Source organism: Arachis stenosperma, chromosome 9 (genome assembly GCF_014773155.1).
Source record: "Arachis stenosperma cultivar V10309 chromosome 9, arast.V10309.gnm1.PFL2, whole genome shotgun sequence".
Taxonomy (NCBI): domain Eukaryota; kingdom Viridiplantae; phylum Streptophyta; class Magnoliopsida; order Fabales; family Fabaceae; genus Arachis; species Arachis stenosperma.
In genome coordinates this window covers 103,766,525-103,836,286 of record NC_080385.1, presented here as the reverse complement: position 1 = coordinate 103,836,286, position 69,762 = coordinate 103,766,525, and the positions used below count along the sequence as shown (strand labels likewise).

Here is a 69,762-nt window from a genome sequence, read left to right as displayed (position 1 = left end):
GAGTAGACTCGAGAATTGTTTTGATATCACGTACGACTTGTAGACGTAGTAACGCGATGCGTTAGTTCTTTAAGGCGTGATACAGGTATACGGAAGTGGAAGCGGTGGGTGTACAACGTTGTGAGTTGTGGTGTTTTGTTCCTTGAAAACGAGCTTGCGGGTGTTAGGCCCATGATCGGCTATGAGGTTGTAAAGTGATTGGTGGAGTTGGAAAATTGAAGTTCTGAAGCGGGAACGAGAATTGTTAGCGAACGTTTAGCCACTGTTTAAATACCAACATGCTTTGCAGCGTTTTACCACACTAATTACCACTTTGCTTTGAGAACGTCTATCTTGATTTGCACCCTATTTTGGCACCTCAAGTTTTTGTAAAGCCTTGATATCATATGACCTTTTGTATTGAGCCTATCTTGTAACGTTTGCTTTGCAATCACACTCCTACCTTTGTATCCTTATGCATATGACCATCCAAGTATTTGAAAAATCGTATATATGTTTATATGTTGAGATATTTTTGCTTCTTCCTTAAATGTATGCAAGGATGAACTGATATGAAATTTCTTTCGTTTTGTAACAATTTTCGAGGGCGAAAATTGATACAAAACGAAAGAAATTTCATATCAGTTCACCCGAAAATTTTTATAAGGTGGGTAGAATGTAAGACCCAGAACTTTTGAAAAGTTTTTTTTATGAGCAAGTCTCAAATCATATAGTTATTTATAGCCTTTATTTCAAAAATTATTTTATTAAAGATAATTAAGGCAAGTTTTGATTTATTGAATTTGAAACGAGTTATGATTATTATCCAATTTTATAATTTTTGGATTATTTTCTATATTTAGATTATAAAGTTGGTAGTTGTGAAATAATAAGGATTTCTATATGATTTGGATTAAATAATTAGTATTTTAAATATTAATGTTGCTATTTTGGAAAATAGAGAAATTAATTATATTATTTCTAATTTTTAGATTTGGGCATTTTATTGAAAATAATTTCTAAAGTTGATGAGTAACTAGTACTTTCTATATACCATTAGGGTTGGATTTAATTTGGGTTTCAATTATAATATTATCCCCAATTTTAAGTGAAATTACTAAAATGCCCCTAACCCTAATTTTTGAAAATAAAACCCTAACCCTAAAACCCTACCGGTTACCCGTTGCATCTCCTCATGCCCTAGCAGCCAAACACACACAGTTTTCCAACTAAATGAAAGAAAGAAAGAAGTGGTTAGGAGGAAACGGGAAGAAGCAGAGAGGGGGAGAGGGACAAAGAGCGGCATTGTGAGAGGAAGAGAGGGACGAGGCAGCACCAGTGGACCTTGCTGCCGCCGTCGTGCTGACCCGTCGCGTTCTACACCGTCGTACACCGAAGAAAGAGAGAGAAAGAGATCGGGCAGGAATCAGGGGACCGAATGCGGAGGGAGTGCGGCAGGGGAAGCCATCGCCACCAGTCACCGTCGTAAGGCTCTGCTGCATCCCCACCGCGCCTGGGTGTTGTCAAAGCCACTCCTGCTGCCACTGCTACTAGGGTCTGCCGCTGTCCTGTCCCTGGAGCCTGAGCCGCGCATCTGTCACCGAACCAGAGGAGCTCATCCTTGCTGAGTCGCCGCCATCTTGCCTCTGCTAGCGAGCGCGAAGAGAGTGGGAGATGGGAGTTTGCACAGCAGAGAGAGGGAGAGCGCGACAGAGGAGACCATCGCCGCTTGGGTCGCCGTCGTCGGGCCTCCTTGCCGTCGCCAGTTCTGCTTGTTCTGTCGCCGGGAAACTCGTCGTTGTGGGGGTCTCACTGCCACCGTCCTTGTTGTGGCTGGTGTCGTCACCGCAGAAGCCACCTGCGTCACTGCTGGAGAAGGGGAGATCCGCGCCGTTGCTGTGGTTTATGCCGCTGGAATCGCTCTGACACTGCCAGAATTTCTGGTCGCTGCCGTTCTAGTGAGCTTGCCCTGTTTCTGGTTCTTCTTAGTTTCGTCAATTCAATTTGTTTGAAGCTGTCATTGAAACTATTGTGTTTAATAAAGGGGCTGTCATATGTTACGTTGTCGCTGCCGGAGGACCTGCGGCTCTGTGTTTTCGACCACCGGTGGTGGCGCGGGTGTTGCTGGAAACACCATCGGAACTGCCGCTACTCGGTGTAGTTGTTCTTCCATTGTTGCGGTAAGCAGGCTCATTTCGAAAAGCCCTTTTTAGTCAGTATTTCTGTTTCGAAAGCCCTGCATTAGTGTTCAATTCCGTGTAATAAAGTGTTTATGATGTTGACGGTTCTAGGGATTAGAATCTGAGTTTACTTGTGGCGTTGAGGTTGTTTCTTCTATTGAGGAAAACAAGCAGAGCTGAGGATTCGGTTGTCGCGGATTTCGGGCTAAGCAAAAAGAGTTCAATTGACACGCTTGTGTTATGGTTTCAGCGTGTTGAGGTAGGGGCGCTTTCCAAACACTATGTTTTATGTATTGGAATTATTATATTTGGATATGGATGTGAGATATTGTGTATTTGGTGATTGTATCTGCCTTATGTATTATTTGATTGACTCGAATGATTATGGATGTTGGTTTGGCTGAATTGTTGTGCGGCTTTATGAAATGTAATGTTTCGAAGTTGATTCTTTAAAGATTTGAAATATGAGTTTAATGCGTTGAGGATTTGTTTGAATTGAGTCAATTATTTTGATGATGTGAAAGATAGAATATTCTTGAAATTCAGCTTGGGTTGCTTTAATTAATTTGGTCTTTGATAAATGATTTATTGCTGAACCGATTCTTTTAAACTTTGGAAATGAGTTAAATCGGTTGATATTAAGTTGATTTTGAAATGGTTTCCTTGAGATATGTCACTGAGGCGACTGTTGCTTTTAGCTTGCTTTTGAATTGATTTCTGGTTTTGAGCTGTTGAAAAGGAATGAAAAACGGTTTAGTTGGGACCCAAACCGGGTGGCAAAAGTCCAAGTTTTAGGGGAAGTGCTGCCGAAATTTCTATAAAATCCGAGTCTTTATTGAAATGTTGTCTGGAAAAATGATGAGTTAAAGACTTATACTATTCTATTTGAATTATCAAGAAAAGGATGATTCATGCTTTTGAAATGAGTTATTAAAGAGGAAATTGTGATTTAGTCTTGCTTTCTTTTTAAGAAAGGCATTATATCTCTTTCAGGAGAAAGTTATTTAGATGAAACTTATGTTTTAAAACTGTTTTAAATGTGACAAGGTTATTGTCCTTAAATTTGACTTGAGGGTTTCAATTAGAAGAGTTTCAATGACTTTGAAAGAACCTAAATGTCTATTGACAAGTTTCATTTTGAAATGTTTTGAGAAAGTTTTTAAGTACTCTTTGAATTCTGAATTCTTGCAAGACTAAAACAATTTTGAACAGTTGAAACGCTTTAGAATTTATCATGGGGGTTGAAGTTGGTTTTTACCTAAGTAGAGGAAATGGATTTGAAAGAAGTGAATGATTACGTGACTCGGTTTGGCTTAGATCCTGTTTTATTACTCAAAACGGAAAGCCAAGGTTTTAATGATTCTAAATGAATTTGGCGAACTGAGTTTTATTAATCTCCCCTAAAGACTTGGGACTCTGCCAATAAGCTTTTGTTATAAAATCCCATTGTTGGATGGGTGGTTTTGAATACTTTGAAATGAGTCCTTAACTTGCCATGGTTTTGGAAGTTTTGGAAAGAGAATGCCGAGAGTGGCTTTGTTTTAAAAAGAGAACTCACTTTGAGTAAATTTGGCTTATGAGCCTGAGATGATTTGAGAAATGAGATCTTTAAAACCAAGACTGAAAAGAGTTGAAATTTGATTTCAAAGTGAAATGGCTTGAGAAAAGTGATTTATGGCTTAAATGCCGGTTTTATGAATTTGATGATGTTAAATGGTAGAAGTGCTGTTTTGTTATGGGCCGGAATGGCTGTGTATGATTATGAATATTGGCTGGTTTTGGATTGAACCGTGAGCCGGAATGGCTGTGTATGATATTGATTTATGGCTGATTGCCGAATGAATTATGGGCCGTATGGCTGACTATGAATTACGAATTTATGCCGAATGGCTAAGATGGATGTTGATCCATAGCTGGGGCTGAATGAATATGCTTGAGATACCTGGGTAGTAGCAAGGGTTGTGGTTCATCCCACTTGCTCCAGGTCAGAGACTGTGACGCCTGGGTAGTAGCGGTAGTAGTGGTGATTCCACTCGCTCCAGGTTGAGCTTTTAAACACCCGCCTGGATAGTAGCCGCAGTAGTGGTTATTCGACTGGCTCTGGGTTGAGCGGGTAGTAGCCATGGGTGTTTCTGTCGATGGTTAGCTACCAGGACGTGTCGGGTTGGCTATATAACCGACAGATGATATCATCAGCCACTAGGACAGGCATGCATCATATGCATCTATGTGACATTGTTTGGGTGTGCATATTGTACTTGGTTTGCCTTTGTGAGTAACTGCTAATTGTTCTACTTGCTATAACTGTTTGTTTGTGCTTGAACTTCCTATTTGTGTTTGCATCTGGGACTCTGTTGGATTGTGGTGATTGGTTTATGGTTGGATTGTTTGGGCCTAGGGCTGTGGTTGGAATGAGATGAACCGATGGTTGATTTCGGTTTTGTGTTTCTGGTTTGGAATAAAATATGAAAGGCTATTTTGGTTCAATTTAAATAAACCTTTTTAAAAGGCTTTTGATGTTTTGAAAATTGAACGGTTCCTCTTTCAGAAAAGATTTCCGACTTTACTTTTATTTTAAACCGTTGTTTTTGAAAAGAGGCATAAGACGGTTATTAATCATTTGTACGGTTTATCTTCGTGTATCCTATTACAGTAATTCCCAAAAACCTTCTACTGAGAACCCTTTCGAGGATGATGTTCTCACCCCCCTACATTTTTCCCCTTTCAGGATATGGGCGCAGAAATCATGAAGAGTTTATTTAGTTGTTGTTGAGATGATCTGTATTGTTTTAGTTATGGTTTATTGTACCCTCGCCTTTATCTTGATATATTCTGTAAGAGGGATAGGAATTGTATTGGATACTGCTTGTGATATTATTTATAAATATATGTATCTATATGGATGTATCTTTTATGAGTTTTTGTAAGTTATATGGTATCTATGGATATACGTTGTCGAACAAAAGTATTTTTGGGAGCGGTATTGCAGTTTAAAGTTTTAAACAGGCTCATATTTTAGTATTAAATAGTATAAGTGTCGTCGTAACGTCCGAGCTATCAGAGTTATGCAGCCAGAAGCGTGAGCTTTGGTAGTTAGGGTGTTGCATCGTACATCATTTGAATTTGGTTTTCGTAAGTATTTATCCTCGAATACCGAAATGACACCTTCAACAAATTTTTCCAAGCATTCAATTGTAGTGCTCTCGCCTATGTGCACAAAATCATCAACGGCATCAGCAGCTACGCTATATCGCAGCAATGCATTTTTGGAGTGGTGACAAGCCTCTTCTCCCAGTTGCATCGACCCTCTGTTGAAAATATGGATAGGTATTTGAGAGAGCATCTACTATCCGAAGGAACACATGCCTTCTCATTCAAAATCTCTGTCGTAAAATGTCAGCATTATATACCGGCTCATCTGCAAAATAATCTTGGAAAAGGTGATCATGTCCTGCTTCTCGATCTTTGTTGGACCATCTACGAGGAGTTGGGATAGAGCTTCTATCAATATCTTCTTCTTCTGAATTATCGAATAAACACTCATCGATCCAATTATCTATGAGTGCATTATCTCGCCGTCTTCTTTTACCATGCAAAGCCTCATTAAACATATCATCAAAATTTCTAGCCATAGCTTGAGGTTCTTTTCAGTATTCTTTTGAGGTGAGAAACCAGATTTGGAATGGAGTTGCTGAATCATTGATAGTTTATATTTATAAGTGTTTCCGCAACAAGTAGCTACTTCTCAACTGTTAGTTTTGTAACGGCTACTTAACGGCTAGTTTTTTCTTGTCTAAGTTTAAAATGGTTAGTTTTGTAACGACTACTTAACAGCTACTTTTTTCGTGTCTAAGTTTAAAACAGCTAGTTTTGCAATGATCACTTTCATAAACAATAACGGCACAATAATATTGACTAATTTAAAAAGTTACATCAGAAATGAATGAAACAGACTACATCATATACTAGTAATACGCAATAAAAATAAAAATATACTACTTAACTCTACGAATTCAAGGAACCATTAAGTAAACCACTTATTGATTATTTTTTCACATGCAATCTCATGAAGAGCTCGTCGTTTTTCACTCATTGTAGACATGTCAGCATTAAGTATTTGCATATCCATTTCTCTTTTCCTTTCCTTAGCCATCCTTTCTATTTCCCTTTCTTTTGCATTTATCTCCATTTCTTTAATATACTTTTGAGTTTGTAATTCTTATTCTTTCATCGTCGCTTGAATCTGTAACTCCTTTTCTTTGATTGCCATCATCTTTTCTTTATGTTCCCTTTCCTCTTCTCTTTTTTTTCCTATCCATTAGTTTCTTTTCTCTAACATTCTTAATATCTTCCATGAGAGATAGTTTCTTAGCAATCGATGATTTCTTTTCGCTAAGATCTTCAGATATTTGTGTTTTTTCCTTACCATTTATCTTGCTCTTCTTTGATCTTTATGGGCGAATGGGAGAGTCCACACCAGTTTTGTCAGCCAACGATGTTTCTGGATTTGATGATGATGAGTGTGCTCCAGTTGCACTAACATTGGTTCTCTCTGAGTCCCCACTCTGTGTAGGTAGTTAGTTTCTCCATTTTTTCTCCGAACGAAGCATATTCCAATGCCTCTCAAAAGTGAATTTTTTACGATAATTTGTGGAATAAAGTTTATAGGCCAACTCCTTTATATCATCAGCATTCAAACCAATTCTTATGTTTCGACTAGCTTGATCGTAGCAACCAGCAAATTGTGCAACTGCTTTGTTGATCTTATACCATCGTTTCTTACATGTAACTGCCCCCCTTTTTATGTCAGAGCTAAATTCCACACAATAACTGTGAATTCGACTCCAAAATATTTTGCCTTTTTGGTCGGTACCAACTATAGGGTTGGTTGAAACATTCAACCATGCACTGATCAACACCCTATCCTATTCCCATTGCCAATGTTAAATACTATCTTGCCTACAATTTTCAATGTCATCTTCATTAAGGTCGATAGCATCTAATCCATGAGGGTTGGCAAAATCTGAATATTGCGAATTTGGACTAGATTGTATCAGAGTCTAAGGGGATGGGTTAGAAGAGCTACCAATACCAAATGAGCTATATCTCGATGCACTGAATTAAGTTGAAAATGGTAAAGATGTTGAAGTAACATTTCCAATAGAGGGGTTAAATATGGAAGCAAATGGAAAATGTGGTGTTTGTGAATTTTGATTTTGTATTTGGAATATAGGAAATTAATTGTTATAAGGGGCTTGAAAATTGATTTCGTAAACTTTGAAAGAAGATGAAGAAGAGTAGAAGAAAGTGTGAGAATAGAAGTATATGTAAGTAGTATATATAGAGTAACAAAATATTAATTTATTAATAATAACGGTAACATAATAACGGCTAGTTTTGCGACGGCTAATTTTGTAACATAGCTAGCATTTCAAATTTCATAAATAAAAATAAACAACTCATTAAAAAATTATTTTATAATGTGTAAAAAAATTAAAATTATTTTTTTATGTAAACAAATTTAATTAATTATAATTTAATATAATAATATAAATAATATTCAATATTAATTTAATATAATTATTTATATTAATTATAAATTAAATAATTAATATTAATTATTAATTAAATAGAAATATAATTAATTATTTTTATTATTTAATAAATTAAATATGATTTAATTATTTAATATAATTATTTTTAAATAATTAAATCATATTTAATTTATTAATAATTATAATAATTAATTATATACATAAAGTATAATATATATAATGTTAATATATCTAACTATGAGCTCATATATGTATATAAAGTATTAAATTTATTAATAAAATATTATTTATTTTTTTAATTTAATAAACAGATGTCTATATATTATTAATTAAATTGAAAGAAAAAGAATTCTTCTGAGCAGGGTTTTTATTACTTTGAAGCACGTGAAGGAACTCTCATTTTATTTACTTCAATGGCAGACCTTCATCTTTTATTGACACACAGTGAATGAGATTCCAAATTCTTTTACTATGAAAATTGTTATTATGTACCTCTTAGTTATTTACGTTTTTTTTTTATCATTATTTGTTTTTTTTCCTTTCAAAACTAAATATTGCATTAGTGGTTCTGTAATTTTTTCTTTTATTTTTTTGTATGTTTTTGTTTTTTTAAGTAGCGTTTGGTGGAAAGACAGAGACGAAAAGACTGAAATTGAGAGACAGAGACTAAGAGACAGAGATTGAAATAAATCTCAATATTTTGTTTGGTACAAAATGGGAGATAGAAATTGAAACAAGAATGAAACTCTAATTTAATTTGCACAAAGGGTAAAATTAGAATTAATTAATTGAAATGAGAGTATTTTAAGTATAAAATATTATTAAAGTTTCAGTCTCCATCTCTAAAAATTTCAGTCCCTGTGTCTCCACTTTTTGGAGGTACTGAAATATTGAAATTTTGAAGATAGAGAAAAAAATTTTAGTACTAATCACTGAACCAACAAATATGATACTGAATCTCAATCTCTCAATCTCTGTCTCAGTACCTCAAAATAAACGCTACCTTACAGTGAACTTTTGCTATCATGGTCACTTCCTTTAAATATTTCTATCATTTTTAGCTTATGTTGCTTTTGTAGTTATATTAATCTAATATGTTGTTATTTTTACTATATTATGACTTATGGCATTCATGATTTGGTAAATAAAAAGGTAAAATTTTAGATTTTATTGATATTGAATTAGTAAACTTAGCTTTTCAAAACTTTATGTTGATAATTTAAATAATTTTTATTATTTATTTATTTACGATTTAGCTATAATTAGATCATTTAACTTTTGAACTAATTTATTGATTGGTTTTATTAACCTGTTTGATTCTCAAAATATTGACATAAATAATAGATATTCGAAGCACATGATGGGTGAATAAAGAAAATAGATAATTATTAATTTGATATCCAAAAAAAATTAACAGAAAAGCTCTGCATACAAGTTCATTAACCAATAAACCCCCAAAACGCGCTGCAAGCCCTACGTCCAATACACGCGCTATATAAAGATCCCGCGTATATATAACTACCAAATTTAAAAGACTTGTTTCCTTCTTCGTTCTTCTCTCCTTATTTCTAGATTTGTTTCCTTCTTTGTTCTTCTTCTCGTTCTTCTTCTTCTCATTCTTCTTCTTCTCGTTCTTCTCTCTTTCTAACTTCAGCTTCGTTTTCTATCGATTTTTGTTTACTGAAATCAAAGTTTGGATTTGTTTTGAAGACAATGGATGATTCAACCTCAGATTCTCAGCTGAATCAGGGCGAAGTGGATTATGAATTTGAATCTAATGAAGTTCCTGAGGTTTGATTTACATATGTTTACTCTGAATTTTGTTACAGTAATTTGTATAGCATTATGTAGCTGAATAATTCGTGAACATTGACTGTGAGACTAACGCGTCAATATAAATCTGTGGATTGAATGTAATGTATTAGCTTTGATTGATTATCTGGAATTTATAGCAGATGCTCGGGTGTAGATCAGAACTTTTTGGGTGTTTATTTGGTAGTGTAGGTGTATTTACAGTTATGGCTTTTTCTGTTATTTTAGCTGAGTTGTTGTGTTGGGTGTATTATATCAGACATGATTGGGTGTGTTTTTAGTTTTTTGTGATGGTGTATTCTGCACCGTGTGTGTTTACAACTTATGGCTTTTATTGTCATTTTAGTTGAGTTGGTGCCATTCGGGTGTATTATATTAGCAATGATTGGGTGTATTTATAGTTTTAACATGGTGTAGCAGTCTCTCTGTTGTTGATGACCATTTGTTCCGAATGTTGGAATGACCTTTACCACCCTTGAAGATGCTGGAAAATTTTACAAGAACTATGCCAAGGTTGCAGGTTTTTCTACAAGAGTTCGGAGCACAAATAGGAAGGAAAACGAGATTAAGAATCAATTAATTACATGTAGCAGAGAGGGAAAATGGAAATCTAAAATATCTCCGACCGAGAAGACGAATCCGACAGCTGGTTTAAACTGTCCTGCAAGAATTTATATACACATTGAAGGATGTTGCTTGGATCATTTCAAAGGTTGTGCTGGATCATTCACACCCTTGCTGTCCAAGTAAAGCAGAGATGCTCAAACAGCACAGGGAACTAAGCATGTCCATTCGTCGTACAATAGAGAATAATGAGGAGGCTAGTATCAGACCAAGCAAAACTTACCAATCATTTGTTGCGGCTGTAGGGGGTCACCATGAGTTAAATTTTATTGAAAAGGATGTGAGGAATTACATTACCAGGGAGGTGCGGAATGTTTCCGAACAAGAAGATGTAAAGGAATTCGGGAAATATTTGTTACGAATGAAAGAGAAGAATCAGAATTTCTTTTTTGAGCTTGAACTCAAGGAGGATCAATCGATTAAGCTGGCTTTTTGGGCCGATGCAAGAAGTAGAGCTGCCTTTGAGTATTTCGGAGATGTTATTTCATTTGACACCACCTACAATACAAACAGGTAACAAACTGTCCCTGTTTATGATGCTAAATTAATGTATTTTTATGAATCTGCCACAGAGGTGTATATTGGGTGTCTTTTGGGTGTATAAAAAGCATTTGTTGGGTGTACCTAATGATTTTTCATTCTGCACTATGGTAATTTGTTTCAGATATAATTTGGTTTGTGGTTCTTTTGTCGAGGTGAATCACCATGGTCAGTCAACACTTCTTGAATGCTCTTTGATGAAAAACGAAGAAATTGAATCATTCAAATGGTTATTTCAATGTTGGCTTCGTTGCATGGGAGGAAATGCTCCGAAAGGGTTCCTCACCGATTAATGCGCATCAATGAAAAGGGCTTTAGAGGCCTGTATGCCAATAACAATTCAACGTTGGTGTATTTGGCACATCATGAAGAAGATTTCAAGCAAATTAAACGGCTATAAAGGACATGCAGATATTGAACAACAAATGAGCCAAGTTGTTTGGAACTCTCATAGCAAAGACTCATTTGATAGGAATTGGAATGATTTTCTACTAAATTTTGGTCTTGTGGACAACAAGTAGCTTTCAGGTAGTGTTGTTTTAAAATCTGCAGCAGAGGTGTAAATTTAATTTTTATCGGGTGTATTTATAGTCTGTGTTTGGGTGTATTCTGCAGATTTCTATGGAGACCGTCATATATGGGTTCCAATCTATCTTGATCACCACTTCTGGGCAGGGATGAGAAGCACACAAAGGAGCAAGAGCATGCATTCATTTTTTAACAAGTTTATTACCCGTAACAACTCGCTTATTCAATTCGTCAAACAATACGATAATTGCCTCGAAAGCAGGGAGCAAGAAGAGAGAGAATCAGATGCTGCAGATTTTCATACGGTCATACCGTGTGCAACCAAATCCTCCATTGAAGCTCAATTTCAAGATGTGTACACTCATCAAAAGTTTAGGAAAGTCCAAGCGCAATTCCGAGGAAAGGTGAATTGCATCACTAGATTAACGAATTCTGCTTTAGGCTATTCAGTATATGAGGTCGGAGAACAAGTTTCCAGCTCAATATTCAACAAGTTTGTGGTTACTTACGACTCAGTTGCAGCCGAGATAAAATGCCAATGCTTATTATTCGAGTCAAGAGGGATACTGTGTCGTCACGCACTAAGCGTGTTAAGCTTTGAACAAGTAAGCCAAGTGTCACCTAGATATGTACTGGAACGATGGAGCAAGAAGGTAAAGAGGCGACACACACACATCAAGAGCAGCCACGACAAGCCACTGTTAGAGCCAAGAAGCAAAAGGTTTGACCAATTGGTTTTTTGTTCGCAAAATATTTGCGAATTTGTATCCGAATCGGAGGAGCTGACTGCAATTCTGCACCGTTTAGCTAATATGTGAGTTGTTATATTCAGATAAAACCTGTTGATGCTGCATCAGTGGTGCATTCAAATTCCAGCCAATATCAAGGACTGTTATGAATTATCAGTTCAGGATACCAGCAGCAGGGGACAACTCTTTGGGTGTATAGTTACATAATATGGGTGTAAAATCAATGTTATTTTTGGTGTTTTTTGTGAATTTTATTGTGATTCACATTTTACATATAGATACATATATACTTCAGAATCTTCTTTGTTTTTTTTACAATGTTTAATGGTTTTAGGTATTAGGGTTTAGGGTTTTAGGGTTTACAGGTTAAGGGGTAAGGGTTTAGGTTTTAAGTGTTTAGGGTTCAGGGTTTTAGGCACAAAGCATCAGGGGGATAGATTTAAGGGTGTATATTCAACTTTCTTTGGGTGTAAAAAATGGCATGTTATGGGTGTATATTTGATTCGATGTTTTCCTACATATTATAGTACCTGTAATTCATACATTTTGAACACAGCACACAGAGTTTAATAATTGAAAGAAATTCACAATAAAATGCATTATAATTGTCAATATTTACAACATGTCTTCCATTTGTTACAAGACTATAAGATTTACATTAAGCAATGTCAACATCCTGAGAATCTATTACATTAAGCAGTGTCAACATCCTCAGAATCTATCTGACAATATGGACTCAATAACAACGAGGATGGCTTGGACAGTCTTATTGCATTACTTCCCCTAATGGCTTCATGTTTGTCTAGATTCAAGTCATAGAATAGAATCCGGGAAGCATATTCTACTCTAAAGTGGTCCACCTCGTCCTACAGTAAAAAAGAATATTCTATTTAATTAACCATGTTAATTGAGTAATGTAATACAGAGTTATTTAGTTTTAAACATATTTACCTGAGTCCAATTGTCCCACTCATACTTTCGCCTCTTAATGTTTGCGGGCTCAAATATCTCAAGCCATTTCATTACGTAGATAGCATAGTCATAGCTGAAAACAGAAAAATAAATTATAAATTACATATAGGAAAGTTTAATTTTCAGAGTGAAAGATTTATACCTTGTTTTTTGGCCCGAGATGTGAAGGTATGGTGCTACAATTTCCCTATCCTTGTCCTTTGATTTCAAAGGTGCCCCCCAGCATATACTTTAATTCGTGATATTACGTATCCCTTAAAACACAAAACAAATCAGTAATAAATGAATAATTTCAATAAAAGGATACACCCAAAGGAGTTAATAGTTACCCCTTATATTAAACAGAAATACACCCAACTATATATATACAGAACACAGAACCAACTTACAACAAATGTATTCAGCACAGTTCTCTCTTCGGTAGGAGATTTGTTGTGTACTGGGTCGACTATATAAAATTTCTTCTTTCTTGTATCAGCGATTCATAACCACCAATGCTCTGAATGGCAAACAGGTGCAAAAATCTGAAATATGTGCAGATTGAACACTATTTTAATTTATTTGGCACATAAGTAAAAAATCGTAATAAGAAGTTTTTGAAATGAAAACTTACATAACGATGTGATGCTAATTTTTTAAGGTCCAAGAAGGGTATAAACATTGGGTAGTCTTCCACCTTGAATGGCCTATTAGTTTTAGCGTTTAAGAATACCCCCTTTGGATGATTTACAATCGCCATGTTCTGTAAAACTTGAGAACAACCAAATGAATCCAGAAAATACACCCAAACGAATAAACAACTCCCACACAATTGAACACAGAAAATACACCCAAATGAATAAACAGAATACACCCAATGTAAGAAAAACAATACACCCTAAGGAATGCAGAAAATACACTCAAAATTCGTTGAAGCAACCTTTACCACAATATCAGGGGGAGACAGTATACTTCTTCTTGAAACCTTCGAATATTTTGTTTGTTTACGATGAAGCACATGGCAGAGAAAATCTAGAAAAATAGAATACACATCAATCAGGATTGTAGTTAATTTTGGTGATACAAAAATTAATGTTGTTGTGATATTACCTCAGCTTCTATATGCGTTTTAGGCACAAGTGATGCAAGGTGGAATTTTGACAAAGTGTGTATATCTCCGACTTGGAGTCTGGCAATGTCGTCAAACTCATCAGTTCGCTCATTTGGGTAGGATTTCACTCGTATAGCCCAGTGGTAGCATTTCTGTTTCATGTCAGTAGTATCTAAATCTGGCCTGACAGGAGTTTCAAACTTCTCGAAACTCTCTGTCCCACTCTCCTTTGGAATATGCGGACTTTTTTCTTCTTTTGACACCCCATCACTTGCAATTTTATGTACCAGATTCTCTAATTGTTCTAGCAGTGTTGGGGTTTCTGGAGTTTTTGCCACGTGTTCATCTTGCGTTGACGCCCCCTCCTGCGTTGTTGTTTCTTCTTGGCTCGAATAAGTGAAGCCAAGGCTGAATGATGGCAACGGATCTTTTTTAGGAACGTACGATGCTGTCCGTGCCATCATCATCAAAGCAGCAGCGTCTTCTGGGGCTGGATTACTGCGTGATCATTTATAACATATTATAACAATAAGAATATACGGATGATAACCAAAACATTGATTTTACTATAATGAACCTACATTTTAGATGGAGCTGGGGGAAGTGTGGGTGTGCTTTCTTCAAGTTCTTGGGGGGTTCAGGAGTGCTGCATGGCACATAAAATTAATCATGGCGTAAATAAAACTATTCAGGGGCAATATACACCCAAACTGTAACCCAATATACACCCAAAATATTTCTTACGTTTTTGTAGTTCCTTCAATTTGTAGCAGAGGGGTTGGTTCATATTTTGTCTCTGGTGTTTCTTCAAATTCCAGCACAGCGGTTGTTTGGGACACTGGTAGACAAACTTGAATCGGAACTCTAAACAAGAAGAAAAATGAAAGGTTAACAATGCCTTTGAAAATAAAAAGGTTATAAGAGTGAAATATTCTTGAAAAACTCACATTGCAAAAGCTTCGGACGGTGTCTCTTTCCTCACAACCATCATATTCAAAACAGCCGGCTCACTGTCTGACTCTTCAACCAGACTCATTCTAAAATACACCCAAAGAAAGTCAAAAATACACCCGAACAATTCAAAAGAATATGTTAACAAAAATAATCATGATGATAGACGATAATATAGCTTACAAAGTACTGTACCCATGATAGGAGTGATCTTCTTCAGGAGATGAATGCTCAACAACAACCTTTTTCTGTTTGGATTGTGTTCTGGGTGGAAAAAACAAGTATGAATCAGAAATAAAAAATTAATTTTATCATAAAATATTATCCAAAGAAATGCTTACTTTTTTGGTGTTCTTTGTGTCTTTTTTTTTTTTGCTTCTTCACCGGTGATAAGTCTTCGCTTCTATAAGTTATTAAGAGACACTTCTGTTAATACATGAAATCTTTATAATAAAGCCAAAAGAAAGGAGTAATAATTTCAGAACATTACTCATCAGTTGATTCAGATTCTACATCAGAATCTTCTTGACTCTTCTTTCTTTTTTTGGAGTCGATTCTGGAAGGCAAACAATCATTATTTAAAACATAGTAAAGATATAAAATACACCCAAATGAATGCACAATATACACCCAACACAATAAACAAAATACACCCATTTTAATAAACAAAACACACCCAACTTGATAAAAACAAAATACACACAAGTATGGTACTTACTTTTTTCCTATTTTGCTGGGTTGTTTTCTTGGTGAATCCTCTGAGTCTTCTTGAGTCTCAGACTCAGAGGTAGAACTGTCACTATCATTTGTTTCTGTCTCCGAAGACGATGTTGAACTTGCCTTCCTTTTTTTGTTTTTTTTTTATTTCTTGTTTTTTTTCTTTTTTCTCTATTTTTTTCATTTTCTCTCTTGTTTCCCCCATCTTTACAATCCCCTGAAACATTAGAAATTTTAGTTAGCAACATTCAGGTAAATAAAATACACCCCACATATTATGTTCACTTACCATATTTTTCTCTATTTTTGCCTTCATTCTTTTCACCAACTGCTCCTTACTCCAGTTCGCTATCCAGGGTTTTGGAGGTCTTTCTGCCCTTTTCTTGTCTTTATTTTTAGAGAGATGAAAGTAAATTATCATTAGGGCAAAAAGGCAGACATCAATTGCCTTTTTCTTTTTCTCCTTGTAATCGGTTACGCCCCTTGATGATAAAATTCAATACATGCCCTCCCCAGTTTCTCTCTGTTATGGTGTCCATCTCAAAAATTGGGGTCAGGTGCACAGGTGAGATTTTGTTTATTGTCGTTGGTAAAAGGAATGCCATCTGTATATAGAGGATAAAAATCCCCTTGAACATTAGGCAATCCTGTTCGTTACCAACACCAATATCCATCATCTCATCTGTAAGACTTTTGAGGGTCTTACCCTGAAATCTTCTAAAAATTTCTTTATTATCCTTAGAAAGTTTCTTATAATTGACTTTTGTAGGAAATAGATCTCCTACAAAAAGGAAAACAACATAGTATGAAAATCAGTTTAAATACACCCATGCATAAGCTTAAATACACCCAAGTATCAGTTAATATACACCTATAATTTTTAACGAGTTACCTGATGCCTTGATGCCAAGCGCATCACCTATTCTTTTTGGTGTTATTTTAAAAGAACCGTATCCGGTTTTCAGTCTGTTCTCCCCTAATTTGAAGTTGTTAGCCAACTCCCTTAATACTTGGTGATGCACCCTTAGTGGTGGGATGTGCATCAAGCCACCGAATCCCAAATCCCTCACAATCGTTTTCTTCTCCTCACTCATGTTTCTGAATTTCTCACTTAATAAATGTGTTGCACACTTAAGGTCTTTGGTTTGCTGTAAAAAAAAAAATATAGTCAGATATATTTCTATTATATAAAACTGATTTCATCTAAGGCATATATTTGTTCTTACTTTTTTTCCAGCTTGGTTTCTCGCTGCCATTTTTTCTGAAATGAAAAATACACCCATAGATGTCAGTAATATACACCCATAGATATGATTCAGATACGCCCATAGATATGAGTCAGATACACCCATAGATTTGATTCAGATACACCCATATATATCAGTCAGATATCACTCAAACATGCATTAATATACAAGGTCAAGCAACATTAGAATGTCAAGCAATATACACCCATGGACAAGCAAATATAAGAATAGTTGCATCAACTGACTATTACAGTATATCAGTTCAGAAATATACACCCAACAATTTATGCCATATAAACCCAACAGATTATTCCATATACCCCCCACCAAATTACGGAATATACCCCCAAAAATTGGTTACCATAATAACTACAACAACAAGAACAATAACAATTAGAAGAACTAAGAAGAACAGTGTAACATAGAACCAAGAATAACAGTAAAACCTAGAACAAGTAGAACATTATAAACTGTAAAATGAGACGTAGAACAAGAAGAACAGTAAAACGTACAACAACGTAGAAGAATAGTAAAACCTAGTTCTTCGATTTTGAAATGTTGAAAATATACAGGATGAGTAAAATAGTAACGTAACGTACCTTTAGTATTATAACTTTGTTTTTTGCTGGAGATTCTTGATCGAGAATTCTATGTTGTGTTGATGCAGAGTTCGAATCTTAGCGACGAGTTGTATATCTTCAGTTTCGAATGTTGCTTGAAAATGGAACGGGTGTTTTTTCTTTGAATGGTTTTGAGAATTGGAAGAGTGCGCCATTAAGGAGCGCTTTACGCAAAGTGCAACCGTTTGAGTTGAGCACGTGTAAATGATGTACCATTCAATGTATTTCACTACGCGTGTGCAAGGATTATGGGCTAGGGTGCTTGTATGACTTGTAGGGCTTTTTGCTTGTATGTATAGCAGGCCCTAAAATTTAAATAATGACAAAGAAGATTCTAAAAGATGTTATTCACAAAAAATTTCTAAAAAATAATTAATTTTGAGCAAAGTAATTAGCCTTTAATTGAATTAACTGAGATTAACGTTAAATATTGACGTGACAGTTAGATAATTATAAAATACCTATACTTTTAAGTTTTATAATTTCAAAAACATTCAAATTTTAGTTTGTTTTTTTAATTCTAATCCCTTTTGTTGTCTCTACTGTTGCTGCTAGTGTCGCATTTTCAAACCACACTACAAGGAAGATCTTCTTTGACCTCCTTTTCTTGGTTTTGCTACCACCAATCATCATTCATACCTTGAATCCACATCTTCTCTTTTTCTTCACAACTTTGGTGTTAGTTCTATTTTATCAAGTAGAAAACTTAGGCAAGTGAGTTTCAATTTTCATGTTTGGATTTTTTTTATGTTTCTATCATTCTATATCACTCATAGCCTTTTCTTTTTTTTTATTCTATTTGATTTTTTTCATATTCTATTTGTTCCTGTTCTATTATCATAGATTTGCTTGCTAGATAAAAATCCATTTAACAAATTTGTAAATGAACTCGAAGGGGATTGGATTGATTGCCGAATGGAGATTTTATTTCGCTTAGAACATTAAATTTAGAATGGAACATTATGATGACCAACAACAACAATAAAGTTGGATTCAATGCTATGAGTCCTGCAACAACACTGATCCTCAATAAAATATATAATGAATTTGAAATACATATTTAATTTGAAAATTGTACGTCAAGGAAGAAGAGGAAAATGGCTGAAAAAATTAAGGGTGTGAGAAAATTGGAGAAGAAGAAGAGACCGTGAATGAAGATGACGATGAAAAAGAAGAATGAAAGTTTTAGAAAAAGAAATTATTAGGGATTTTAATAAATTAAAATGAAGGTGCTTATAATATTATAAAAATTTAAAATATGAGTAATTTTTTAATTATAATAATTGTTAATGGTCACGTCAGCATTTAATGTTTACATCAATTAATTTAATTAATGGTTGATCATTTGTATCAAAATTAATTATCTTTTAACAATTTTTTTGTCAATAATATTTTTTAGAATTTTTTTTATTAGTGATTAAATCTTTTAGATACTAAGTGCTTGTTTGGGAGCCATTATTTTGTTAAAAAATTATTTTTTAATAAAATTTTTTTTTTATTTTTTAGCGTGTTTGACAAATTTCTAGTAGTAAAAGTAAAAGCACTAGAAAAATAAAAAACATTTTTGTTGAGAAGCTGTAATTTATATATTTTTTTAAAATATCTTTTTCCTTAAAAAAAGATATTTTTCATGTAATAAATAAACAAAAAAATATTTTTATATTGTTATACCCAAACATAATTGATAGATAAAAAGATCTTTTGTATGAGATATCTAAACATAAAATTACTTTTATTTCTCCATAAAATTTTTTAAAAAAAATAACTCAAAAAAATATATTTTCTTAAAAACTCACCCAAATAAACCCTAATAGTTACCTCTAAAAGAAAACATCGTTTTATTCTAAGTTTATGGCGTACCAATAATAATATGGTCCATGCATATACCCTCCATTAGAAGTCAAAGTCTTTCAGTCTTGGGCAGATACAGCATGACAACCCTTTCTTTATCCCTCTCCAAACGTTAGATGACAAACGGACTATATGATTTAATGATAGGGGATAATGCCGTTATCAATTGTGGTGGCATAGATCATGGAACTTGAAGCACCCACCCTTAAGAGGGTACACCAGGGTCTCCACCTTGAAATCATCAAAAATGAATTAAAAATCAGAATTTCCGGATTATTTTATTACTTGAACAGCTACTCACCCAAACCATATAATACTATAAGCTCTTTTGAAAAGCTACACCTTACCAATTATCATAGCTCAGTTTCTACACCAAGTCAAAATTAAAGAGTGAGCAATCAATTTGGTTTTTATCGATTTTTCAGAATAATAATGACATTTTAGAATAAAAACGATTAATTTTGGTTTTTATCTTCTATATTTGTAATACCATATAATTTTTATGAGTGTTTTTTCGTCAACTTTAAACGAAAAAAACTGACGTATCAGGTTTAAAAATGAATAAGAGTAATAGTCTCTAAATTTAAATTAGTTAGAGGTATATTTATCTTTATTCTTTAAATAATATTTTTTAAATTATTTTTTATTCATTATATTAATATTCTTTTTTTAATAAATTATTAAATATATAGTATAATAAATATAAATTAATTAATAAATTATTCAAATTTAAAAATATTATCTATTTATGAAACTAAATAAATAATTCTCAAATATAATTTTTAAATATATAAATAATAAACATTAAAATCAGTTAATACATTAATAATAATAATCCTATAATATCCTAGTAATATTATAAACGGTCTTCATAATATATATAATATTTTATTTCATTTAGTATTAATAATCTATGCATAATTTATTTTAATACAAATATATCAAATAGAATTATTAATTTAGTTTAAAGAGAGAAAAAAAATTAAATTTGTTATTACTCAAAAAAATATTACTATATATCAAATAATCTCTTTATTAGTTTTTACTTTATTATAAAAATTATCTAAATCATAATATTAATAAGATATTATAAAATTATTATTATTAATGTATTAACTGATTTTAATGTTTATTATTTATATATTTAAAAATTATATTTGAGAATTATTTACTTAGTTTTATAATAAATAATATTTATATATTTAAATAATTTATTAATTAATTTATATTTATTATATTATATATTTAATAATTTATTCAAAAAAATATTAATATAATAAATAAAAAATAACTTAAAAAAGATAATATTTAACAAATAAAAAATAAATTTTTAATTAATTTTTTATCTAATTTTTGAATCTGACATGTTAATATATTTTTTTTAAAGTTAGAATACCCATAAAGATTTTATTGTGTCATAAAAATAAAAAATAGAAATCGAAATAAATTATTTAAATTTTTTATCTTAAAAAATCGTAAACAAGTAGCGACTTGATAGTTCACTCCAAAATTAAACTTGAAGCAAGGGGAAAGTAAGAGAGAGGGGCACTCTACATATTAGAGAGAAAGAGAAACAAGAGGAAGGAGGAAGAGGTCGTTGAAAAATGACGGTAAAGATTTACGCATAGACTTTTGGGGATCGTTCCGTTACTTAACCTTCCCCGCTTCTCTACCTGTCTGTCCCTGCAATCTAGGCGCTAGGGTTCATCGAATATCCTGTTTCTCTCCCATTCGATTCCTTTCGTTTCCCTTTCGCTATTCCATTCTCGCTCTCTTTCTCTTCCACCTCGATCTCTTCATTTCAGGTGCCTTACTGCTTCCTCACTCTTTCTTCAATTGGTTTCTCTTTTGTGCGGATTTCTAAGTGTTTTCAAATTATTGGCGCTGATTCAGGTGCTGATTTAGGTGCTTGATTTGAACGAAATCCGCCATGACAATTGCCGATTCGGTTTTTCCGATGGACAATGGCGGCAGCTGCGTCCCGCTCCCTCCGGAGGAGGAGAATCGGATCGTGTCGGAGTTGATCAAGGAATCGGAGCTTAATTTGAGAGAAGGCAACTTGTACTACGTTATTTCCAATAGGTGTTAATCTCATCTTTCTTTCTTTCTTTTGGTAATTTTCATTGAATCTTTTTGCTTAGCTGCCTGTTACTATTTGAATAGGGTTATCTTGTGGGGAAAAGGATTGATACTGGTTGGATTGTTACACACTTATTATACTCTTGGCCTCGGGGATTTCGGTACACTTAATTGAGTTACTTCACTAGCATGGAGGGTGAATGGATCTTGTGTTGTGACCATGTTTGATTTCCTGTCTGGGAAATTATAGAACTAGGGTATGGTGTAGTATAAAGCTAGTGGTTTTGTAGTTCTAAACGGAAATCCGAACAGTATTGCTTTTTGCTTTCATGTCCTTTTTATGTTTACTCACCCTAAAAGCTGTTGTTATTGTTGTTGTTTCTTTTTTATTGCCTTTTTCCATTGACATTCATATGGTGTTTTTCCACACATATAATTTATGTGTATGGAGGGTTTTATCAATGTTAGTGAACATTGTCGACTGACTTTGAACTATGGTAATACGGTGATGCTATATGACCAAGTCATTTTGGTAACTAAGTTCAACCAAGTTGGTCCAATAGCTTAAGGATTGATAACCAGAAATTTTAGTTGAAGAAAAGGGAAGAGAAGGAGGAGAGGCATAAGAAGAAGAAAGACTAGGTTGAACTTGGTTACAAAAATAACTTGTTCACTTAGCATTTCTCAGTCACATCGTTTTACTTTCCATTTGTATTGATAATGGAAGTGCTATAAGAACCAGCTATGCACAGGGCAGAGGGTCTGTGAGAGCATAAGCCTCACATATTGGTCTATAGATGGCAGCCCTACCTTTCATTTGCCAGAGTCTAATTCCACAACTTGTACTTGTAACCTCTGGGTCACAGACTGACAACTTCAGCCGTTCCCCTTAATTTGTATCCCTTATTATTTTAATTAATAAATTAATCAATCAATATATATTTTTGCTGTCCATGCAGGTGGTTTTCAAGTTGGCAGAGGTATGTTGGGGATTGTGGTGGTATGCTTTCCACTGGTGAGCAATCTTCAATTGACCAGAATGCCGGTGTGGTTCACTCAGAGAATGCAGATAGACCTGGGCCGATTGATAATTCTGATATTGTCACAAACGGAAATAATTACGAAGGCAATGATTTAGATATTCATCGAATGTTGGTGGAGGGGACAGACTATGTTTTAGTTCCTCAGAAAGTGTGGGAAAGACTTTCAGAATGGTAACTTTCTTATTTTCGAAATGGTTTTTACTTTTTAGTCTGGAGAACCTAAAGAATTAGATACACCCAAAAGGGTTGTTTGAGATGGTAAGTAACATTAACAATTGGGATGAGTACATAAGTTTGAATCTTATGGAAGGTACTCTTCCAGAGAGGTCAAATAACACCGGTGCTCCCAAAGTTTAACGATAGTTGGTTTAATAGGCTGTGGGAAATTTAAATGGTCCAGAGGTTCGAGAATGACTGGTGGTTCTATATGTAAACTGTAAAGGAAAAGTTACATAAATGTATATTATCTAGATCCTCCAAATATTATTTGGAGAAAGAGCCATATAGCCATAGATACCCATGCTTCTATATGTTTAATCAAGTATGCAGAGTGATATTCTTTTAGACACAGATTTCTATCATAAAATTTCACAAGAAACTTGCTAATGGATCATGCAACACCAGCCTGAAACATACCAAGTGCCTGTTTGGCTTAGCACACAAGTAATTTTCAAGGCCATAGTTAATTCTGGATGGTCAAAATTAATTCTAGAGATCTGCCAATCTATTTATCTGTTTTTTCCATTCTCCCAGAATTTATTTTGAGGTATCTAGAAGTAATTTTGGAAGATTTGAAAGAAGTAAACTTTGATTTGCATTTTATTTTTCCAAAGAACTTGACGTATAATGTCACTCTTACCCACATGATCACAATCATCCATCGATTCACTCTTGAATTCTATTTTGTTCTTTTTGGAAGTTATACCTCTAAAGTAATTTTACTTTATTCATTTAAATAAAAATAAAAAACTATTTTCATAGACTTGCCTTTAACATACTCAAACCAAATACAATTCAATTATTTTAAAAGTATTTCCTCTAAGTTAATCTTAAACTTTCCTCTGAATCCTCAAGGGCAGTATACTCATTTTTTTTTTTGCCTGGTTAGTTTAATAGGTTTAGTATTGACATCATGAATTTAACATATAAATGGAGAAGCCTTGGAACTTGGGCGGTAAAGGTTATATTTCAATTTTGTCATCTGATGGTCACTACTGTTTGATTGGAATATGTAACAGATTTCTGTCTACCATGGTCTAGGTATAGAGGTGGACCTGCATTACCGAGGAGGTTGATCTCGCAGGGTGCTGCACAGAAGCAATATAGTGTTGAGGTTTACCCACTCATTTTAAAGTTGACTGATGCCAGAGATAACAGTGTGTCAACTGTAAAATTAAGCAAAAAGGTACCAATTGATTTCTTATGGGGTTGTCTTGTTGGTTTTAACTAAGTACAGATGAGTATCAAATCCGTTAAAGTACGACACCTATTCAATTTTAAAAACATATGTAATACACATTGGCATTACTATGTCAATGATATTCATCTTTTATCCAAAAAGAAAACATACTGTTGAGTATTTTAATGTGAGGAAGACATTGGAACACTGACATTACTTGATAGCCTATTGCAAGTTAAGAACATGATTTGCTATTATATGTAAAGTTCTTCTATTCTTTCTTATTAGCATATTTTCCAAAGCCATCTACTTTGGTTCTAACATGGCATAATGTGATAATTGAAATGTTAGACCAATGTAGTTCTGATTATTGCTTTTCTGTTTCTCTGATATATTTTAGGCGAACATAAGGGAGCTATATGAACTGGTGTGCAAAATCAAAGGAGTAGAACAAAAAAAGGTGCTTATTTATTTATTTTTATATTTTTTCTTATGTGGTTATGTTTTGGTTTCTTTTTCCCTCATCTGTAATCAATAATGCTTTCCCCTTTTGTCTTTCTTTTCTTTTGCTGGTTAAAAATTATGTTAGGCCTGTATTTGGGATTACTTCAATTTAAACAAACATACAGTGCTAGCTGTGTCAGACCAAACATTGGAGGAGGCAAACTTGGTGATGGACCAAGATGTAAGTAACCTCGAGCTGTGCAGAAATTTTAGTTGATATGTTGTTAAAATTAGTAGAAAGTTTCAATACGATCTTTTACCAAGTGAGTGGATATTATGAAGTACACCGATTGTCCAATTATGATCTTTTGTTAGGAGGCTCATGTCCAATTTGATAAAGTGGCTGTCGTTAAGTAGAGACATAATGAATATCTTTGGGGCATTCATTTATACTTAATTATCCTAACTTTTTGCTCGGTATTGGTTCTTCTATGGATGCTCCTGATTCATCTCTTCATCACAGATTCTTCTAGAAGTATCACTTGATGGAGGTCATTCGCTTGGAAATGAGTTAGCTTTGGTACCATTAGAGCCTCCAAGATCATCTATGTCGATTGCAGGGGGGCCTACGTTGTCAAATGGTCATGCATCTGTGTCAAGTTTCAATTCGTATCAGGGAAGTTCTGTGAGTTCGTCATTGACTACTGTGGATGATAAATATGACAACTATAGAGGTGAAAGGGGTGGTTTGGCAGGACTGCAGAACTTGGGGAATACCTGCTTCATGAATAGTTCTATTCAATGTTTAGTCCACACCCCGCCTCTTGTTGAATATTTCTTACAAGATTACAGTGAGGATATCAACATGGACAATCCCTTGGGAATGCGTGTATGTAGAAAATTCCATGATTTGTAGTTCCTAGTGTTCTACTGTTTTGTGATATATTGGTAATACTTTTGAAGGAAATGAACATATATCTCATGTGCAGGGTGAGTTAGCACTTGCTTTTGGTGACTTGTTGAGGAAACTGTGGTCTGCAGGGCGAACTGCTGTTGCTCCTCGTGCATTCAAGGGAAAGCTGGCTCGATTTGCCCCACAATTCAGTGGTTATAACCAGCATGATTCTCAAGTTAGTTTCTCTAAATTGTCAAAGTTCTTAATATTTGAAATGCGCTGTGAACTAAACAAACACTATTGATGAAGACCAAAAGCAAACATTATTGGTGTTATTTCTTAGTGGAACTTTGTTTCCACATGCAATATTTTCCGTTTCTTTGTCTGACAGCTTGTGTGTGTGTGTATTTAAATTTTTATGATTGCCTTCTGTAACATATTGAAAAGTTGTTGAACTTTGCACATTATGGTTGTCGAATGTGCATTGAGTAATGAATTGATTATTTTATTTAGGAATTGCTTGCGTTTTTATTGGATGGGCTGCATGAAGATTTGAATCGTGTGAAACAAAAACCTTATATTGAAATGAAGGACTCGGATGGTAGGCCAGATGAGGAAATCGCATATGAGTGTTGGAAAAATCATATGGCTCGGAATGATTCATTGATTGTTGATGTGTGCCAGGTAGGAACTTATATTTATGTCCATTTTGTTTCACATATTTTGCCTTCAAAATGCAAGTAGTGAACTGAGTAGCTAAATGCTTAAAAGTTAGCTTTGCCCTGTGTCCCTAGCCAACTGCTTTGCAACCCAAAAAATAAAATAGGTTGAAAAGCAAATTAGGGGAAACTCCAAATTTGTTAATTGATATGTTTATTCAGATATGTTTTACTCTTAGTCTCTTACATTTAGTACTTTCTCTGTATACGATCTCGAGTTTTAAAATTGCATCAAAGGCCATCTATCAATCGTGCTGAACTTGATTTTCTATTAAAGCTTGAAAGGATGTATTTTCTCATTACTGAGTTTAACCTTTGAATTTTTGGCAACAAAATGCTCAGGGTCAATACAAGTCAACATTAGTTTGTCCAGTATGTGGCAAAATTTCAATCACTTTCGATCCTTTCATGTACTTATCATTACCGCTGCCTTCCACTGTCACGCGGTCAATGACAGTAACTGTCTTTTATTCTGATGGGAGTGGTCTTCCCATGCCATACACTGTGACAGTTCTGAAGCATGGTTGCTGTAGAGATCTTTCCAATGCATTGGCCGCTGCATGCTGCTTAAAGAGTGATGAAATGCTTTTGCTGGCAGAGGTAAGTGCTTCACAGAGAACTTAAAGATGGCTTTCCTTCTTGACTTATTATGGTGGTTGATTTTGTGTGTATGTCTAACTTGCAGGTTTATGAGCATAAGATCTACAGATATTTAGAGACCCCTTTGGAACCACTGGCATCAATAAAGGACGATGAACATATTGTGGCCTATCGACTGAAAAGTGGAGCCCGGAAAACGAAACTAGAAATAATGCATCGATGGCTGGATAAGTATGCCACTTTTGGTGTTTTCTGTTAGGTTATACTCTTAATATGGAATGGACCAATCTCTGTTGATTCAGGATACCTACACATGATAATTTCCTTTTTGCATAAGATGAGTGATATAGGCCTTTAATAGATTTCTTCATGTGGTTTCTTTTCAACCGGAAGTGTTCCACTTGGTGATATAAATTCCTCTGAAATAAATTCTGGTTAAATGAATTCCCCCTCCTTAAAATTAACTGATTAGGGACTGGGATTTTTGCAATGTTATCTAGTCTTTAATGGATGATCTCCTGAAATTGGAAATTATCTGGAATTCTGCCAACCACTTAGTACATTAACTCTATTACTTAACTCTATTACTCATTTTCTTATTCATAACCCAAGGCAGGAGAAAATAATTTTCTTCAAGGATTTAGATAATTTCTCCTCAAACACTTGCAGATGCCATTCAAGTTGATACTTTTTACACAGGTTGTCACATAGGATGATATGCACAACCGTTTGGTTATATTAGCTTGGTGTAGGGAAGTTTGTCATGGCAAGATTTACAATTGACTCGATATAGATATAACTGTACTGTTCCTGTTGCATCGAGTTAGAATATGATAATACTTCAATTTTTCTATTATTGGTTTATTTGATGTTTCAAACTTACAATTACGTTTGATGCTTGCTGGACAGTGTAAAGGGTGGAGAGAGGAAGCTTTTTGGAACTCCTCTGGTTACTTATTTGGTGGAAGACACACTATATGGAGCCAACATTGAGACATCTGTACATAAAATGTTGTTGCCTTTAAGAAGAGCATCTGCTTCAACTAAGTCTCATGATGGAAAGGAAAATGGTTTCGTCTCAGTTGACATTGACGAGAAATCGCACATCTCCAATACCCAATGTGAACCAAGTAATCTGACAACTACCAGCACAGAACAAGATGGGACTGCTTGTGGGGATTCATCTTTCCAACTTTTCGTCACTAACAGTAGTGGTTTGGGCTGTGAACCCATTGAAAAGGATTCTCTTCTAAAACAAAGTCAACATATAAGAGTCTTTCTTGACTGGACTGACAAAGAGCATGATTTATATGATGCTAGCTACCTGAGGGATCTTCCTGAGGTTCACAAGACTGGATTTACTGTGAAAAAAACCCGGCAAGAAGCCATTTCTTTATTTTCATGCCTGGAGGCTTTCTTGACTGAAGAACCTCTAGGGCCTGATGATATGTGGTAAGATTCCTTTAATAATCTTAAAATGCGCCTCATACTAGACTTCCATGCTTACTCTGCGAAATATTTACGCTTTAGTTTAACTTTATAAAAATTTAATTAGGTACTGCCCTAGATGCAAGGAACACAGACAAGCAACCAAAAAACTAGATTTGTGGAAATTGCCAGAGATTCTTGTTTTTCATTTGAAACGATTCTCATACAGCAGATATCTGAAAAACAAACTTGATACTTTTGTGAATTTTCCCATTCACAATCTTGATTTGACCAAGTACGTTATAAGCAAGGATGGACAATCCTACATGTACGAACTTTATGCTATAAGCAATCATTATGGTGGTCTCGGGGGTGGGCACTATACTGCGTATGCTAAGGTAAGCTCATAACTTGCACAATTATATTTGATTTTTCACCCAATCATGCTACAAGGCACAAGCTCATAACTTTCAGTCCGTAATATCTAAACTCGTTTGTTCTTCCAATTTTATGCAGTTGATCGATGACAATAAATGGTACCATTTTGATGACAGTCATGTCAGCCCTGTTACTGAAGCCGAAATTAAATCTTCAGCTGCATATGTCCTATTTTATCAGAGAGTTAGGAGTAAACCGCAGATGGAAGGAGAGGCATCTGTGGCTCATACAGGTTCTTTTTAGGCAGTGACGAGGCTTTTTCCTGTTTTTGTCTGGATTATATGCTTCACAATAGGCAGAGCTTGTATCCTGGATAGTTGTACTTCCCCTGCCCTGCAAAACATGCAAGCTGAAATTGAAGACAAAATGTTGCTGTTTGGTGACAGCAATTAAGCAGATGTTTGAGGCTCCGGAAAACATGTCAATAGGAGTATTGGCTCTTCATCTCCACACGATATATCATTTTTTGATCAAGAAGTTTTTGCAGCCTATGAACTTGCTTAGGTATTTCTTTCTGCTATTAAATTTCATTGGATGTTATACCGATGAATTAATCATAATTGCCGTTTGATAGTGGTATTTTTGTTTTCATAATTTGCTAGTAGGGCTACATTTGAATTTGTGAAGAAATTTTAGCCATTGTCTTATCATGTTGTTAGGAGCCTTAAACCCAATATCTTGCGACAATTACATAAAATGCGTGGAAGAGATATAGAAAGCAGCTGATTATATTTGTTTAATCTTTTAAGTAATTGCTCGTAGTTCCTTCCTGTTTTATTGTTCTTCCCTACTTCTGGTGCGTTACTTAACATGCTCGTTTTTTTGGAGCATTTCTTTCTCAAAGGTACTTTCGATTTTCTGTAGACATATTTCGGCGTTCTCCAATTCGTGATTTTATTTGTTCACAATTAAGCTCGAGTTGTTTGCAGTTATTTAGCAATATATAGCTTCCGACTAAGAGTGCTGTGATCTTAAAGCTCAAAGCTTTTTTAATTATCCAACCTAGGTTGTGTTTGTTTTTGTTTCAGTTGTTCAAATAAAATGAATAATAAATAATTATCCGCTGAACGAGACGTTAGGCAGATGCCAAATATTGGAGAGCACCATTTACCTACGTAACATGATTTGTTTTGGGTACGTGTTAGTCATTGAAATAGACATGTGAATGCAATTATTACACAACTACTATTTGGGACGTATGAGCCTCCGAGGTTGCGTTCTACAATTGAATTAGCAATGTGAGCAGAGTGCATATTATGAAAGAATATCTCAGTAGGATATAATAGAATAGCAAAAATAATATTCATCTCTAATTATGTAATACACAACAAATAGGAGGGATAAGGCTCTTGAACTTTGACGACAAGTGGACAACTAGCTTTCCTTCCTAAGCCGGTAAGCCATACATAAAGACAATGAATCCAGTCACATCCCTGGAACATGGAAAAAAGGGTTAAACTTTCTTTTTTATGCCAGCTAGCAAAGTTCCACCACCCCTACAAAAAAGAGCATGATGCTGTCTGTTTCCCAACCATCACACCTTTTCAGACTAGTCATTTGGGTGCCCAATCGGTGCAACTCGCAACCAGGAACCAGCTAGTAATAATGAGCGTGAATAAAAATAGTAGGAGCTATAAAGATTGTATATAACTGAAAGAGTAAAGTATCGTTTTTGTTCCCAATGTTTGGGGTAAATTCTATTTGTGTCTCTAACGTTTAAATCGTTCTATTTGTATCCCTAACGTTTATAAAAGTGATTCAATGTTATCCTACTATCAATAATACTAATAAATCAGATTATATTTTTCAATTATTCTCACTTAGATGTATTTATTTTCAATTAGGTGATGTGTTCGATTTTAATATTACACCCACTATTTGTGTTTAGATTCAATTATGTTCCTAGAAAAGTGAATTATGTAAATGTTGTAGGAATTAATTTCAACTTTTGATGAGCTATTTTTCGGAGTGGATCATCGATTATATCCCAAATATTTGTATTCTAATTTCAAGAAGAGATTTTTAAAACTCAAACTAAAGTGTTCATGATGTGTAATTGACGACAGGATAATATTGAATCACTTTTACAAACGTTAAGATACAAATAGGACGATTTAAACGTTAGGGACACAAATAGAATTTACCCCGAACGTTGGAGACAAAAACAATACTTTACTCTAACTAAAAAACAATTCAGACAATTTCAGAATATTTTGTTTGAAGTTTATACAATAAATCTGGCACTAAACTCCTAACCTTTAATTACATCCTTTGAGTAAGACTCTTCTCGAAACTTTTATATGATACGGGATTATCCTTTATATACAATAATCATGGTTCATTGTTTTTACACCTTTTTTGTTAACTCAATTTTAATCTATACTATTGGTGTAGAAATATTGTTTAACTTTATCTTAAATGCAATATGAAAGACATAATTATTCAATAATATAAAATAGAACATGTTTATCAGAGTTAGTAGCTAATGGAATTTCAAGATTTTTGTGTGTAATTAATTTCATGCAAACAAATATTCCTGACAGTTGGCAACCCGTACTGGTAGTGCTTTAGAATCTAGTGTGAACCGAGTTGGCCAACCAACACCACCACATTTATCAAATCGCAATTATTTTTCTAGCTTTCATCTCAACACTCAATTTTTGAAGAGCAATACACTAAACCATTCTTTAAAAAAATTTTAGTTCGATACTTTATTTTTTAACATATTTTAATTATTTGATCAATTTTTCATCAAATTATTTGTCTATATAAAAAAAATTAGTCTAAAAATTTAAAATTTTTAAGAATGATTATATTTTTATTAAATAATAATAGATATTGTTTTGTTTGATTTTTACCAAAATTTTTCTAGTGAAGATTGATTTATTTAAAAAATAAAAATTTAATAATTAATGTAATAGTTAAAATTTTTGTGTAAAAATTAACATTTTTGAATAAAAATTTTTAAGAACCGATCTAGATATTATTTTATTTTGAACGGCAGATATTGGTGCATCCTTTTTGACAAGCTATGCTAAGAACTAATAATTCCAATAGTAATGGACAAGCAAAGTGACAAATAGACAGATATACTAAATACTAAACAATATAATATAATATAACTTAGCTTGTGTCATTGGTGTTACTCACCTTTACTCTTTTTTATTCCGTTCGCCTTTACTCCTCTCTCCAATACCATATTACCATGGTGTCTTTCTTCCTTTTGTTGATACACTAAAAAATAATCCTCAAAATTTTAAAACCCCCGTCACCAACACCACCAACGACCATAATGATGCTCCTAGGAAACGGTATCTCTCTTGGTCCTGAATTCACACAAATCAAAATATCAAAGTTACTCTCATTTTTTTCCATAACCAAAAATAACAACTCTTGTCCTTTATTTCCAAACGGCTAAACTACTACTATAGCAGTTCGTTAATCATGTGGTGTGATTCACTATACTACGAATGAACCATTATTTTATTACCCATAATATTTATAATTTGGAATTCAGCGGAAAACAGAATGACTTAAAAAGTTGGGCGTTAATCTAAGAACACGATCATAAAACATATATTATCATTAAATGGAGTTCAATCTTTAATCCATATCATGAAAATTCAACTAAATTTTTGTGCTGGTTGTCGAAAGTCTAATATAACTCTTCTCATTTATTCGAATTTGAGACCCGCTATATACCACATATATAGCATAGACGGAGTTATTAAATGGAGTTCAATAATGTCAAACAAATATTTTGTAATCTAAACTAACAAATTCAACAGATAACAATAATGCCAATTGTACATTTAATCCTTTCTAGTATTATTGGATTAGATGAAAATGTAGATTCCATTTATTTCATATGCACTCATGTACCTTCTCTCCATCCCCTCATCCATCTAAGATCCTCTCTACACAATTATTATAAGGTGTAACGGGCAACAATATATAATGAAATTTGGGACCAATAAAGGAGACACTTGATTTGCGAAGCTACCCCTTAGCTTACACGGAAATGGAATCCTAAAGTTGCCTTTGATTTGTATTTTTATTTTTTATTTTTATTTTTAGTATTTTTTAGATTTTATGAAAAAAACGAAAACAAAACGTAAAAACAAAAAATAGAGTTTATTATTTTTACTATTTTTATTTTTTTTAAAAAAAAATCTCAAAAACAGAAAATATAAAAAATAAAAATAGAAAATAAAAATTCAAACCAAATGAGACATACATGACACACCCTAATATATTTTCTCCTCCTGAGTTTCATATAAACAATATCTATTCCTGCGCTAACTAGTAGTACTATACCGCAGCTTCATTTATAAGACACGTTCGTTAGATCTGACTTAGTGATGTGCTAGCTGATACTTAATTCATTAAACTATAACAACCTCATTTCTCATCCAACATCCATACGTTAAATAATCTAAAGATATGACAGCTATTGTCTTGAATAGCATAGCAACCTAAGCTCATGTCATGTGACATAAAGTCTTCTAATCTCAATATCATGTGTATCTAAATCATAAATTCCTAGATCTTAAAACCACTCTTGAGAGTTTTTAAATGACATAAACTGAACTCAATAATTAATATTATAATAGTATAGGACTGACAAAAAAAATGAAAAATGAAAAATAGAAAAGCAGTGCTACTGTGCTAGTATGACTAACCGGTGAGGTGGCAGAGGAAATGGACAAGTATCCGGTGGAAGAGCTAGGAGGAAGTGGCGGCGCTCCACCGTTAACGCCACTGTTACTGCTGTTACCACTAACTCCGTCACTGGACGAGGACGGAGAAGCCGTGGTAGCCAAGCCAAGAGAATATGCCGGAGTTCCATCGGGCTTAAAAAGGCCATAGTTCCGCTCTGAGGTGGGCCCGGGCTTCATATTCTCATTAAACAATGCAAAGACATAAATATTCAAGTCGGAGTTGGGCCTCATTGGCGTGCCCTTCTTAGTACTCTGAGCCACCAACTTGATGAGGTTACCGTTGTACTTCTTGGCATTCTCCGGTGTGGCTCCGGCTTCGTCTTGGTCCCCCTTGGAAGGCCACCCCGTCTCTGAGATGTGAACGGGAAGCTTGTTGTACCCTAACGACGCTAGCGCCGAGTAAACGGCGTCGATCTGCATGAACAGCATGTTGTCGTAGTGGAGCCCGGTGGATGAGTCCACAACGCCCTGGTTCGGTTGGAACAACACGAATTCCAGCGGTACTTGCTTTGGGTTGTCCTTGTACGCAAAGTATGGGTATGCGTTTATCAGGAATGGCGATCCCGCTTTGGATTGGAAGCTCAGGATTGGACTCAGACACGGTTCCAGGTCTGAACGGAACGCGCCGGCAGACGGTGGATAGGATTTTTCCAGAACTGCCAAGGAATGTGTGGTCGTTACAGTCACCTGTTCACAAAACAGCCAAATCTCAGTGGATCATCACATCAAACACAAATTTAAATTTAAAATGTTGCAACAAATGACCCTCAGATCTAAGTGGATCGCCAGAACAAAGTCAAATTTGGAATTGCAACATTGCAAATGTGGATCGGGAAAGCAAAATAAATGAGTGCCCTATTGTAACGGACCTGTTTGTCTAGGCCGAGGTTCTGGAGGGCCGTGTGGACACTCTGCATGGCTGGGAGGAGGTTGTCAGTAAGGGAGGTGTCGTTGAAGGTGAGGACCTCGTTTCCAACGAAGATGCAGGTGATCTTGGTGGCCGGGAGGTAAGGCTGGACATTGGACTTGATCCATGCCTGTGCTTGCTTCGGGTCCTGCATCTTCGACATGTACTCGTTCCCCAGCCCCACCATGATCTCCACCCCTGTGTTCGCGAACGCGCGCAGCACGCGAGGGTCCGCGTCGTAGAGCTTCACCTTTGTTGCTCCGATCGACTTCACCAGCGGCACCACCTCGTCCGGCGACGGCAGGTTGTTCGCTATCTGCCCGTAGTTGATCCCGATCGCCGCCACATTGGTCCAACCAAATTCTACTTGTCCTAATTAACCACAGAATCATTTGCGCAACAATGTGAAAAAAAGGACTGACATTGTTGGTTACTTAGCTAATAAATTAATCACTCACCTGTGATGAAGATTACAAGTATCCAACAGTAGCTGCGGCGGAATCTAAATAAATAATCCATAGATAGAAAAGCAATGAGTATTAGAGTAGTATTTAATTTAATCTGCAATAATAACGCAGAATAGTATTGTGTTGAATGTGGGAGCAATGAAGTGATGAGGATAACAATTATGATGAAAGTGTCACTCTGCTACCACCGTTTCCGTCAACACAACACAATACAACAAATTGGGTGAGAGTAGAGAAAGAGTGAGTGATGTTTACATGGTATTTATTTTTTCATAGGGAAATAGAATAAGATAAGGGAAAAAAGATTCGTTAGAAAATAAATAAGAAAAATGGACACGCGGAAAGGTGGCCGCAAAACATTGGGAATAAGATGCTTCATTACGGAATGGCGATTAGGAAGGGTCATGTCCATAAACTACCATCTGCTTTATTTTCTTTTTCACAAAGAAGAAAATTACAAATAAAAAAACAACAAACCAAAAAGAGAATAATGTATCATAATGTGTCATATCATATGATTTATTGGATTATTCATTTGTTTATGTGTGATCTGTCTATGCTATTACTTTTATTATATTAGAGTGTAAGTTGGAAGGAGGAGATTTATAATTGCGCTGAGAGTGACCGGCCCTGAAAATATCAGCCCCTTTCTCCGGGAGATTTTATTTTACAACTTGAGATGAGATGTATATGCTTTTGTTGCTTTCAACTTGTGTTAATTGTTTCAGTCAACCGACATGAGTTCAAATTGTTTGCTAATATAATATTTTTGAATAATTATAAGTATTAGATAGTCATGTAAATTGAATCTAAAGACATGCATGAAATCAAAAGAAATAAGTATGGATGGAGTACAAATGGGTTGTGATTTATGGCATGAATAAAGTTTTACGATTAAGTAAAATATTTGTTTAAGTTTAATTAAGTTGCTATAACTGTTATTTACATCACTTACATATTTCTCTTTTTTTTATACTTTTGCAACTTCTTCTTATTTTTTACCTTTTTTTTCTCATATTTTTCTTTGATTATCGTCATCGTCACTATCACTACTTCTATTTTCTCTTTCTTCTTCTCTTTTTTTTTTTCATTTGAATTTCTTCTCTTACTTTTTTTCCTTTTCTTCCTCCGACTCCTCCTCCTCATTATCATTATCATCATATCGTTATCATTGTCGTCGTCGTTATCATCATCTTTTTTCTTATACGTAAATAACATTGTTTATTCTCTTTTAAATTTTGCACTTGTTCTGATTAATTTTGTTACGTTATCTACGGATTTTTTCACTTATTCTATTCTATTAAAATTTGTAAATCAGCAACTCAAGTATTCGTAAAATAAATTCTTAGTTCAATCACATCATTTAGTTGAAAATTTTAGTGTTAGAGTGAAGACATTTCGGTGTTAGAATAAAGATATTTCAGTATATTCTTTATATATGTATATATATCACATTCTTCTTACATGTAATGCCACTGTTCATTCTTTTTCGGATTTTTACACTTGTTCTACTTATTGTTGCTGTGTTATTTACAGATTTTTCCACTTATTCTCTTTTATATTGAAATTTGTGAATCTGTAAGTCAAGTATTCACGAAATAAGTTGTTAGTTCTATTACATCATTTAGTTAGAAAATTCAGTATCAGAATAAAGACATTTTTGCATTATTTTTTGGATTTTTATGTGTTATTTTATATATGAGATAAGTATTCGATTCATTGCATGTATAATTTTTTATAAAGTATTTAATTTTTTTGTATCATGTTACTGAACTTTTAGTATCAATTCAATGCTATCTTATTTCATTTTATAGAGTCAATGTGGTTTTTCAGTATACAATTTACTTTCTATATTCTATATCATTGTATTTAAATTCTGGTATCATTTTAAACAAATTTTTGTACTATTTTTGTTTTTGACAATAATTCAATCTAATAAGTGTGTACTCTCATTTATTCAACTAAATAAAATTGCAGTATAGTACAAACATGTTCATTCAAGTCTAATATAAGAAGTAATACTCCTAAAAGAAAAAGTAAGAGTAACAGAAAAGAAAGAAAAAAGAAAAAGAATAATAAGAAGTAAAAAACATACGACATTAAATAAGACATTTCTGTGTTTTTATAGCAAAATTTTAGGGTCAAAATTAAGAAATTTCAGTGTTAAGCAAAATTTCTGTACAATTCAAAACTCTCTTTCCTCCTCCTTCTTTTTTACATTCTTATAATTCTTCTTTCACTCTCTTAACAAGATCTTGTGTCACAGTTAAAAAAATTCGGTGTCAAAATTGAGAAACTATGTGTCACAATTAAAAAAAATTTCGAGTAAAAAAATATAATTTTTTTGCAAAAAATGCGTAAAAACACGTGTTGGTATTTTAGTCGGGAGTACCAGCTTAAGTCTGTCCGGTACTGCGTATGAGAAAAATAAAACTGTTGAATTACTCAAAAAAATATTTATAATAAAAAATTGAACACTTATTTTAAAAAATTTGGCTCAAAATTAAGCATCTCCCTCAACAAACTCCAAGTTCATTTTTTTCCATGAGAATCACATTTTTGGCTTGTTTGTTAATGAAACTTGGTGATTCTTGTGTTTATGGAGAGCTCTAGCTTGAGTTCTAGCTAGGTTTCATCATTAATTTTAGTGGGTAAAGGTAAGAGCCATTTCTTCCATGTGTTCATGAAGTTTTATGAAGCTCTAATGATTGAATATTGTGTATGTTGTGAAAATAATGTAAATTAGTATTAGAGGCATTAAGTTGATCATTGGTGGTGCTTGAGCTTGGTGGAAGTGAACTTAGAGCCTAAATTTGGTGAAATTAAAAAATTGAGGGTTTGATCTTGGCTTCCTATATGGATGGTTTAAGTTTCATTTAAATACCCTGTAATGTGATATAAAATTTTAGGCTAGATGACCCTAGGAATAAGCTTGAATTTTGTGATTGGACAGAATTGCTATGCTGAAATTGATTTTGGTTGATGATTGTGTGTTTATAAATTGTGAGTTGAGGTGATGAATTTTAGGCTGGAGGCCGTAAAAGGTAAGCTTGGTAAGTTGATGCATGCATTGAATGTTTTTGCATAAAATTGAGGTGTGAAAATGATGATTTATAGTTGTAATGTGTAAATTAAGTAGGCTTGAACTTGATCGATAACAAAGGAGGGAATTGGGATAGTTGGGAGGTATTATATTAATGTAGAACACTGATGTGGCTTGTAAACCTTTTGGAAATTGGTAAATTCTATTTTTGGATAAAAACTAGTTTTTGGCCAATTTTGGCAGGCCGCAACTCGATCCTTGATGAGCGGATAATTTATACGCTTTTTGACATTGTTTTTAGTATGTTTTTAGTATGTTTTAGTTAGTTTTTATTATATTTTTATTAGTTTTTATTTAAAATTCACTTTTCTGGACTTTACTATGAGTTTGTGTGTTTTTCTGTGATTTCAGATATTTTCTGGCTGAAATTGAGGGACTTGAGCAAAAATCTGATTCAGAGGCTGAAAAGGACTGCAGATGCTGTTGGATTCTGACCTCCCTACACTCGAAGTGGATTTTTTGGAGCTACAGAAGCTCAATTAGCGCGCTCTCAATTGCGTTGGAAAGTAGACATCCTGGGCTTTCCAGCAATGTATAATAGTTTATACTTTGCCCGTGATTTGATGGCCCAAATAGGCATTTCAAGTTAGCTCAAGAATTCTGGCGTAAAACGCCGGAACTGGCACATGAATGGGAGTTAAACGCCCAAACTGGCACAAAAGCTAGCGTTTAACTCCAAGAAAAGTCTCTACACATGAAAGCTTCAATGCTTAGCCCAAGCACACACCAAGTGGGCCCGAAAGTGGATTTTTATGTAATTTACTCATCTTTGTAAACCCTAAGCTACTAGTTCTCTACAAATAGGACCTTTTGCTATTGTATTTTATATCTTTGGATCACTTTAGATCCTTTGATCATCTTTGGACGTCTAGTTCTTAGATCATTTGGGGGCTGGCCTCGCGGCCATGCCTGAACCTTGTTCTTATGTATTTTCAACGGTGGAGTTTCTACACACCATAGATTAAGGTGTGGAGCTCTGCTGTACCTCGAGTATTAATGCAATTACTACTGTTCTTCTATTCAATTCAGCTTATTCTTATTCCAAGATATTCATTCGTAACCAAGAACATGATGAATGTGATGATTATGTGACGCTCATCATCATTCTCACTTATGAACACGTGCCTGACAACTACTTCCGTTCTACAAGCAAACAAGGCTTGAATGTTTATCTCTTGGATTCCTTAATCGGAATCTTCGTGGTATAAGCTAGAATTGATGGCGGCATTCAAGAGAATCCGGAAGGTCTAAACCTTGTCTGTGGTATTCTGAGTAGGATTCAAGGATTGAATGACTGTGACGAGCTTCAAACTCCTGAAGGCTGGGCGTTAGTGACAGACGCAAAAGAATCACTGGATTCTATTCCAACCTGATTGAGAACCGACAGATGATTAGCCGTGCTGTGACAGAGCGCGTTGAACATTTTCACTAAGAGGACGGGACTGTAGCCATTGACAACGGTGATGCCCAACATACAGCTTGCCATGGAAAGGAGTAAGAAGGATTGGATGAAGACAGTAGGAAAGCAGAGAGACCGAAGGGACAAAGCATCTCCATATGCTTATATGAAATTCTCACCAATGAACTACATAAGTATCTTTATCTTCATTTTATGCTTTATTCATAAATCATCCATAACCATTTGAATCCGCCTGACTGAGATTTACAAGATGACCATAGCTTGCTTCATACCAACAATCTCCGTGGGATCGACCCTTACTCGCGTAAGATTTATTACTTGGACGACCCAGTGCACTTGCTGGTTAGTTGTGCGAAGTTGTGATAAAGAGTTGAGATTGCAATTGAGCGCACCATGTTGATGGCGCCATTGATGATCACAATTTCGTGCACCAATCCTCGTAGTTGAAAATTCAACAAAATTAGATTTTTATGAAAATTTATTCAATGATCTTTCCAATGGTTCAAGAGTGGTTGAAAATGAGTTTTGTATAAAAAGTCATGAAAGTTCAAATTTGGGTTGAAAAATTGAATTTCTGCAACATATCAACTTTTTTGAAAATCTGGCAGGCAAAAGGTACGCGGTAGTATCACACGACGCGAGTAAATAGTTCTGTCCAATACTCTCGCGTACGCAAGCGTGGTCTGTATACGCGACAATGCAATTTTTGAAACTCATGAGTACACGATAGTGTCATGCGACGCGGCAAGCTTTTCTGTCCAGTATCCTTGCGTACGCGAAGGTGGTCCATGTATGTGACTTTTGAAAATTTCAAACTCATGCGTACGTGGAAGGAATGCATACGCATGACCACCCTATTTTGCTGAAAATAAATTTTTAAGTTCTCAACCATTCTTTTAGCTTTCTAAATCTCTATAAACCTTGTTATGAGTTTAGAGCTGGTATAATAGAAGGTAGAAGAGTTAGGGATAAGACCTAATGAATCGAGACAATGAAGTGAAGAAAGATGGATTGAATATAATGAGAAATAATGATGATTGATTTTGATTGAGGATGATTATGATAATAAAAGATGATGATGATTGATTTTAATTATGATTTTGAATGAATTTAAATGAGATTGAGGAGAATTTGATAATGAAATTGACTCGGATTGAGATATACCTGTTTGGGTAGATGTAGTGGTGTGGTACCACTTGCTTCACGCTATGATTTGAGATTTTTGGATAAATACAAGGATGGTGGCTTTGTCTTGCTTGCTCCCTATTTGTATTTGATCTTCTGGGGTATGCAAGGATGGTTGTTTTATCCTGGTTGCTCCCAGATGTTGACCCTCCGTCGCAAGATGCGGCCGGACACTTAGACCTTTCTAGATATTATTCCTCTAAGATATTTGATTCCATCTTGAGAGATGCATGCATGCAGGGACTATCTAGGGTTAGCTACCAGACATGTCAGGCTTGGTTGTATAACCAATAAATGATATCATCGGCTATGGAAAAAGCATACATCATTGCATTTGATTGATTTGTTTGAATTTGCTACTTATCATGGTTTGTTTAATTGTGCATATCACTGTGACTATGTGCTAATTGCTTTACCTAATTTTACTTGTGTTTTATTTGTTTGTCTTGTTTGTGTTTGAATATTTGAGAGGTCTCTCATGCTGGTGTCGGTTGACGTTGAGGGCTGTTCTGTTTAGAGTTTGGAGAGTTGTGGAACTTTGAAAAAGGTGAAGTAGATTAGAATCCCTATGATAGTTACCTAATTATGGACTAGTGAGAATCTAGGATGGAACGACTGATGTATGAGAGTTTAAGATTGCTTAAAGAGTTCTTGTTGTAACACCCTCACTATTAGGATGTCACGCTTCCAGCTGCACCACTCTGATAGCAAGAAGTATTATGACGACTTCATATACTTAATAATAAAATAGGAGCCTTTGACTCGAAACCGTACCGCTGTTTTCTTTGCAAAACCGAAAAAATACTTTATCTTGAAAACAAACAAGCATATACAAATATACATAACTTCTTACATAAGTAGCTTATAAATAATATATATATATATATATACAACATACAATTCCTATCCCTCTTACAAGATTATAATGATAAAGGCGAGAAAAAGAAAATAATATCTAAACTAAAACATAACATAAGAAAAATGCAATAAAACTCTTTCGAAGCTTCTTCATTCGTCCCTAAAAAGATAAAGCTGTAGGAGGAGACAATCTAAGCACATGATCTCACCACGGAGTTTCAAATTGTCATAAGAGGATATTTCAAGAGAGATTTATTTTCAAGCTCAGTGATTATCGTTATCTTATAAATCTTTTGAAAAACCGACGGTTTAACCACCCGAAAATCCAAAACTTCTTTAAAAGAAATAAGTTAATTATTCAGAAATCCAAACTCACTTTTCTTATAAAACATTCTTAAAAGTTTCCTAACAGTTTGAATGACCAATCTATTCCAAATATAGGTTCATTAAGTCTATGCTGAACAAACTTGATATTTCATACTTTACTAAATTTTAATAAAAAACCAACCACGGCCTCCGACCCAAGCAATTTAATTAAATCTATAATCAATAGCACATTCAGAAACAGCCCTCAAATTCACTACCACCAGCATGAGGGATCTCACAATTGTTCAAACACATACAATGCAAACAAGGAAAACATAATTAAGAAGCAGATACAGCAAAATAGCTCAGATAGTAGTTAATAACAGATAAGCAATTAGGCGAACTAAAACAAATTCAAACTCAAAGAAAGCATACAAATGCATATGATGAATGCCTGTCCTATGGCTAATGAGGTCATTTGTCGGTTATATAGCCAAACCTGACATGTCCGGTAGCTAACCCGGACACTGTCTCTTCGTTGTGCATTAATACCATTAGAGGGAATACATGCCCTGTCACCATTAGAGGGAATATGTGCCCTGTCACCATTAGAGGGAATAGGTGCCCTGTCACCCTTACAATCAGAGAGAAAACACAGTCATACTTTTCATCAATCAACTTTAAACATGTCTCACATATCATATTCATTCAATTTCATAATCAAACTTAGTTTTTATTATTCTTCTTCCTCATCCCTTTCCCGGAGCAAGTGAACAAATGCCACTGCCTCTTACCCGGGGTCTCAACTCTTAATCAAATTCACATATCTTCATTTTTGCAACCAAAATTCCTTCTTTACTAAATAACAAAATTAAATTAGAAGATCCTAAATTAAAATCCAAATCCTTCTAATAAGCATTTCAAACGAAACTTTTAGTTTTTATAAAAATTTCGGCAGCATCTCCTGCAAGATATAGCTCGATGGCGGAATTCACCCACGACCAGAGGCACGGCGGTGCAGTCTCCAGCAGTGGTGACAGAATGCATGATAGTGGCGGTGACTTCGCACAGCACAGTGGCGTTGGCTCTCTCTCCACCACGAGTGCTCTCTCACTCTCTGTTCCTTATTCTTGACAGTGACACGGCACGGCGGATCTGGCGGCAGCAAGGCGCGACGGCAGTGACCTACGACGATGAGGCTTGCGTATTCACATGGTAGCGATAGAGGCAGCTTCTTCCTCTCCTCTGGATCGCTCTCTTCTTGCTCGCGACAGGGCGATCTTGACGACGGCTGGCTCAAGCCAACGATTCTGTGGCGGTGAGCTGGGCACGATGCCGACGCTCTCTTCTCCCTCTCCTTCCCGCTTTCTTCTCTCTTTTCCCTTTCTTTCTTTTCCCATTTTCCTTCTGTTTCCTTTTCTGAACGTTTAGGAATTTAGGGTAACTAATTTAGGAATTTTGTGAAATTAGGGTTTTATTTGGTAATTCTAAGTTAGGAAAGAGCTTGTGGTGTGAATGTGTCAAGTGATCCTTGAGCCTAGCCGTGACTCTAAATGTTTTGTCCTCAAGCTTAAACTTGGCACAATAACATCACAAGCACTTAATTGGGGAGCTCTTTTGAAGTTTAATTGTTTTCTTTTACTTTCTCTCAGTCAGTGGTGCTCTATCTCAAGGGTCACTTGACACATTGATGATTGGATTTTTGATGGTTTAGAATTTCACAAATGAATTCTCGTTGCAAGTATAGTTCCTAAACCAAACAATAATCTTTTCATACAAAAAGTTGTTTGTCACTAAAACAAACCCCTAAATTTATAAACCGAAGTATTGAAACCTCGGGTCGTTCTCCCTAGGAATTACAATAAAGTGTCTTGTTATTGGTTGTGAGTTATTTTGGGGTTTTTGATATGAAGCATGAAAGATAAATGGCAAGAAAGTAAACTAAGGCCTAAAAAGGTCTTGGCAAGGGTTGGTGGTCAAGGATCTCTATCCTAATCACTAACCACAATATGAGAATTGGCAAGGATTAATCTCATTAAATCATCCTCTAACTAGTAGTAAAGGAAAGTCAAATGAGCTATATCAATCCTAGTCCATAAGTCCTAACTCTCCACTAATTCAATTAGTGAGAACTAGAGTCAATGGATCCCAATCATCAATTACTTGGACATTAGTAACTCAAGAGTTCCTAAGTTACCTTTCCAAGCCAAGAAAATAAAATTCTACTCTAAAATCCAACCAAGCATTTCATCAAACACTTGGAAGGCATAAAAGGAAAGCATAGTAAATCAACAACAAGAACAAAATCTAACAACAATTATTGAAAGGAATTAATGACAACAATTAAAAGAAACACATTTATTATGAATTACCTTGATTGAATTGAAAGAGCGTAGAAGAAACAAAAGTAGATCTACAACAAAACACAAGAACAACATAAAGGAAATTGCAACAAAAGAATGGAAGAAAGATGAATGTAATTACAAGGAATTGAGAGATAGAAGTAGAAGAAAGCCAAGATTAAAACCTAGATCTAAGAACTAATCCTAATCCTAATCCTAATCCTAGAGAGAAGTGAGAGCTTCTCTCTCTAGAAACTACTTCTAGAACTAAACTATGACTAATGGTCAAAAAGTATGTTGATTTCCCTTCAATCCTTAGCTTAAATAGCTGGTGCACGAAATTGTGATCACTACTTTTCACAACTCAAACAATCCCCGGTAATGAATCCAAAAACTTGGTGCTCAATACCATGGTATAAACACAACTTCGCACAACTAACCAGCAAGTGCACTGGGTCGTCCAAGTAATAAACCTTATGCGAGTAAGGGTCGATCCCACGGAGATTGTTGGTATGAAGCAAGCTATGGTCATCTTGTAAATCTTAGTCAGGCAGATTCATATGGTTATGGATGATATATGAATAAAACATAAAGATAAAGATAGAGATACTTATGCAATTCATTGGTGAGAACTTCAGATAAGCGTATGAAGATGCTTTGTCCCTTTCGTCTCTCTGCTTTCCTACTGTCTTCATCCAACCCTTCTTACTCCTTTCCATGGCAAGCTGTATGTTGGGCATCACCGTTGTCAGTGGCTACAGTCCCGTCCTCTCAGTGGAAATGTTCAACGCACCCTGTCATGGCACGGCTTTCCAGTTGTCGGTTCTCGATCATGTCGGAATAGAATCCAGTGATTCTTTTGCGTCTGTCACTAACTCCCCACATTCGTAAGTTTGAAGCTCGTCACAGTCATTCAATCATTGAATCCTACCCAGAATACCACAGACAAGGTTTAGACTTTCCGGATTCTCTTGAATGCCGCCATCAATTCTAGCTTATACCACGAAGATTCCGGTTAAAGAACCCAAGAGATAAACATTCAAGCCTTGTTTGCTTGTAGAACGGGAGTGGTTGTCAGGCTCGCGTTCATAAGTGAGAATAATGATGAGCGTCACATAATCATCACATTCATCAAGTTCTTGAGTGCGAATGAATATCTTGGAATAAGAACAAGCTGAATTGAATAGAAGAACAATAGTAATTGCATTAATACTCGAGGTACAGCAGAGCTCCACACCTTAATCTATGGTGTGTAGAAACTCCACCGTTGAAAATACATAAGAACAAGGTCTAGGCATGGTCGTGAGGCCATCCCCCAGTGATCAAAAGATTCAAAGATCTCCAGATGTAAAATACAATAGCAAAAGGTCCTATTTATAAAGAACTAGTAGCCTAGGGTTTACAAAGATGAGTAAATGACATAAAAATCCACTTTCGGGCCCACTTGGTGTGTGCTTGGGCTGAGCATTGAAGCATTTTCGTGTAGAGACTCTTCTTGGAGTTAAACGCCAGCTTTTGTGCCAGTTTGGGCTTTTAACTCCCATTCTTGTGCCAGTTCCGGCGTTAAACGCCGGGCATTCTTGAGCTGATTTGGAACGCCGATTTGGGCCATCAAATCTCGGGCAAAGTATGGACTATTATACATTGTTGGAAAGCCCAGGATGTCTACTTTCCAACGCCGTTGAGAGCGCGCCAACTGGGCTTCTATAGCTCCAGAAAATTCACTTCAAGTGCAGGGAGGTCAGAATCCAACAGCATCTGCAGTCCTTTTCAGTCTCTGAATCAGATTTTTGCTCAGGTCCCTCAATTTCAGCCAGAAAATACCTGAAATCATAGAAAAACACATAAACTCATAGTAAAGTCCAGAAAAGTGAATTTTAACTAAAAACTAATAAAAATATACTAAAAACTAACTAAAACATACTAAAAACATACTAAAAACAATGCCAAAAAGCGTATAAATTATCCGCTCATCAATAGCACCAGAAATGAGTTGGATTGGGCCCACAAGGCTTCTAAAATCGCTGGCCACATTTTGCTTTAAGTGAACCAGGTGGCAGCAACGGCGCGTGCGCGTACTATGCGCGTGCGTGCCACCATACGTGTAGCAACTATAAAAAATCTTATATCGTTTCGAAGCCCCGGATGTTAGCTTTCCAACCCAACTAAAACCGCATCATTTGGACCTTTGTAGCTCAAGTTATGGTCGTTTAAGTGCGAAGAGGTCGGCTTGATAGCTTTCCGGTTCTTTCATTTCTTCATGAGTTCTCCAACTTTTCATGCTTCTTTCTTCATTCCCTTGATCCAATCTTTGCCTCCTAAAGCTTAAATCACTTAAAAAACATATCAAGGCATCTAATGGAATCAAGGAGAATTAGATTTAGCTATTTTAAGACCTAAAAAGCATGTTTTCACTCTTAAGCACAATTAAAGGAGAAGTTATAAAACCATGCTATTTCAATGGATAAATGTGGGTAAAAGGTTATAAAATCCCCTAAAATCAATACAAGATAAACCCTACAAATAGGGTTTATCACACATTCACACCACAAGCATATGGTTAGGAAAACAACTTTTTGTGTTTTTAATCATTTTTGACCTTCCTGACCATTGATGCTCAGAGTCTTGGACCTTGCTTTTTATTTTTCTTTTTGCTGTTTATTTTGCTTCAAGGACCAATTTTTTACTTACTTTGGAGGATCCATAATACTTCTCTAAGTTTCTGTACCTCAGGAATCCACATTCTTAACTTCAAGATCAAATATGCACTGTTCAGTTCATACATTTAGAATTATAGATAATACCACCACATCAAAGTAATTAGAATGACTCATGATATATAACTTAAGTCTTATGCATTTTTCTACTTCTTATCTTTTTCTTTTGATTTTTTAAAGCTTAGTGAGCAATACATGAGACATATTACAAAATAACCATAAAACATAAAAAATAAATACTAAACTAAAAAGCAATAAAATACTACTGCTAATCATGCAAAGGCTTTCAAACAGAAAATAGGAGATAAGATAATGCACTAAAAAACAGAAAATAAATAAAGCAGAAGATAATGAAACTCAACCACCTCAGTGATGGTGGCTGCTGCTCGTTCCCGGGAATCCTCTCTGGCACATCAGTTTATCCAAGTCACCCCTCTCCCTCTGCTACTCCTCTACTAGCTGATGGAGGAGAACTGAACGGTCCTTATGCTCTATCCTTAGCTGGACAACAGAAGATGCCAACTACCCAATAGATATTGCCAGCTGATCTCAATAGTCACGAAGGGGAAAGTAAGACCCCTGAGGTATCTTAGGTTGCTCCTGCTGAGGAGGAAGAATTGGCTCCTGCAGTGATACTTGTCCAAGCTCCCTAGCATACTCCATGCCCCTCCTAGTAATCTGTCTGTCAACGGGGATAAGAGTGTCTTTATCGATACATACACGAGTAGCCTCACACAAGCGAAAGATGAGATGAGAGAAGGCTAATCTGGCAGAGGTAAAGGCCTTCACAGCTATGATGTATATATCTTGAGGTATCAACCAGTACACCTCTACCTCATTGCTGAGCATGATGCAGTGAATCATCACAACACGGTCAACAGTGACCTCAGATCGATTACTTTTAGGGAAGATGGAATGCTGGATGAGATCCAACCACCCCCGAGCAATTCACTTTAAAGCATACCTTTCCAGTTGGTATGGCTGACCCTTAGCATTCCTCCTCCACTGTACTCTGGGGAGGCATATATCTGTTAGGACCTGGTCCAAATTCTGATCAATGTTAACCCTCTTAGTGTAAGAGTGAGGGTCATCTCTGGATGGTGGCAACTGAAGTATCTCCCTCACTCTCTCCGGACCAAACTGTAAGGTCTTCTCTCGGACTATAGTACACGATGTTTTGAACTCAAGATTCACATTCCTGATGTTCTTGTAAGTCACCCATAAATTAGCATAGAATTCTATGACCATCAGAGCTCCAACCTCAGTGACAGAGTTGGCCAGAACTTTGCAACCCCTACTCTGGATCTGTTCATGGATCTCTGGATACTCGTTTGGATTCAAGTCAAATTGCACCTCTGAGATCACTTTCTTTTTGCTGATAATTTCATTATAGTGATCCTTATGAACCTTAGTTTAAAACCAGTTGACATCATATGGGATTATGGTAGGAGCCTTCTTTTTTCTCTTTCTTGAAGAGGATTCTTGTACTTTTAGAGCCATAGAAAATGTGAGAAAATTGAAAAGCGGAGCGCCCCAACACCAAACTTAAAGCCTTTGCTCGTCCCCGAGAAAATAAAATGAAAAGAATGCAAAAAAGAAGAGTAAAGAAAGAAGGGAAAAGAAAGAAAAGAGAGGGGAAAGGTGGTTGAGGGTGGATGGGTTGGGGGTTGGGTTTCGAGTACAAGGGAGAAAAAGGAAAAAAAAGGGAATATAAAGAAAGGGAATGTGAGGAGAGTAGAGAGAAGAAGAATGGAGGTATGGTTAAGAGTGAAAAGTCAGGTGGTATATATAGAGGGGGAGAAGGTTGGGGTTCAGTCATGGAAGGTTTTTTTTTTGGGGGTTGGGGAAATAATTTGGGTTATTGGTTGGGTGATCTTGGGAAAGAGGAATGGGAAAAGAAAAGATATGATATGATATGATATGGAGATTTGAGTGATAGATTGTGATTTGGTGGTTGAAAAAGGTGATTTGATGGGTGTTAGGAATAATAGAGAGAGAGAGAGAGAGAGAGAGAGAGAGAGAGAGAGAGAATGTTTGATTGGTCAAAATTTGAAGAAAGAGGGAAAGAGGACTATTTGCAACGGTCAAAACGTGCTCAAAATTTAAATTTCAACGTTGCTGGTGCTAAACCCCAGCTCCAGTGTTTAGCGCCCTAATGTGATGATGCTTAGGCCATGCAGGGCGTTAACAATTGTTTTATTTTTGGGACGAGGATCTGGAACTAAATGCCGAGTTGGCATTTAGCGCCGTGTGAGGCATGCGTTAGATGGAAAATTGAGCCCCTTGTGGGCGTTAAACGTCCACCTGGCATTTAACGCTAGCTTCTCCAGGCCATCATAGGTGTTAAACGCCCACCTGGAACTAAACGCCTCAAGTGAACTACTCCCCGAGATGTATTGTTTCTCTTCTAGAGTCCTCTGTTCCTGTTCTAAACATTTTGCTTGTTCATAAACAAAATTAAACCAAGGAAAACTATGAATAATACTAAAAAATAAATGGAAATCAAACTGAAAGAAAAACCAAAGGATACTTAGGGTTAGGTTGCCTTCCAACAAGCGCTTCTTTACCGTCACTGGCTTGATGGTCTGTTCTGCTAAGTCAGCAGATGAGTGGACCTCTGGCGATCAATCTTGCCTCCAAGGTAGTGTGATAAACCACTATTTTATGGTTTACAATGTGTTTAATTGTGTGGTTTTATCATGGTCTTTACCCACTTATTCATATAATTAGCATGCATTTATATTTCCTTCCTAAAATTATTACATAATTGAAAACATGCTTCTTTGGTCTTAATTTAGCTAATCTTAATCCTCTCTTATTACTATTCGATGCCTTGATCTGTGTGTTAAGTGTTTCAGGCTTCATAGGGCAGGAATGGCTTAGAGAATGAAGAGGAAGTGTGCAAAGATGGAAGGAATACAAGGAATTGAAGAGATGACCAGCGAAAAGTCACGCGGTCGCATGGCTCACGCGACTGCATGAAATGGAAGAAATCAGAGTGACACGATCGCGTGCTGATGAGCGGATAATTTATACGCTTTTTGGCATTATTTTTAGTGTGTTTTTAGTATGATCTAGTTAATTTTTAGTATATTTTTATTAGTTTTTAGTTAAAATTCACCTTTCTGGACTTTACTATGAGTTTGTGTGTTTTTCTATGATTTCAGGTATTTTCTGGCTGAAATTGAGGATCCTGAGCAAAAATCTGATTCAGAGACTGAAAAGGACTGCAGATGCTGTTGGATTCTGACCTCCCTGCACTCAAAGTGGATTTTCTGGAGCTACAGAAGCCCAATTGGCGCGCTCTCAACGGCGTTGGAAAGTAGACATCCTGGGCTTTCCAGCAATGTATAATAGTCCATACTTTGCCCGAGATTTGATGGCCCAAACCGGCGTTGCAAATCAGCCTTAGAATTTCCAGCGTTTAACGCTGGAACTGGCATAAAAATTGGAGTTAAACGCCCAAACTGGCATGAAAGCTGGCGTTTAACTCCAGAAAAGGTCTCTACACATGAAAGCTTCAATGCTCAGCCCAAGCACACACTAAGTGGACCCAGAAGTGGATTTTTACGTCATTTACTCATTTCTGTATACCCTAGGTTACTAGTTCACTATTAATAGGATCTTTTGACATTGTATCTGTACCTTATGACACTTTACACGTTTCTTTGTGTACTTCTTACAGCATGAGTCTCTAAACCCCATGGTTGGGGGTGAGGAGCTCTGCTGTGTCTTGATGGATTAATGCAATTACTACTGTTTCTTATTCAATCATGCTTGCTTCCGTTCTAAGATATCACTTGTTCTTAACCCGGATGAATGTGATGACCCGTGACACTCATCATATTCTCAACTATGAACGCGTGCCTGACAACCACCTCCGTTCTACTTTAGAGTGAGTAGATATCTCTTGGATTCTTTAATCAGAATCTTCGTGGTATAAGCTAGAACTGATGGCGGCATTCAAGAGAATCCGGAAGGTCTAAACCTTGTCTGTGGTATTCTGAGTAGGATTCAATGATTGAATGACTGTGACGAGCTTCAAACTCCTGAGGGCGGGGCGTTAGTGACAGACGCAAAAGAATCACTGGATTCTATTCCGGCCTGATTGAGAACCGACAGATGGATAGCCGTGCCGTGACAGGGTGCGATGAACATTTCCACTGAGAGGATGGGAGGTAGCCATTGACAACGGTGAAACCCTACATACAGCTTGCCATGGAAGGAGCCTTGCGTGTTTGATGAAGAAGACAGTAGGAAAGCAGAGATTCAGAAGATGGAGCATCTCCAAAACCTCAACTTGTTCCCCATTACTGCAAAACAAGTACTTATTTCATGTTCTTTTACTTTTCACAATCAACCCTGATAATCTTTGATATCCTGACTAAGATTTACAAGATAACCATAGCTTGCTTCAAGCCGACAATCTCCGTGGGATCGACCCTTACTCACGTAAGGTATTACTTGGACGACCCAGTGCACTTGCTGGTTAGTTGTGCGGGATTGCAAAAGTGTGATTGCAATTTCGTGCACCAAGTTTTTGGCGTCGTTGCCGGGGATTGTTCGAGTTTGGACAACTGACGGCTTATCTTGTTGCTTAGATTAGGACTGTTTTATTTTTGTTGGTTTAGAGTCTTTTAGTTGAGTCTAGTTTCATATTTTAAGTTTGGTGTCAATTGCATGATTTTGCTTTTCTTTTAATTTTCGAATTTGCATGTCCCTAGTCCCTTTTTGATCCTTAAAAATTCTAAGTTTGGTGTCCTTTTTGTGTTTTTCCCTTAAAAATTTTCGAAAATTAGTGTCTGATTTCCTAAAAATTTTAAGTTTGGTGTCATTTTGTTGTTTTTCTCTCTCCTCATTTCAAAAATCAAATCTTTTTCAAAATTTTTTTAATTGACTAATTGATTCAGTTTTCAATTTGGTTTGATCTTATTTTCTTTTAGTTTTCGAAATTTGACTTTATTTTCCATTTATTTTATTTTATTATTTTCGGTCAAAAAAAAATATATATTTATCTACTTGCAATCCATATCATTTCCCTTTATCCATCATGGACCTAAGTGGAATTGAACAGTCCAGAAGGACTCTGGGGTCATACGCTAACCCCATTACAGCTGCATATGGGAGTAGCATCTGTACACCTCCCATCAAAGCAAGCAGCTTTGAGCTAAATCCTCAACTCATTATCATAGTGCAGCAAAACTGCTAGTATTCCGGTCTTCCACAAGAAGAACCTACTGAGTTTCTAGCACAGTTCTTACAAATTGCTGACACAGTACATGATAAAGAGGTGGATCAGGATGTCTACAGACTATTACTGTTTCCATTTGCTGTAAAAGATCAAGCTAAAAGGTGGTTGAATAACCAACCTACAACAAGCATAAAGACATGGAAACAATTATCAGACAAATTCCTGAATCATTTTTACCCTCCAAAGAGGATGACACAGCTAAGGCTGGACATCCAAGGCTTTAAACAAGAGGATAATGAATCCCTTTATAATGCCTGGGAGAGGTATAGATGTATGCTAAGAAAATGCCCCTCTGAAATGTTTTCAGAGTGGGTATAGTTAGACATCTTCTACTATGGACTTACAGAAAAAGCTCAGATGTCTCTAGACCACTCAGCTGGTGGATCTATACACATGAGGAAGACAATTGAAGAAGCTCAAGAGCTTATAGACACTGTTGCTAGAAACCAATATTTGTACTCTAGCAATGAGTTCTCTCCAAAAGAGGAAGTCATGGCAGTAGTCACTGATCCTAATCCTCAAGAACAGATGATTGAGCTTAATCAACAATTGCTCCTGATGACAGAACAGTTAGCAGAATTTAAAGAGATGCTCCATGAAACTAAAGTTGCTAACAAGAACATAGAACTGCAGTTGAATCGAGCAAAACAGCAGATATTTAAACAGATAACAGAAGAGTGTCAAGCAGTTCAACTGAGGAGTGGGAAGACACTGAACAACACCACTCAAAAGAGCAAAAAGTCAAATAAGGAACAATTGACAGAGGATAACCAAGCCACTGCCCAAAATCCCTCTGAGGACAGTAAGAGCCCAGAGAGGAATACTTTTGGCATTCAAACGCCAGAAAGGGAAGGAAAGCTGGCGTTAAACGCCCATTCCTTGCCCAGTTCTGGCGTTCAAACGCCAAAAAAGGGGGAGAAATTGGCGTTAAACGCCCAATCTTCACCCATTCCTGGCGTTCAGACGCCAAGGGAGGATCAGACACTTGAGAGTGCTGACAGTAATCCCTCTAAAAAGGATTCTTCAACCACTTCTGTAAGGAATAAGCCTACAGCAACTAAGGTTGAAGAATATAAAGCCAAGATGCCTTATCCTCAGAAACTCCGCCAAGCGGAGCAGGATAAGCAATTTGCCCGCTTTGCAGATTATCTAAGGACTCTTGAAATAAAGATTCCGTTTGCAGAGGCACTTGAGCAAATACCTTCTTATGCTAAGTTCATGAAAGAGATCTTAAGTCATAAGAAGGATTGGAGAGAAACTGAAAAAGTATTTCTCACTGAAGAATGCAGTGCAGTCATTCTGAAAAGCTTACCAGAAAAGCTTCAAGATCCAGGAAGCTTTATGATACCATGCACATTAGAAGGTGCTTGCACCAAGACAGCCCTATGTGATCTTGGAGCAAGCATCAATCTAATACCTGCATCCACTATCAGAAAGCTTGGGTTGACTGGAGAAGTCAAACCAACCCGGATATGCCTCCAACTTGCTGATGGCTCCATTAAACATCCATCAGGCATAATAGAGGATATGATTGTCAAGGTTGGGCCATTCGCCTTTCCAACTGACTTTGTGGTGCTGGAAATGGAGGAGCACAAGAGTGCAACTCTCATTCTAGGAAGACCTTTCCTAGCAACTGGACGAACTCTCATTGATGTACAAAAAGGGGAAGTAACCCTGAGAGTCAATGAGGATGAGTTCAAGTTGAATGCTGTGAAAGCTATGCAGCATCCAGACACACCAAATGACTGCATGGGCGCTGACATTATTGACTCTTTGGTGGAAGAGATCAATATGACTGAAAGCCTAGAATCAGAGCTTGAGGACATCTTCAAGGATGCTCAACCTGATCAAGAAGAACCAGAGGAAACAAAGGAATTTTCAAAAATTCTTCAAGAGGAGGATAAGCCTCCCAAACCTGAACTCAAACCACTACCACCATCCCTGAAGTATGCATTTCTGGGAGAGGGTGACACTTTTCCAGTGATTATAAGCTCTGCCTTAAATCCACAGGAAGAGGAAGCACTGATTCAAGTGCTAAGGACACACAAGACAGCTCTTGGGTGGTCCATAAGTGATCTTAAGGGCATTGGCCCAGCTAGATGCATGCACAAGATCCTGTTGGAGGATAATGCCAAACCAGTGGTCCAACCACAGAGGAGGCTAAATCCAGCCATGAAGGAGGTGGTACAGAAAGAGGTCACTAAATTACTAGAGGCTGGGATTATTTATCCTATTTCTGATAGCCCCTGGGTGAGCCCTGTCCAAGTTGTCCCCAAGAAAGGAGGCATGACAGTGGTTCATAATGAAAAAAATGAACTGGTTCCTACAAGAACAGTCACAGGGTGGCGTATGTGTATTGACTACAGAAGGCTCAATACAGCCACCAGAAAGGATCATTTTCCTTTACCATTCATAGACCAAATGCTAGAAAGACTAGCTGGTCATGATTATTACTGCTTTTTGGATGGCTATTCAGGTTACAACCAAATTGCAGTAGATCCTCAGGACCAAGAGAAAACAGCCTTTACTTGCCCTTCTGGCGTGTTTGCCTACAGGAGGATGCCTTTTGGTCTGTGTAATGCTCCTGCAACCTTTCAGAGATGCATGTTATCCATCTTCTCTGATATGGTGGAGAAATTCCTGGAAGTCTTCATGGATGACTTCTTAGTATATGGAGACTCATTCAGCTCCTGTCTTGACCACCTAGCACTTGTCCTGAAAAGGTGCTAAGAGACTAACCTGGTTTTAAACTGGGAGAAATGTCACTTTATGGTGACTGAAGGAATTGTCCTTGGGCACAAAATTTCAAGCAGGGGAATAGAGGTGGATAAGGCAAAGGTAGAGGTAATTGAAAAATTACCACCACCTGCCAATGTTAAGGCAATCAGAAGCTTTCTGGGGCATGCAGGATTCTACAGAAGGTTCATAAAGGATTTTTCAAAAATTGCAAAACCTTTGAGCAACCTGCTAGCTGCTGACACACCATTTGTGTTTGACACACAGTGTCTGCAGGCATTTGAGACCCTGAAAGCCAAGCTGGTCACAGCACCAGTCATCTCTGCACCAAATTGGACATTACCATTTGAACTAATGTGTGATGCCAGTGACCATGCCATTGGTGCAGTGTTGGGACAGAGGCATAACAAGCTTCTGCACGTCATTTACTATGCCAGCCGTGTTCTAAATGATGCACAGAAGAATTACACAACCACAGAAAAAGAGTTACTTGCAGTGGTCTATGCCATTGACAAATTTAGATCCTATCTAGTGGGATCCAAAGTGATTGTGTACACTGACCATGCTGCTCTTAAATACTTACTCACAAAGCAGGATTCAAAACCCAGGCTTATAAGATGGGTGTTGCTTCTGCAAGAGTTTGATATAGAAATAAGAGACAGAAAAGGGACAGAGAACTAGGTAGCTGATCCTCTGTCCCGAATAGAACCAGTAGCTGGGGCGTCCCTCCCTTCTACTGAGATTTCTGAGACTTTCCCAGATGAGCAACTCTTTGCCATCCAGGAAGCTCCATGGTTTGCAGATATTGCAAATTATAAAGCTGTGAGGTTCATACCACAGGAGTACAGCAGAGTGCAAAGAAAGAAATTAATTTCAGATGCCAAGTACTACCTATGAGATGAGCCGTATCTCTTTAAGAGATGTGCAGACGGAATGATCCGCAGATGTGTACCCAGAGAAGAAGCACAAAGGATCCTATGGCACTGCCATGGATCACAGTATGGAGGACATTTTGGAAGTGAGCGAACAGCCACTAAAGTCCTCCAATGTGGCTTCTACTGGCCTACTCTCTATAAAGATGCCCGAGGTTTGTGCGTAACTGTGACAGTTGCCAAAGAGCTGGTAACTTGCCTCACGGATATGCCATGCCTCAACAAGGGATATTAGAGATAGAATTGTTTGATGTATAGGGAATTGACTTCATGGGTCCATTCCCACCATCATACTCAAACACTTACATTCTGGTAGCAGTGGACTATGTATCTAAGTGGGTAGAAGCAATTGCTACACCCACTAATGATACCAAGACCGTGCTGAAATTCCTCCAGAAACACATCTTCAGCAGGTTTGGTGTTCCCAGAGTACTAATCAGTGATGGGGGCACTCATTTCTGCAATAGACAGCTATACTCTGCTATGGTCAGATATGGAATTAGCCACAAAGTGGCAACTCCGTATCATCCACAGACAAATGGGCAAGCTGAAGTCTCTAACAGAGAGCTAAAAAGAATCCTAGAACGGACTGTGATGGCCCGAAGAAAGGATTGGGCAAAGAGTTTGGATGATGCTCTGTGGGCATACAGAACAGCATTCAAGACTCCTATAGGAACCTCTCCATACCAACTGGTGTATGGGAAGGCCTGCATCTGCCCGTGGAACTGGAACATAAAGCCTACTGGGCAACCAGATTTCTAAACATGGATGCTCAGTTAGCTGGTGAAAAAAGATTGCTCCAGCTAAATGAGCTAGAGGAGTTCAGACTCAATGCCTTTGAAAATGCAAAGATTTATAAGGAAAAGGCAAAGAAGTGGCATGACAAGAAGTTGTCATCCAGAGTCTTTGAGCCAGGACAAAAAGTTCTGCTCTTCAACTCTAGGCTCAGATTGTTTCCAGGAAAACTTAAATCCCGGTGGAGGGGTCCGTATGTGATTACAGGAGTATCACCATATGGATATGTTGAGCTTCAGGATATTGATTCTGACAAAAAGTTCATTGTTAATGGACAGAGAATCAAGCATTATCTTGAAAGCAATTTTGAGCAGGAATGCTCAAAACTGAGACTTGAGTGATTCTCAATAAGGGTCCAGCTAAAGACAGTAAAGAAGCGCTTGCTGGGAGGCAACCCAGTCATTAGCAGGTTATATGTTTTATTTCTACAGAGGCAATTATCAAAATTGAAGGAATTCACAGAGTTACAGAAGGATTCAGCGCAAAAAGCAGAGAAAAAGAGCTTACTGGCGAAAAAATGCCAGTAAGGGGCATTTTGGGCGTTAAACGCCAGAATGGGCACCATTCTGGGCGTTTAACGCCAGTAAGGGTGCCATATTGGGCGTTAAATGCCAGAATGGGCACCATTCTGGGCGTTTAACGCTAGGTGTGCAGCATCCTGGGCATTTAGCAAAACGCCCAGTGACAAAGGGGATTCTGGCGTTTAACGCCAGCCAGGGCACCTGGCTGGGCGTTAAACGCCCACAATGGGCAACAAATGGGCGTTAAACGCCAGAATGGATGCCATTCTGGGCGTTTAACGCCAGAAAGGTGGGGGACCAAGATTTTGCTTTCCAATCAAATTTTTTTCAAACTTTCCTTTTCTTACTCATACATTTCCACATAAACACACTTCAACCTTTTATCATTCACTTTCAAATCTTCAAAAATCAAAACCATTCTTCAAATCTCTCTCAAATCAATCCCAAATCTTGTTCAAAAACTCACCCTTCTCTCAGATTCTCTCCATATCTTCTCAAATCTCTTTTCAATTTTTTCGAAATCTCCTTCCCCCCCTTATATAAACATGTTCGGCCTCCTCATTCCCCCACACCATTCGAATTTGCTCTTCTCTCCTCTCTCTCTTCTTTCCTTTCTTTTGCTTGAGGACAAGCAAACCTCTAAGTTTGGTGTGCTTTTCCGTGATCATTAAGCCAAGATTCATCAAGATCATGGCTCATAAGGGAAAACAAACCAATTTAAGAGGAAAGAAAGAGAATAATCCAAAGAATCTTTGGAATCAAGAGAAGTTCTTAACCAAAGAACATGAAGACCATTATCACAAAATAATGGGTCTGAGGTCAGTGATCCCGGAAGTTAAATTTGATCTGAAAGAAGATGAATATCCGGGGATCCAAGAGCAAATTCGAAACAGAGGATGGGAAGTTCTAACCAATCCTGAGATAAAGGTTGGAAGGAATATGGTTCAGGAATTCTACTCAAATCTGTGGCTAACAGATAAGCAGAGAATGACTGGAACCGCTTACCATACTTACAGAACCATGGTCAGAGGGAAAGTTATGTACTTCCATCTGGACAAAATAAGAGAAATCTTCAAATTGCCTCAACTGCAAGATGATCCTGAATCCTTTAATAGGAGAATGGTGAGAGCAGATAAAGGGTTGGATCAAGTTCTAGAGGACATATGCCTCCCTGGAACTAAGTGGATAACCAATTCAAAGGGTGTCCCAAACCAACTCAAGAGGGGAGACCTCAAACCATTGCAAGAGGTGGCTAGACTTTATTGGGCGTTCCATACTGCCCACTAGCAACCGTTCTGAGGTCACTATCAAGAGAGCAGTGATGATTCATTGCATTATGCTTGGAAAAGAATGGAGGTTCATCATGTGATTGCTTGTGAGATCTACACAATTGCAAATAAGAATTCCACTGAAGCCAAATTGGCTTACCCAAGCTTGATCTCCTTGCTCTGTAAAGAGGCTGGGGTAAAGATGGGAGTAGATGAATTCATACCCATTGAACATCCAATCACCAAGAAGTCAATGGAAGGACAAATACAAGACAACTCTATCAAAAGGAGGGCGCAGGAGTTCCTCCCTGAATTTCCTGAAATTGGCTACTGGGCCAGCCTAGAAGCATCTATCACCAAGTTGCAAGAGACTATGGAGCAACTTAAGGAAGAACAGCAGAATCAGAACTGCATGCTCTGCAAATTGCTGAAGGAACAAGAGAAGCAGGGGCGTGAACTTCAAGAACTGAAACGCCAAAAGTTCTCCCCTCAATTTGAGGGAGCATCCACTTCTCAAAATCAAGGTTGTTGAGTCCTAACTCTGTGAAAAACCTCTATCATTAGGAGCCTATTTAAATTTTTGTTTTCTATTTTTAGTCTCATCTTATATCTATTTTTGAGTCTTGTTCTTAATTCATAATTAATAAAATTTAAAATTCATGTCTTAAAGCTATGAATGTCCTATGAATCCATCACCTCTCTTAAATGAAAAATGCTTTAATCACAAAAGAACAAGAAGTACAGGATTTCGAATTTATCCTTGAAACTAGTTGAATTAGTTTGATGTGGTGACAATACTTTTTGTTTTCTGAATGAATGCTTGAACAGTGCATAGGTCTTTTGAATTTGTTGTTTTGAGAATGCTAAAATTGTTGGCTCTTGAAAGAATGAGGGAAAAAGAGAAATGTTATTGAGGATCTAAAAAAATCATCAGATTGATTCTTGAAGCAAGAAAAAACAGTGAATACAAAAAAAAAATTTCGAAAAAAAGAGAAAAAAAAAGAAAAATAAAAAGAAAGAAAAAGAAAGAAATAAAGTTGTGAACCAAGGCAAAGAGAGTGTGCTTAAGAACCCTGGACACCTTTAATTAGGGACTCTAGCAAAGCTGAGTCACAATCTGAAAAGGTTCACCCAATTATGTGTCTGTGGCATGTATGTATCCGGTGGTAATACTGGAAGACAGAGTGCTTTGGGCCACAGCCAAGACTCATAAAGTAGCTATGTTCAAGAATCATCATGCTTCACTAGGAGAAACAATAACACTATCTGAATTCTGAGTTCTTATAGATGCCAATCATTCTGAACTTCAAAGAAGAAAGTGAGATGCCAAAACTGTTCGGAAGCAAAAAGCTACTAGTTCCGCTCATCTAGTTGGAGCTAAGTTTCAGTGATATTTTGGAGTCTATAGTATATTCTCTTCTTTTTATCCTACTTTGATTTTTAGTTGCTTGGGGACAAGCAACAATTTAAGTTTGGTGTTGTGATGAGCGGATAATTTATACGCTTTTTGGCATTATTTTTAGTGTGTTTTTAGTATGATCTAGTTAATTTTTAGTATATTTTTATTAGTTTTAAGTTAAAATTCACCTTTCTAGACTTTACTATGAGTTTGTGTGTTTTTCTGTGATTTCAGGTATTTTCTGGCTGAAATTGAGGATCCTGAGCAAAAATCTGATTCAGAGACTGAAAAGGACTGCAGATGCTGTTGGATTCTGACCTCCCTGCACTCGAAGTGGATTTTCTGGAGCTACAGAAGCCCAATTGGCGCGCTCTCAACGGCGTTGGAAAGTAGACATCCTGGGCTTTCCAGCAATGTATAATAGTCCATACTTTGCCCGAGATTTAATGGCCCAAACCGGCGTTGCAAATCAGCCTCAGAATTTCCAGCGTTTAACGCTGGAACTGGCATAAAAATTGGAGTTAAACGCCCAAACTGGCATGAAAGCTGGCGTTTAACTCCAGAAATGGTCTCTACACATGAAAGCTTCAATGCTCAGTCCAAGCACACACTAAGTGGACCCAGAAGTGGATGTTTACGTCATTTACTCATTTCTGTATACCCTAGGTTACTAGTTCACTATTAATAGGATCTTTTGACATTGTATCTGTACCTTATGACACTTTACACGTTTCTTTGTGTACTTCTTACAGCATGAGTCTCTAAACCCCATGGTTGGGGGTGAGGAGCTCTGCTGTGTCTTGATGGATTAATGCAATTACTACTGTTTCTTATTCAATCATGCTTGCTTCCGTTCTAAGATATCACTTGTTCTTAACCCGGATGAATGTGATGACCCGTGACACTCATCATATTCTCAACTATGAACGCGTGCCTGACAACCACCTCCGTTCTACTTTAGAGTGAGTAGATATCTCTTGGATTCTTTAATCAGAATCTTCGTGGTATAAGGTAGAACTGATGGCGGCATTCAAGAGAATCCGGAAGGGCTAAACCTTGTCTGTGGTATTCTGAGTAGGATTCAATGATTGAATGACTGTGACGAGCTTCAAACTCCTGAGGGCGGGGCGTTAGTGACAGACGCAAAAGAATCACTGGATTCTATTCCGGCCTGATTGAGAACCGACAGATGGATAGCCGTGCCGTGACATGGTGCGTTGAACATTTCCACTGAGAGGATGGGAGGTAGCCATTGACAACGGTGAAACCCTACATACAGCTTGCCATGGAAGGAGCCTTGCGTGTTTGATGAAGAAGACAGTAGGAAAGCAGAGATTCAGAAGATGGAGCATCTCCAAAACCTCAACCTGTTCCCCATTACTGCAAAACAAGTACTTATTTCATGTTCTTTTACTTTTCACAATCAACCCTGATAATCTTTGATATCCTGACTAAGATTTACAAGATAACCATAGCTTGCTTCAAGCCGACAATCTCCGTGGGATCGACCCTTACTCACGTAAGGTATTACTTGGACGACCCAGTGCACTTGCTGGTTAGTTGTGCGGGATTGCAAAAGTGTGATTGCAAATTCGTGCACCAAGTTTTTGGCGCCGTTGCCTGGGATTGTTCGAGTTTGGACAACTGACGGCTTATCTTGTTGCTTAGATTAGGACTGTTTTATTTTTGTTGGTTTAGAGTCTTTTAGTTGAGTCTAGTTTCATATTTTAAGTTTGGTGTCAATTGCATGCTTTTGCTTTTCTTTTAATTTTTGAATTTGCATGTCCCTAGTCCCTTTTTGATCCTTAAAAATTCTAAGTTTGGTGTCCTCTTTGTGTTTTTCCCTTAAAAATTTTCGAAAATTAGTGTCTGATTTCCTAAAAATTTTAAGTTTGGTATCATTTTGTTGTTTTTCTCTCTCCTCATTTCAAAAATCAAATCTTTTTCAAAATCTTTTTAATTGACTAATTGATTCAGTTTTCAATTTGCTTTGATCTTATTTTCTTTTAGTTTTCGAAATTTGACTTTATTTTCCATTTATTTTATTTTATTATTTTCGGTCAAAAAAAATATATATATATTTATCTACTTGCAATCCATATCATTTCCCTTTATCCATCATGGACCTAAGTGGAATTGAACAGTCCAGAAGGACTCTGGGGTCATACGCTAACCCCATTACAGCTGCATATGGGAGTAGCATCTGTACACCTCCCATCAAAGCAAGCAGCTTTGAGCTAAATCCTCAACTCATTATCATAGTGCAGCAAAACTGCCAGTATTCCGGTCTTCCACAAGAAGAACCTACTGAGTTTCTGGCACAGTTCTTACAAATTGCTGACACAGTACATGATAAAGAGGTGGATCAGGATGTCTACAGACTATTACTGTTTCCATTTGCTGTAAAAGATCAAGCTAAAAGGTGGTTGAATAACCAACCTACAGCAAGCATAAAGACATGGAAACAATTATCAGACAAATTCCTGAATCATTTTTACCCTCCAAAGAGGATGACACAGCTAAGGCTGGACATCCAAGGCTTTAAACAAGAGGATAATGAATCCCTTTATAATGCCTGGGAGAGGTATAGAGGTATGCTAAGAAAATGCCCCTCTGAAATGTTTTCAGAGTGGGTATAGTTAGACATCTTCTACTATGGACTTACAGAAAAAGCTCAGATGTCTCTAGACCACTCAGCTGGTGGATCTATACACATGAGGAAGACAATTGAAGAAGCTCAAGAGCTTATAGACACTGTTGCTAGAAACCAATATTTGTACTCTAGCAATGAGTTCTCTCCAAAAGAGGAAGTCATGGCAGTAGTCACTGATCCAAATCCTCAAGAACAGATGATTGAGCTTAATCAACAATTGCTCCTGATGACAGAACAGTTAGCAGAATTTAAAGAGATGCTCCATGAAACTAAAGTTGCTAACAAGAACATAGAACTGCAATTGAATCGAGCAAAACAGCAGATATTTAAACAGATAACAGAAGAGTGTCAAGCAGTTCAACTGAGGAGTGGGAAGACACTGAACAACACCACTCAAAAGAGCAAAAAGTCAAATAAGGAACAATTGACAGAGGATAACCAAGCCACTGCCCAAAATCCCTCTGAGGACAGTAAGAGCCCAGAGAGGAATACTTTTGGCGTTCAAACGCCAGAAAGGGAAGGAAAGCTGGCGTTAAACGCCCATTCCTTGCCCAGTTCTGGCGTTCAAACGCCAGAAAAGGGGGAGAAGTTGGCGTTAAACGCCCAATCTTCACCCATTCCTGGCGTTCAGACGCCAAAGGAGGATCAGACACCTGAGAGTGCTGATAGTAATCCCTCTAAAAAGGATTCTTCAACCACTTCTGTAAGGAATAAGCTTGCAGCAACTAAGGTTGAAGAATATAAAGCCAAGATGCCTTATCCTCAGAAACTCCGCCAAGCGGAGCAGGATAAGCAATTTGCCCGCTTTACAGATTATCTAAGGACTCTTGAAATAAAGATTCCGTTTGCAGAGGCACTTGAGCAAATACCTTCTTATGCTAAGTTCATGAAAGAGATCTTAAGTCATAAGAAGGATTGGAGAGAAACTGAAAAAGTATTTCTCACTGAAGAATGCAGTGCAGTCATTCTGAAAAGCTTACCAGAAAAGCTTCAAGATCCAGGAAGCTTTATGATACCATGCACATTAGAAGGTGCTTGCACCAAGACAGCCCTATGTGATCTTGGAGCAAGCATCAATCTAATACCTGCATCCACTATCAGAAAGCTTGGGTTGACTGGAGAAGTCAAACCAACCCGGATATGCCTCCAACTTGCTGATGGCTCCATTAAACATCCATCAGGCATAATAGAGGATATGATTGTCAAGGTTGGGCCATTCGCCTTTCCAACTGACTTTGTGGTGCTGGAAATGGAGGAGCACAAGAGTGCAACTCTCATTCTAGGAAGACCTTTCCTAGCAACTGGACGAACTCTCATTGATGTACAAAAGGGGAAGTAACCCTGAGAGTCAATGAGGATGAGTTCAAGTTGAATGCTGTGAAAGCTATGCAGCATCCAGACACACCAAATGACTGCATGGGCGCTGACATTATTGACTCTTTGGTGGAAGAGATCAATATGACTGAAAGCCTAGAATCAGAGCTTGAGGACATCTTCAAGGATGCTCAACCTGATCAAGAGAACCAGAGGAAACAAAGGAATTTTCGAAAATTCTTCAAGAGGAGGATAAGCCTCCCAAACCTGAACTCAAACCACTACCACCATCCCTGAAGTATGCATTTCTGGGAGAGGGTGACACTTTTCCAGTGATTATAAGCTCTGCCTTAAATCCACAGGAAGAGGAAGCACTGATTCAAGTGCTAAGGACACACAAGACAGCTCTTGGGTGGTCCATAAGTGATCTTAAGGGCATTAGCCCAGCTAGATGCATGCACAAGATCCTGTTGGAGGATAATGCCAAACCAGTGGTCCAACCACAGAGGAGGCTAAATCCAGCCATGAAGGAGGTGGTGCAGAAAGAGGTCACTAAATACTAGAGGCTGGGATTATTTATCCTATTTCTGATAGCCCTGGGTGAGCCCTGTCCAAGTTGTCCCCAAGAAAGGAGGCATGACAGTGGTTCATAATGAAAAAAATGAACTGGTTCCTACAAGAACAGTCACAGGGTGGCGTATGTGTATTGACTACAGAAGGCTCAATACAGCCACCAGAAAGGATCATTTTCCTTTACCATTCATAGACCAAATGCTAGAAAGACTAGCTGGTCATGATTATTACTGCTTTTTGGATGGCTATTCAGGTTACAACCAAATTGCAGTAGATCCTCAGGACCAAGAGAAAACAGCCTTTACTTGCCCTTCTGGCGTGTTTGCCTACAGGAGGATGCCTTTTGGTCTGTGTAATGCTCCTGCAACCTTTCAGAGATGCATGTTATCCATCTTCTCTGATATGGTGGAGAAATTCCTGGAAGTCTTCATGGATGACTTCTCAGTATATGGAGACTCATTCAGCTCCTGTCTTGACCACCTAGCACTTGTCCTGAAAAGGTGCCAAGAGACTAACCTGGTTTTAAACTGGGAGAAATGTCACTTTATGGTGACTGAAGGAATTGTCCTTGGGCACAAAATTTCAAGCAGGGGAATAGAGGTGGATAAGGCAAAGGTAGAGGTAATTGAAAAATTACCACCACCTGCCAATGTTAAGGCAATCAGAAGCTTTCTGGGGCATGGAGGATTCTACAGAAGGTTCATAAAGGATTTTTCGAAAATTGCAAAACCTTTGAGCAACCTGCTAGCTGCTGACACACCATTTGTGTTTGACACACAGTGTCTGCAGGCATTTGAGACCCTGAAAGCCAAGCTGGTCACAGCACCAGTCATCTCTGCACCAGATTGGACATTACCATTTGAACTAATGTGTGATGCCAGTGACCATGCCATTGGTGCAGTGTTGGGACAGAGGCATAACAAGCTTCTGCACGTCATTTACTATGCCAGCCGTGTTCTAAATGATGCACAGAAGAATTACACAACCACAGAAAAAGAGTTACTTGCAGTGGTCTATGCCATTGACAAATTTAAATCCTATCTAGTGGGATCCAAAGTGATTGTGTACACTGACCATGCTGCTCTTAAATACTTACTCACAAAGCAGGATTCAAAACCCAGGCTTATAAGATGGGTGTTGCTTCTGCAAGAGTTTGATATAGAAATAAGAGACAGAAAAGGGACAGAGAACCAGGTAGCTGATCCTCTGTCCCGAATAGAACCAGTAGCTGGGGCGTCCCTCCCTTCTACTGAGATTTCTGAGACTTTCCCAGATGAGCAACTCTTTGCCATCCAGGAAGCTCCATGGTTTGCAGATATTGCAAATTATAAAGCTGTGAGGTTCATACCACAGGAGTACAGCAGAGTGCAAAGAAAGAAATTAATTTCAGATGCCAAGTACTACCTATGAGATGAGCCGTATCTCTTTAAGAGATGTGCAGACGGAATGATCCGCAGATGTGTACCCAGAGAAGAAGCACAAAGGATCCTATGGCACTGCCATGGATCACAGTATGGAGGACATTTTGGAAGTGAGCGAACAGCCACTAAAGTCCTCCAATGTGGCTTCTACTGGCTTACTCTCTATAAAGATGCCCGAGAGTTTGTGCGTAACTGTGACAGTTGCCAAAGAGCTGGTAACTTGCCTCACGGATATGCCATGCCTCAACAAGGGATATTGGAGATAGAATTGTTTGATGTATGGGGAATTGACTTCATGGGTCCATTCCCACCATCATACTCAAACACTTACATTCTGGTAGCAGTAGACTATGTATCTAAGTGGGTAGAAGCAATTGCTACACCCACTAATGATACCAAGACCGTGCTGAAATTCCTCCAGAAACACATCTTCAGCAGGTTTGGTGTTCCCAGAGTACTAATCAGTGATGGGGGCACTCATTTCTGCAATAGACAGCTATACTCTGCTATGGTCAGATATGGAATTAGCCACAAAGTGGCAACTCCGTATCATCCACAGACAAATGGGCAAGCTGAAGTCTCTAACAGAGAGCTAAAAAGAATCCTAGAACGGACTGTGATGGCCGGAAGAAAGGATTGGGCAAAGAGTTTGGATGATGCTCTGTGGGCATACAGAACAGCATTCAAGACTCCTATAGGAACCTCTCCATACCAACTGGTGTATGGGAAGGCCTGTCATCTGCCCGTGGAACTGGAACATAAAGCCTACTGGGCAACCAGATTCCTAAACATGGATGCTCAGTTAGCTGGTGAAAAAAGATTGCTCCAGCTAAATGAGCTAGAGGAGTTCAGACTCAATGCCTTTGAAAATGCAAAGATTTATAAGGAAAAGGCAAAGAAGTGGCATGACAAGAAGTTGTCATCCAGAGTCTTTGAGCCAGGACAAAAAGTTCTGCTCTTCAACTCTAGGCTCAGATTGTTTCCAGGAAAACTTAAATCCCGGTGGAGGGGTCCGTATGCGATTACAGGAGTATCACCATATGGATATGTTGAGCTTCAGGATATTGATTCTGACAAAAAGTTCATTGTTAATGGACAGAGAATCAAGCATTATCTTGAAAGCAATTTTGAGCAGGAATGCTCAAAACTGAGACTTGAGTGATTCTCAGTAAGGGTCCAGCTAAAGACAGTAAAGAAGCGCTTGCTGGGAGGCAACCCAGTCATTAGCAGGTTATATGTTTTATTTCTACAGAGGCAATTATCAAAATTGAAGGAATTCACAGAGTTACGGAAGGATTCAGCGCAAAAAGCAGAGAAAAAGAGCTTACTGGTGAAAAATGCCAGTAAGGGGCATTTTGGGCGTTAAACGCCAGAATGGGCACCATTCTGGGCATTTAACGCCAGTAAGGGTGCCATATTGGGCGTTAAACGCCAGAATGGGCACCATTCTGGGCGTTTAACGCCAGGTGTGCAGCATCCTGGGCGTTTAGCAAAACGCCCAGTGACAAAGGGGATTCTGGCGTTTAACGCCAGCCAGGGCACCTGGCTGGGCGTTAAACGCCCACAATGGGCAACAAATGGGCGTTAAACGCCAGAATGGATGCCATTCTGGGCGTTTAACGCCAGAAAGGTGGGGGACCAAGATTTTGCTTTCCAATCAAATTTTTTTCAAACTTTCCTTTTCTTACTCATACATTTCCACATAAACACACTTCAACCTTTTATCATTCACTTTCAAATCTTCAAAAATCAAAACCATTCTTCAAATCTCTCTCAAATCAATCCCAATTCTTGTTCAAAAACTCACCCTTCTCTCAGATTCTCTCCATATCTTCTCAAATCTCTTTTCAATTTTTTCGAAATCTCCTTCCCCCCCTTATATAAACATGTTCGGCCTCCTCATTCCCCCACACCATTCGAATTTGCTCTTCTCTCCTCTCTCTCTTCTTTCCTTTCTTTTGCTTGAGGACATGCAAACCTCTAAGTTTGGTGTGCTTTTCCGTGATCACTAAGCCAAGATTCATCAAGATCATGGCTCCTAAGGGAAAACAAACCAATTTAAGAGGAAAGAAAGAGAATAATCCAAAGAATCTTTGGAATCAAGAGAAGTTCTTAACCAAAGAACATGAAGACCATTATCACAAAATAATGGGTCTGAGGTCAGTGATCCTGGAAGTTAAATTTGATCTGAAAGAAGATGAATATCCGGGGATCCAAGAGCGAATTCGAAACAGAGGATGGGAAGTTCTAACCAATCCTGAGATAAAGGTTGGAAGGAATATGGTTCAGGAATTCTACTCAAATCTGTGGCTAACAGATAAGCAGAGAATGACTGGAACCGCTTACCATACTTACAGAACCATGGTCAGATGGAAAGTTATGTACTTCCATCTGGACAAAATAAGAGAAATCTTCAAATTGCCTCAACTGCAAGATGATCCTGAATCCTTTAATAGGAGAATGGTGAGAGCAGATAAAGGGTTGGATCAAGTTCTAGAGGACATATGCCTCCCTGGAACTAAGTGGATAACCAATTTAAAGGGTGTCCCAAACCAACTCAAGAGGGGAGACCTCAAACCAATTGCGAGAGGTTGGCTAGACTTTATTGGGCGTTCCATACTGCTCACTAGCAACCGTTCTGAGGTCACTATCAAGAGAGCAGTGATGATTCATTGCATTATGCTTGGAAAAGAAGTGGAGGTTCATCATGTGATTGCTTGTGAGATCTACATAATTGCAAATAAGAATTCCACTGAAGCCAAATTGGCTTACCCAAGCTTGATCTCCTTGCTCTGTAAAGAGGTTCTGGGGTAAAGATGGGAGTAGATGAATTCATACCCATTGAACATCCAATCACCAAGAAGTCAATGGAAGGACAAATACAAGACAACTCTATCAAAAGGAGGGCGCAGGAGTTCCTCCCTGAATTTCCTGAAATTGGCTACTGGGCCAGCCTAGAAGCATCTATCACCAAGTTGCAAGAGACTATGGAGCAACTTAAGGAAGAACAGCAGAATCAGAACTGCATGCTCTGCAAATTGCTGAAGGAACAAGAGAAGCAGGGGCGTGAACTTCAAGAACTGAAACGCCAAAAGTTCTCCCCTCAATTTGAGGGAGCATCCACTTCTCAAAATCAAGGTTGTTGAGTCCTAACTCTGTGAAAAACCTCTATCATTAGGAGCCTATTTAAATTTTTGTTTTCTATTTTTAGTCTCATCTTATATCTATTTTTGAGTCTTGTTCTTAATTCATAATTAATAAAATTTAAAATTCATGTCTTAAAGCTATGAATGTCCTATGAATCCATCACCTCTCTTAAATGAAAAATGCTTTAATCACAAAAGAACAAAAAGTACAGGATTTCGAATTTATCCTTGAAACTAGTTGAATTAGTTTGATGTGGTGACAATACTTTTTGTTTTCTGAATGAATGCTTGAACAGTGCATAGGTCTTTTGAATTTGTTGTTTTGAGAATGCTAAAATTGTTGGCTCTTGAAAGAATGAGGGAAAAAGAGAACTGTTATTGAGGATCTAAAAAAATCATCAGATTGATTCTTGAAGCAAGAAAAAGCAGTGAATACAAAAAAAAATTTCGAAAAAAAAGAGAAAAAAAAAGAAAAAGAAAAAGAAAGAAAAAGAAAGAAATAAAGTTGTGAACCAAGGCAAAGATAGTGTGCTTAAGAACCCTGGACACCTTTAATTGGGGACTCTAGCAAAGCTGAGTTACAATCTGAAAAGGTTCACCCAATTATGTGTCTGTGGCATGTATGTCTCCGGTGGTAATACTGGAAGACAGAGTGCTTTGGGCCACAGCCAAGACTCATAAAGTAGCTATGTTCAAGAATCATCATGCTTCACTAGGAGAAACAATAACACTATCTGAATTCTGAGTTCTTATAGATGCCAATCATTCTGAACTTCAAAGAAGAAAGTGAGATGCCAAAACTGTTCGGAAGCAAAAAGCTACTAGTCCCGCTCATCTAGTTGGAGCTAAGTTTCTGTGATATTTTGGAGTCTATAGTATATTCTCTTCTTTTTATCCTACTTTGATTTCAGTTGCTTGGGGACAAGCAACAATTTAAGTTTGGTGTTGTGATGAGCGGATAATTTATACGCTTTTTGGCATTATTTTTAGTGTGTTTTTAGTATGATCTAGTTAATTTTTAGTATATTTTTATTAGTTTTTAGTTAAAATTCACCTTTCTAGACTTTACTATGAGTTTGTGTGTTTTTCTGTGATTTCAGGTATTTTCTGGCTGAAATTGAGGATCCTGAGCAAAAATCTGATTCAGAGACTGAAAAGGACTGCAGATGCTGTTGGATTCTGACCTCCCTGCACTCGAAGTGGATTTTCTGGAGCTACAGAAGCCCAATTGGTGCGCTCTCAACGGCGTTGGAAAGTAGACATCCTG

General features: G+C 37.0%; 2 protein-coding genes across 3 annotated transcripts; one reads left to right on the top strand and one right to left on the bottom strand.

Annotated features, from left to right (window-relative positions):
• Positions 1–20,932: 20,932 nt before the first annotated feature.
• Positions 20,933–29,200, top strand: LOC130950430 (ubiquitin carboxyl-terminal hydrolase 9-like). Of its 2 annotated transcripts, none has more exons than XM_057878917.1 (14): positions 20,933–21,220; positions 21,321–21,497; positions 22,454–22,708; positions 23,798–23,942; positions 24,337–24,396; positions 24,526–24,621; positions 24,904–25,269; positions 25,370–25,510; positions 25,789–25,959; positions 26,337–26,594; positions 26,680–26,825; positions 27,504–28,046; positions 28,150–28,420; positions 28,539–29,200. In XM_057878917.1, the coding sequence occupies exons 2-14, from the start codon at positions 21,346–21,348 to the stop codon at positions 28,701–28,703; spliced, it is 2,769 nt and encodes a 922-aa protein (XP_057734900.1). In that variant the 5' UTR covers positions 20,933–21,220; positions 21,321–21,345; the 3' UTR covers positions 28,704–29,200. The 2 variants fall into 2 exon arrangements, with proteins under 2 accessions (XP_057734900.1, XP_057734899.1); XM_057878916.1 differs by having other exon boundaries at positions 21,309–21,497.
• A 32-nt stretch (positions 29,201–29,232) lies between these two features.
• On the bottom strand, positions 29,233–34,902 carry LOC130950431 (glucan endo-1,3-beta-glucosidase 11). The gene is made up of 5 exons (XM_057878918.1): positions 34,547–34,902; positions 34,051–34,460; positions 33,143–33,868; positions 31,611–31,786; positions 29,233–29,893 (listed from the first exon to the last, which is right to left on the bottom strand). The coding sequence occupies exons 1-4, from the start codon at positions 34,605–34,607 to the stop codon at positions 31,709–31,711; spliced, it is 1,275 nt and encodes a 424-aa protein (XP_057734901.1). The 5' UTR covers positions 34,608–34,902; the 3' UTR covers positions 29,233–29,893; positions 31,611–31,708.
• Positions 34,903–69,762: the final 34,860 nt, after the last annotated feature.

Bases quoted from the DNA above. Each gene is read 5' to 3' on its own strand.
- LOC130950430 (XM_057878917.1), top strand. From the start codon at position 21,346: ATGACAATTGCCGATTCGGTTTTTCCGATGGACAATGGCGGCAGCTGC. The intron at 25,960-26,336 runs GTAGGAACTTAT...CAAAATGCTCAG, and splicing joins TGATTGTTGATGTGTGCCAG to GGTCAATACAAGTCAACATT. The intron at 28,047-28,149 runs GTAAGATTCCTT...AAATTTAATTAG, and splicing joins CTAGGGCCTGATGATATGTG to GTACTGCCCTAGATGCAAGG.
- LOC130950431 (XM_057878918.1), bottom strand. From the start codon at position 34,607: ATGGATTATTTATTTAGATTCCGCCGCAGCTACTGTTGGATACTTGTA. The intron at 34,461-34,546 runs GTGAGTGATTAA...GTGGTTAATTAG, and splicing joins ACTTGTAATCTTCATCACAG to GACAAGTAGAATTTGGTTGG. The intron at 33,869-34,050 runs GTCCGTTACAAT...TTTTGTGAACAG, and splicing joins ACCTCGGCCTAGACAAACAG to GTGACTGTAACGACCACACA.